The 68,518-nt window shown below is 55.2% G+C and overlaps 3 protein-coding genes across 7 annotated transcripts in view; 2 read left to right on the top strand and 1 right to left on the bottom strand.

Moving 5' to 3' along the window:
• Positions 1–3,167, bottom strand: part of TCOF1 (treacle ribosome biogenesis factor 1) — a 19,764-nt gene extending 16,597 nt beyond the window's left edge. For all 3 annotated transcript variants that reach the window (XM_050979699.1, XM_050979700.1, XM_030229172.2), the window contains exons 1-2: positions 3,040–3,167; positions 2,444–2,499 (exon numbers count right to left, since the gene is read on the bottom strand). In XM_050979699.1, coding sequence (XP_050835656.1) covers positions 2,444–2,499; positions 3,040–3,150 — 167 coding nt within the window. In that variant the 5' untranslated portion in view covers positions 3,151–3,167. The remainder of the gene's footprint in view (positions 1–2,443; positions 2,500–3,039) is intronic.
• Positions 3,168–22,494: 19,327 nt separating this feature from the next.
• Positions 22,495–28,438, top strand: ARSI (arylsulfatase family member I). The gene is made up of 2 exons (XM_009091450.4): positions 22,495–23,526; positions 24,583–28,438. Exons 1-2 carry the CDS (start codon positions 23,207–23,209, stop codon positions 25,985–25,987), a joined length of 1,725 nt encoding a protein of 574 aa, XP_009089698.1. The 5' UTR covers positions 22,495–23,206; the 3' UTR covers positions 25,988–28,438.
• A 4,525-nt stretch (positions 28,439–32,963) lies between these two features.
• On the top strand, positions 32,964–67,024 carry CAMK2A (calcium/calmodulin dependent protein kinase II alpha). 3 transcript variants are annotated; one of them, XM_050979704.1, is made up of 19 exons: positions 32,964–33,025; positions 38,535–38,629; positions 41,527–41,586; positions 45,510–45,564; positions 45,808–45,873; positions 47,362–47,434; positions 47,802–47,904; positions 48,348–48,431; positions 49,014–49,108; positions 49,492–49,614; positions 50,360–50,443; positions 51,741–51,787; positions 53,521–53,551; positions 58,094–58,126; positions 59,210–59,258; positions 60,574–60,649; positions 61,463–61,557; positions 61,899–62,105; positions 63,785–67,024. In XM_050979704.1, the coding sequence occupies exons 1-19, from the start codon at positions 32,964–32,966 to the stop codon at positions 63,949–63,951; spliced, it is 1,605 nt and encodes a 534-aa protein (XP_050835661.1). In that variant the 3' UTR covers positions 63,952–67,024. The 3 variants fall into 3 exon arrangements, with proteins under 3 accessions (XP_050835661.1, XP_009089696.1, XP_050835662.1); XM_009091448.4 differs by lacking the exon at positions 63,785–67,024 and adding an exon at positions 62,330–62,586 and having other exon boundaries at positions 51,741–51,783; positions 53,511–53,551; positions 61,899–62,136; XM_050979705.1 differs by lacking the exon at positions 58,094–58,126.
• Positions 67,025–68,518: the final 1,494 nt, after the last annotated feature.

Below are 68,518 nucleotides of genomic sequence, written 5' to 3'. Positions count from 1 at the left end.
TCCTCAGTAAGCTTCCAAGAGGAACATATTCCTGCAACACTCATGAGAAATACTGAACCTAGACGATTTTTCTGTGCCCTAGGCAGACTCCTTCTTACTTTAGCAGAGAAATAAAAACACACAGTCAGGCTGGTGCTGAATAGACAGCATCCTACAGAACAAATTCCTTCTCCAGGGGCTACAGCTACAGCCTCAGAGTAAGTGTAGCCTCAGGGTTAGGGCAGATATCCCCAAAATACCAGGTCCTGGTATTCCAGAGGGCCAGGAGAAGCCAATCTAAAGGGTAAAAAAGCCATTTGAACTTGGGCTCCCAAGTCAAAAGGAAAGTCAGGTTGCAGAGAGGTTTAAGAAAGGAAGTGGCTGGACCTGCAGAAAATGTGTTAGAAAAAGAGGAGGGAAAGAACACATAAGTATTAAACACTTAAGCTGCTCAACTGGGTTAAAACATTAAGCTGGAGAAAGATTTCTCCAGGCTCTAAATCCCACCTGTACCAGAGGAGATGATGTGGCTGAAGTTACTCATGTTTTCATTTGAGAATTAAAGACAACACGTTTGCTTTATTACAAGGGTAACACTGGGAACATGCTGGTGTGACTCACACATGCAATGCTTCTCAGCCCTGGGACACACAGTTATCAGAAGCAAATATTCTCACTTCTGGGCCAGCTTAGCCCATTTTATTTGTTCATCTGTTTTAAAAACAAGATTAGTTTAACAATTTGATGAGTAAAGACTGTGCTTGGTGTCAGAGCGCTCTGGCAGCACAGCTGTAACAGCAAGTTTTGTGCAAGCAGGCTAAGCCAAAGGCACATTTGCTCTTAGAAAGTCCTGTAACTACTCCAATAATCCTTTTAATAAAGCAACAGGACAGCCCACACAGGCAGCTTTGATCCTGCAACACCCTCCTGATCCAGTGGCAGGTGACAGCACAGCACAGACTGATGTGAGAATTTGTAGTGAGTGACCAGGAGCTCAGGGATACCCTGTGAGGGGAAGAAATCGTGTCTGCTAGCACTGTCCCTGTTGCATTCTGGAACATATGAGGCCTGCAGGGCTCAGGCTGCTCCTAGGGCTGGGCTGGTCCAGCTTTCCCCAGCTCCCAGGCACACTTCCACCCCCTCTCTGCATCCTCCAAGTGTAAATGCAGCCCTGGAGGGAGGCCACTTCTGGAACTGCAAATCTCAGCTTTAGGCTCAGTCTGGAAGAGCTTATGGACAACAGCATCAGGGGTGGCCTTGGTGAGAAAGGTAAGAGCCACAGGGTAGATTAAGGAAGAACATTTTTGGGCTAAAAGCCTATGAGCAACAGGATGTGATAAAGACAGCTCACTCACAGGAGCACTTCAGGATAAAGATACTGGCCAACACATCCCTCATTCTGACTCCCAACCAGACAGACCAGGAATAACAACAGATGTCTGTGTGGGGCAGGACCAGGACAGAAGGGTGATGCTGAAGAAAGAGGAATTAAACAAATGCCCTGATGCAAATGCCTTGCTGCCCCCCCAAGTTTAAAAGCAACAGTGTCTGGGAGGGTTTGCTGCAGCAGGCAGAATAACCAGCACGTGGGAAGGTCACCATCAGCACCCATGAGAGCAACAGTATTCAAGAGGGAGGAGCTGCAAACCCATTTCTATGCTGCTACATCCTCATCTAGATCCAGCCTTTCTCCTGCTCAGGTATGGAGGACCAGAGCAAGGAACGAGGCACTGAGCAGAAAACAACTTTGAAAAAACACTTTCCCAGGCTGCTGGCATGGCCATGCTAAGGAGATCCTCACTCCAGAGCTCCCAACTCCACAGATCCCCAGATAACCCAGCACTGAGGCTGCCTCAGGCCTCAGAGTGCTGCACTCAACATCCAACCAAAGCACACGGTGGGTGCAAACATCACAGATGGGAAGGCTCCCTCCTGCAGACCTTCAAAGGGGGGTAAGGATACAGGAAGGTGTTTGGAACATGTAAGGACTTGAAAGGACTGGCTGAAACCAAGAGACTTCCTCTGAGTCAGATCATCTGTGATCTAGGCCAAGGATTAAGTCCGTGTAAGAGCTCTGGCATTTCAGCACCTGCTCAGCTTCTCTGTTCTTGGGTCAATAATCCTGCAAAGCACGTGGCTCTAAAAAGAAAGTGAAACAGAACTGGAGAACAGATTTCTTACAGTAAAGCATGACTCTGAGCTCCACAACACTCCAGCATCAACCAGCACAAACAGCATCAGCTGCTCAAAACTAAATTAACAACTTATCTCCAAGCATAATCCTGAACATCTGAAATGAACTGCTACGAAACCAGAGGTTAGGAGAAAATTCTACTAAGCACAGTTATCATCTGAAATCCTTTGACAACATGGAATTCCAACAAGTAAAAATCATACATGCCATCAGCCCAGACGTCAGCACTGTATGGAATCTGTTTGATACTCATTCCCTCCTGTGACTTACTTTTCCCAGTGGGTAAAGATGTCCTCGAGAGAGGTCGAGAGGGAAGGGAGCAACTTCTGTGAAAGCAGAGCAAACCCAGTCAAGCACCGGCCCAAATGTGACCCAGTTTCAGGATGTGCCCACCAGACAGAAGCAGCGACCGCGGGGGCCCATCCAAACCTCCCCAAGAAAACGGGACCGTGCTCCCGGCACACACCTCCCGGTGAACCCCTCCCACTCCCCGCCCCGCGGCACCCAGGGCCGCGTGTTTCCCGGGAGATCTCTCCCGGAGCCGCACGTGTTCGGGGAGCAGCAGCCCCCCGCTACCGGAGGCTCTACCCGGCGGGCTGCCAGAGTTCTCCCCGGCCGGCTCGGGGCCGGGCCAGCCCGCGGGCACCGGGAGGACCCGCTGGGTGCCGGGACACCACGTGGGTCCAGCACGGACCTGCGGGCTGGCGTGTAGCCGCGGGCCCGCGGCGCGGCCGGCACCCACGTGGCGCTGCCGGCGGTCGGTGAGGGCGCGAACCGGGACCGGGCCGTGCGGCCCCGCCGAGGTCCGCGCTCCGGGCCCGCGTCCCCGCTGCCTCCCCCGCGGCCTGGACCCGGCCGCCCATTACCTGCCCGCTCTGCGCCTGCAGCTCCCGGGCGGCCCGTGCGAAGCCGCCGCGGAGCAGGTGCTGGTGGATGAGGGCGAGCAGCTCCCGCCCGCCGCCGCCGTCGGCGGCCATGGCGCGGCCCGCGTGCCGCGCCGGAGAGACGCCACTTCCGCTTCCGCCGCGCGGCCTCATGGGAAACGTAGTTCCGGGAGTGTCCGGGGGCACCACGTGGGGGGAACCCGGCGGGGGGCGGTTTGTCACTTCACGGGGGTCGGCCCGAGGGGAAAGGGGGAGAAAGAGGGAGGAGATCATACCAAAGGGTCTCTCATCCCGCCCCGGTGGGAGATGGGAGGAGCGGAAGGACGGGGGGGGGGGTGTTCGCCCCATGAGGTTCTCTCCCACCGCCTCGGCTGGGGATGGGGCAGAGAAGAGCGGGGGGTCCCTCACGGTGGGCCCGCATCGCTCTGGCAGGGCATGGTGGGCAGGGAAAGGGCGGCCAGACCACGGCCGCTCCCTCCACCGCCCTGAAGGGGATGGAGAGCCGGGAAAGCCCCGACTTTTCTCCCGGATGGAGAGCAGGGAAAGCCCCAGGACGCCGTGGCCTGAGCCGGGCCCCTCACAGCCCTGGGCGGGAGAAGGGGGCGAGCAGAGAGCGGCGGGGCAGGAAGGACGAGCCGCCCACCAGCGGGGGCGGCACACCGGGGTTGCTCACCAGCACCATATGTAATTCTATATATATCAGAACAGTTTTCCCTAAGATTGATCCAAAGTGCTCTGAAGGTGAATCCTCAGGGCTGATTTAGTGCTGAGTGGACTTTGAGCTGCTTGGAAGAGCCGCACTGACGTTTGTGGGTCTTAAATAAGCAAAGGGGCAGAGGGAAGAAGCTGCTCCTGATGCAGAGCAGCTGTTGGGAGAGGGGCCTGTGAGGGAGGGGCTGCCCCACTAGCACCCCTCACCCCGTGGTGATACTTTCCAGGAAAAGTCTGGCTCCCATCACTTTGGCAGGGGTTTATTTTTGGAAGGTTTAATAATGTCCATGGTGTGCCTGTCGCTCATTCAAAATACAGACCCTGTATTTGTATTCATAGGCAGGATTAAATATAAAACTGGCCTGGCTCCAGCTGGCTCTTGCACCAAACGTCTTCGACACCAGCATGGTCCAAGGCTCTAAAGGCATGGTCCAGGTGGCAGTTTTACAGCTCCTGTAAATTAATCACAAACCTGGACAGCCCTTTCTGGGTCTGACCTCCCCCTGCTCCAGTGGTCACTGCAGCCTGGTGTGAATGTGGCCTCAGCACACACCGTGATGGGGTGGCTGGACCACGAGCTGCCCCAGCACAGCTCTGGCTGCTCTGAGGTGACCTGAGGCAGAAAGTCTCAGCTGGTGGCCTGGTTTGTGGCTCTGCCTGGAGAGGAAAACTCAGATGAAGCATCCCAGGGCAGAGAGGAGAGAAGGATGTCTCCTGGGGAGGCTGTGGATGGGGCTGAGCAGGCAGAGGCAGCCTGAGGGTGCTGTTCATGGCCTCTGAAAGTGAGGTTGGGTTCAGATGGAGCCCAAAAAGAACTCTGTCTGCTGCAGGGATATGGATGAACAGCTTTGGACCTACTTTGACATGGTCTGGAATGGCTTTATACCTCCAGGAATTGCTCAGTTTGCTTTGTTTATTTAAAGATAAAAAATCCCAAATCTGAACACTAACCCAGCAGCCTGGCGATTAGAGGAGCTGCTGCCCCGGGCTCAGGGTCTCTCCTGGGCAGCAAAAGTCTCCAAACATCTTGAAACAAATGTCAAACTATTAATGGAGGCTTGTGTGGTACAGGGAATTGCAAAAGCATTGTGTGGAGAGGTCTAGGGAGAGGGTGGATGGGACATTTAGCACTGGGAGGGTGGCAGGTGACCATATTAGCAAGTCATCAAGATGCCTGCAGAGAGACAAAGGAGGGGAGCACATCCTACTAACCTGCAGGAGTGGGATAATGCAGGGAGACCCTCAGGTCAGGGAGGGCAAGAGAGGGAGCACAGCCCCACAGGGTGGGGCTGGAGGTGTTCTGCCCGCCCAGCTTTTCCAGAGCCCTCTGATCTCCGTGCCAAGGAATGATTCTTTACAGGGTGCTCGGGGAAAGCAACCCAGCATTTGGGTGCCAGAAATGCAACTAGCCTCTGTAATGTACTGTGTTTTCAGGCCTCCCCTGTTCTCCCGTGGCTCAGGGCACACATGCACTAGAAAGCATAAAGGGTTTGGCTTTGACCAGTTTCAATAAAACCTGGAAGGGAGGAAGGTAGGTGGGCACAGATGGGAGGAAACGCTTTCACAAGAGAGTGCTTGAGAAAGGCAAATAGAGGCTTTTAGAGTTCTGAGCACCCAAATGGCTTGAAAAATTGACTCCATTTTCCCCCTGCCCCCACCAAGTATCTCCTCACTGGTCTGCCATAGTTCAGGGTCACCTGAGTCCAAAGCTTCATACCCTCAAACCGTGAATACGCTCCACAAACCTCAGTGCAGGGCCTGGGAATAACACAACCCACTTGAATGAAGAAATCTGAAAAAAATAATATGTGTGCTGCACCACAATTACAGGTAGAGAAGGTATTTGAGGTGGTTAGTAAACATGTCAAAAAATAAATACAGCTATTCAGTCAGCAAACAGCTGCATGATTATAACCAGGAAAATCTACCCCAGCCCAAAACCAGCTGAGACCCAACAACACGCGCTTATTAAGGAGTGGTATTTTATTTTGTGTGCACATTTTTTGGAAGGAGGTTGAAAATATTTTGCCCACTCTTTATTTTAGGAAGGTGAAATGTCCCTGGTGGATTTCAAAAGCCAATCTCTCGGGTATGTGTTCTCCATGCCAAGACACTGAGTCACGAAGGGATTGGAGGAAGCTGTTGGAAGTCCAGACAGGATAAAACAGCTGTAATTGAGGAGCCAGCTCAGCTCCGTCTGCTAATAACCACACAGCCCTTCCCTGCCCTCAGCCTACAAGCTGAGGTCTTTGCTTGCTGCCACTTTCACAGGCTCCCTGGTTGTTGCTTGGGGTCAAACTTGTCCACACCTATTCCGTTCTGAATGACTGCTTGTGTCCCAGCCAAGCTTGGGGTCAGGGAGTGTGCCTGCAGGCTGGGGAGCTCCGTCCTTGCTGTGTTTTTCCCAGCAGGAGCTGACATCCCCCAGGCACGTCTGCAGGACCCTTGGGCTTGCAGGCACACGTTGCTGCTCTCCAGGCTTCAGGTCTTTGTCCACCCTGGCATGTCATGTGTGGTAGCAGTGTGGGGTTGCTGAATGAGGGCTTGCAGAATGAAGGGACTGTGATCCATAGGGATCACAGGGTGTACACAGTACATGTGGGGTCTAGATGTGGGAAGGTCCTAGACTGTTTGCTCAAGAAAGTTTCTGCCTCTGGACGCTGGTGTTTACATCATGGTGGTGGAGCAGGGACAAGAGGAAAGGTGCTCTGGTGAAGCTGGGACAAGAGGAAAGATGCTCTGGTTGCTCCTCATCTGCAGCAGCTCCTTGCCTGACATGCTTCATGACAGCTGATCCCATCAAGAACATGAGCTGCAGGCACGATGCTCCTTCTGCCTTGGCTCCAGAACAGGGTGGGGTGGGTCACCAGGGACAGGACCCTTGTGACCCCCAACAAGTAGCTCTAGTGTGTCTCATGGGTCAGAGCATTGGCTGAAAGTGCATGGCCCAATTCAGAAGCTGAACTGAATTTCCCTGCTAGGAGTAACCTGTCAGAAGAGCTTCAAGCCCTCTGTCTCCTGGAAAGCACCCTGGGGGCACCACCTGGGCTGAGCAGAGAAAGGAATGTGGAGGAAGTAGAGATGGGGCAGGACAAGGGGCAAGAGGTAGATGGAGATGAAAAGTGTTGAGGGACAGTGAGGAGAGAAGGTGGGAGCATGGGCAGTGAGAGGCAAAAGGGGAGCAGTGAACAGACAGAGAAAGGGGTTCTTATTTGCAAGGGAAAATGAGTCAGGGAAGGGAGGTACTAAGCAAAGGAAAATCTGAGGAGGGCTGAGAAGCAGAGGAAATGATGAAATTAGCCTGTGGGGATTTGCTCAGTAGGGCCCCTGGCTGGGCAGCTCTGGGTGTGGAGGGGGTTGCCAGGTGCTGCTCGGCAGAGATTTGAGTCACAGCAGATCTCACCACGTCTGGGCACTGTAATGGGCTGCAGCCAGGGAGTGCTGGGGGCAAGATTGTCTGTGGCCAGTGTCACTGTCCTCTGCCCAGCCACTGGGCTTGGGCTTTGCAAGGACAAGGAGCTGCTTTGGGAACAGTCTGACTCAGGAATCCCGTTTTATTCTCCCCCCCTTTGTTTTGCTGTTCTCTCCCCCCTCCTCCTTTTTCTTTGTCTGCTAATGCACAGCAGATGGGAGGAAATGCCATTTTAAATGCCACAGCATCCTGATGAAATGCGATGGGTTATGGCAATCTCAGATGAATCATGGCATTGTTTTGTGCACAGGCCCTGCTGCTGCTCGGCCTGGCTTGGACAGCTTTCTCCCTCCAGCTCTGCAAGTACACTGAGGATCCTTCAGGCCTCCCCACCAGCCTGGTGGCAGGTGCCCTCCCTAACCTGGATGTCCAAGTCACATTCATTAATTTCAACAGCTGCATTTCTGGAGGCCAAACCAAGCCCATGACACTTTTCCAGTGGTGAAACCAGTGTTTAGTTTTGAAACATCTGCCCCACATTGCCTTTGGGGACTTCAGGGGTTATAAATGATACTCAGTTCTCATGTTAGGTTCAAAAGATTTTTGCACAAGGTGGGAGAACAAGATCAAGGGAGCCTGACCTGGTGAATCACAGCCCTCCCCAGCACCTCTAGCTTAGCCCTTGGCCCCTCTGGAAAGCTGTGACTCCACACCTGCTTCCTGCTTGGCCCCACAGCCAGGATGGACTCACAGAGACAAACCTGAAGGCTGTGATGTGGCTGCTTGCTGTTCAGGCTTTGCTTGGGGTGATCAGATCATTTCCCCTAAGCTATGAGGCAGGCATCGAATAATATTGACTCACTCTCTGGCAGCTTGCTGCCAGATGAGAAGGAGCAGCTCAGAAGTGAAAAGAAAAATATTAAAATGTATATATATATATACCCATATCCCAACAGCTCCATCACTGGGACTCAGAGTGACCCAGCCCTTTTAGTTTCAAACTAATTAACTGAGGGGAAAAAGTCACCTCTAAGCCTGTGGAATATAAAGCAGTCTTTTAAATTTGGTAGCTGAAAGAACAGATTTGAGAGCTCCAACGAGCAGAAGACGTGACATTAACATTTTGTTGCAATATGCTTAACAGCCTCGGTTGGAAGTGTCTCTGGCTGTGTCTCACTGCCTGTGTGTCTGCTGGCGTGGCAGATATTCAGCACTGGCACTGAACATCAAGTAGCATTAGGCCATTTAATTTCTCTTTTTTTTTGGGGACTAGATCCAATACACATGGATGCAGTGAGCAAAAGGGCTGTTGATATTAATCAGCCCCCAGCCCAGCCCTGCTTTCCCGAAGGCTCCTGCTCTCCTTTGTAAGCCTATCCCTGTTAAAAGGCCTGGCAGCCTTGCCTGCAGCACGGCCAACACCAACAGCCACAACAGCTCTGCTGTGTTGATCCAGGACTCAGCAGCTCTACCTGGGAGGAGAGGGAAGGGGCTCTATTTGCCTTCATGAAGCCAGGGATCTGGGGTATTATTTTTCTCCCATCAGGCATCCTTTGCTGCTCCAACTGAAGTCCAAAGGTGTGGGGCAGGAAAAGGGAAGGAGGCAGCAGGGGGAGGCAGGGGCTGCTTGTGCCAGGGTCCTGCTATGGACCTGAGATGTGGTTTGTATCCTTCCAGCATCCTGAGCTTCCTCAGCTCCATTCTGAGCAGAGCAAAACTCTTGCTCCTGGTTAAATGCCACAATATGAGACTGAGAAAGGAGGAACAACCCCTTGTTTTTCAGCAGTGAGCTGCCCCACTGCTGTGGCTGTATCCTATTGCTTGCCTCAGGACACTTGGCTCTTGCTTGTGCTCTCACCAGACCAGCAGCATTTGTGCCTCCAGTCTGGCAGTCCCTGTCCCACAGTCCCTGACCATAACCACCATCTGTGGCCAGCTGGTTTGCTCTGATTTCTCCCTGTGTAGAGTCTGGGAGCTAGGGAAGAGAGAAAGACTTGCTGGGAAGGCTCAGCAGGATGGGGATCACCCAAGGGAGGATCACTGTGAGGAGCATCACTGTGCAGCAGCATGGCCCACCACCCTCCTTGTGGCACCATTCTACTGGGGCACAGCCATGTGCCAGCAGTGGGGATGCAGCAATCTGAAAACAGGGTTAAAAAGAGAGAAAAAAAGTAAGAATTTAGGCCTCTCTTTCTGAGGGTATCTGTTTTGTACATTAGCATCCCTTCCTGGTCCCCCTGTGCCTGAATGTGGCTGCTGGGCACAAGAGAGCCCCTTTAATGGGCTCTTGATGTGTGTTTATTTCGTTTAGCACATCCTGAGAGCCCTGGTGAGAGCCTCAGAGACGTTCATTACGCTGATTGCTTTCCCTGCTTATGAAGATGGAAAAAGCCACAGTGGTTAAAGGAGTGGAGTGGACAGATGCCAGATGCTTTAGTGCTCTGGGCAGTCATGGAGAGTTCCTTCCTTAGGAGTTTTGCCTCAGGAGGAGGAGAGTTGAGAAGAACATGGCTTCCCCAGGACCTGCACTCATTGACCAAGTGGTTCTGGGTTGAGGAGAGACCCCACAAGGGACATTACACCCTGCAAGGGTCTATCCTGCTCTGGCAGGGCTCATCTGAAGACAGGGGAGATGTATGTGAGCACATCCAGCATCAGCCTTGCCTCATGTGTTACAGTGCTGCCAGCCCTTCCTGATGCTTGTAGCATGGGCAGCCAGGGGTGGGCAGGGCAATGGTCCTGCTCACAGCATCCGCATCCTCTAAAAGTGTGGCTGCTGAGCCAGCCTGACTGGCTGCAGCCCAAACCCTCTGCCCCTGCCCAGGAGAGGCAGCTACACAAGGGTGGGTGGGTGACCCAGCACAACCTCTGCTCTCTGTCAGCACAAGCTCTGCCTGCCCTCTGCCAGACAGGAAGGTGGGCAGGATGGAAAGCTTGTGCGCCTGGTACCCAACCTGTCTGCTACTGGGCTTCCTGGGTAAACTGTGAGGAACTTAAGCTTCTGCTTAAGTGGGACACAACCCCACACTGGCTCCATGCACATTCTCCAAATTGATGTAACTTTGATGTACCAAAACCCCTCAAGTTTAAGGAAGGAGCAACGTGTACACATGTGCTTGTGAAGAAGTAACATGTGGGGGGACCAGATTTGCACCTGCACTGATGGGGACAGCCAAGATGAGCTTCTGTAGCAGCATGAGTTTCTGTTCTCCCTGCCTTGCTGAGGGGGCAGCATGACCAGAGATGCCATGTTTATCTCTGTGTGACAACAATATGCAGGAATTGCAAACAGATTTTTGCCTTATCTTGCTCGAGGGTTGTTGCAGTACAAGGATTTATTTTGGCTTTTCTGCCAAAAAAATGTATGCAGAGATTCCACCAAAGCACATCTATATATGTTTCTCTTGGGAACAGCAGAAAACCATTACTGAAAAAGCCCTGCACTGTTATTAATCTCTGGAGCTTTATCCAAGTTTCATTAGGAATCTGGACATACTTGAAATGGCTTTCAGATAAAGCTGAATGAATCTCTCTCTGTCTCAGGGGCTGATGCAGCTTAATTTCCTAGCTGAGATTTGGGTGGGTTGGGAATTGGGTAGGAGATTTTCAGCCACCTAAACTGGGAAGGAGGGAGTGTCTTAAAGCAACCTAACCTGAATGACTCGCAGGCGCTTTCCATGGTTTGCTGGGAGTGTGGGGTGAGCAGGGATGTCTTGGTCTAGGGAAGCTCTTCCTTGAACTTGAAATTGCCTTGGAGACTCCTGACTCACGGGGCAGGAGAGCTAGGAGAGCCAGTCCTCTGGGGGTGCACAGCCTCCCCTAATCCCTGGGAGCAAAAGGCCAAAGCAGGGATGCTGGAATAAGGAGGATGCTGAAGGCACTCCCCTGCCTTCCCTGGACCAGGTGTCCTGGACGTGGCCACCTCAAAGCCACAGCAAGCCTGCCAGCCCTTGTAAGCCACAAGAGGGTGACAAAGTGCCATCCTGTGCTATGGTGGCCCAGGACAAACCCAAAGGTGTCCCGGGCTGGCAGAGGACAGCAGTCCCCTTTGGAGGGCAACCAGAGACTCTTGGAAAGTCCTTGATAAAGTCCTGGATGGAAGAGAATGCTGGCTGGAAATGGGATGCTGGTACTGAGGAGCTGGGGACTCTTTATTCCACCTAGCTTTAGTTAACATCAGTTCTGGCATCAGCAAACCATTTTTGTTGCCAAAATCGGAGGGAGGGGGGAACTCCCCAAAATTGCTGTAGCAGACAAAGAGAGAAGCCTTGCCCTTGCTCCCCCTTGGTGGTCTAATGTAAAACCCATGTTTTATAGTAATTTTGGAAAAGCAGAGAGCTGCTCCATATGTGTTTTTTGTGTTCATGGAGAGCTTGTGGCCATCCAAACCTGCACCTTCCAGTGCTCCAAACGTGCTGGGGGCTCGGACACATGGATTGGTGGAGGAGCCACCTGAACTCAGACAAGGTTGGGATGGAGGCAGCTTGGTGCCACTGGAAAGTATGCTCCAGGAGCATCTGTGCCACCTGAAGTGATACTGAAAAGGGAAGATGCTCCTGTTCCTCTTTCTTCTGCCTGGGATATCCCCAAGGTGCCAGTGTGTGGTCACCCTGGACATGTCACACCTCACAGGCTGCGGCCTTCTGTCCACGGCCATGTACTGCTGGGTGTCTTTTGGCCCTGTGGGGACTCTGTTGCAGATCCCAATCCTTGTAGCCTTCCCTGGGGAGAACCAGTGGTCGCTTCTGCCTCTTCTCTCTCCCTCTGCAACAGTAGCATCACCGGTGGTGTAGTGTGGTCAGGGACTGGGGAGCTTCCTGCAGGATGATCTTTGCAATTCTGCTTCCAGAAGGACAACCCGTGCTTCTGAGCAGCTGCCTGAGGCACTGTCCAAGACAGAAGATTGAAGTGCTCTGGGAGGTTTCCAAGCCGGAGTCTCATCCTCCCTGTGTCCCAGGAGGCTGGGGCAGCGGGTGTGGGCTCGAGGCATCCCCGGCCTGGAGCACCAGCCAGCTCCCTTGCAGCTTCATCTGGGCTGGGGTGGAAGAGCCCGAAGTGCAGCACACAGGGGGGTGGCTCTGCCAACCTCTGATCTTATCTGGCTGCTGGGGGCTCCTCTCCTGCCTCCCGGGAAGGTCGGGCTGCCTGGCTGGAGAGCTGGGCAGCATTTTCCCAGGGAGTGTGTGTTCCTTTTACCCCTCATGCTGTTGCAGGAGTGCACTGGCATATTGGCATGTATATTTGCAAATCCCCTCGCTCCTAGCTGTTGTTTGTGCTGTCATTGTGCTGTAAAAAGACAAGGGGACAAAGGGTTGATTGCCCTGTTAAGTGCTTTGAGAGGTGCATGTGTGGCAGGGAGATGGGGGATGTGAAGGAGGGTGTGTGCCTGGGTAACACAGGCTTTTCCTTACAGCTGCAACTTCTTCACTGAGTTTACACTCCAAGGAGATTTTTCTCTGTTCTCTTTAAATACTAGAAGTAATTAGAAGCTGCTTATGAGTAATTGCTTGGACTAAGGAGTCTGGTTTCATTTAAGTGGTTGGTATGAAATGCCTGATGGTTTGGTAGGGAAAAAAGTAAGAAAGACTCCTCTTTGAGGCTCCCAGGAGCTGCCATGGGGTTAAAGCCCACCTTTCCTCACCAATCTGGGACTGTGAAGCCCTCCAAGAGGGAGGCGGGAGAAAACATTTTCTCCCTTGAGAAGGGTGGGGAAGGTGGAAGAGGGGCTGGTTATGCCAAAACTAACGGGGCCAGGGCTTTTCAGAGAGGAACAGCTGATCCCACACTTACCTTCAGTCCCACAGCAACACACAGGAACATTTTCTGCCACTCCCCGAGGCAGAACTGTGAAAGCCTAAAGCCAATGTTAACGACTGGCTTGCAACACGCTGGCTTTTACCGACCTCAGTGAAAATTGTGACAATAAATCTGCCTCAGGCTCCAGTCGTTAAGTTGTCCTCAATACCACAAAAATCCCTGCAGATTTTGTGTTTACTTTGGCCCTGCAGACGCTGTGCTCTGTTACAGTGTTAATGGCAGGGGAGATTTTCGGGGCTTGGCCGCGGGTTTGGCCGAGCCGGCGCGGGGAGCGGGTGGAGGGAGCGGGCTCCGCTTGGTGCGTTCAGCACATTTTATCAGCTTCTCCCGTCCGTGGGCAGATGAAACACTGCAAGTCAGGCGGGGTGAGAAGAGATTTCCCAACAGGGTAAGCAGCATTTGGAGGCAGGAGGAGTGTGGGAACTGCAAGGGAGAGGAAGGTTTGGGACCTGGGGCTGGGGAAGGCTCTGTTCCCTTCTTCTGGCCGAGAGCTCGGGCTGAGGGGCAGGACCATGTGCGTGGCATCTCCTTGCACAAGCTCGGTATTTGTCCCACTCCTCGTGCTGGAGGCACATCCTTGTGCATCCCAGAGACCATCCTGGAGATGTGATGCTGAGGAGCTGGACCAGGGCTGACCTGCTCAGCCGTTCCCATGTTATCCTCGCATCCCTGGGCTCTGGTCACCTAGCAACTGTGCATCAGATCGCACAGCAGCCTTAAATAAATGGTGTTCAGCAGGACTGTGAACCCTGCCGGGCCCCACATCCGCATCCCCACTGCTGCAGCCTCGGCTCTGGCAGCTCTGCAGTTGCCAGCACACAGTCTGTCATGTGCTGCCAGGGCAGCTACATAATCCGTGCTCATGCTTTCTCCTTCCAGAATCCCCTCCGTCATCCCGGATTTAATCCAGTCCTGTGGCACCTGGTACACTGAGAGCTGCTTTCAGCTTATTTGAGAATCAACTTCTCCCAGGGCGGGATCCCAACCCTGCCTTGACTTGGAGCTGCATCCCCTGTTTTCATTTAGCTTGGTGTTTAGGGGAACTGAATATGGGTTATACCTTTCCATTTATAGTTTTAGCAAAGCATGATTGGATTTTGTTCCAGTCATTTTTTATCTTGACTAAAATGTCGGTTTTGAAGACCTATTATTAGCAATTTTTTGTATAGCTTCTGGATTACTGCAGATAATCATGAATCACCCTCTGCAGTATTGATATAGGTACTCTAAGCCTCCCAACAACCACCCTGTAAGTTATGCCTGCGACTACAAGCAGAAAACCCTCAATGGTAACAGGTGGGATTGGAATATGGGCATGGTGCTCCACATCAAGTGTCTGCAGAGCACATTTCTCCAACAGAGCCCATTTCTCCTCCTGCGTGTAGCAGGAGTTCTGGTACACATGCTGTGGTTCAGCTCCAGCTCCCAGTTCCAGCCTGGGACTTTGCTTCCAGCCCCTTCCAACCCCTTCTTTACATTTGTCCTGCTTGGTGCCCATGTTGCCTTACATGGTCTCCCAGTGCTGGGTTTGGTGCTTTCTGTTTAGGAAACTGCTTCTCTTTACTTGATCTGGTGGTTTTGCTGGTGCCTGGTGGGCAGCTGCCTGCATTGGAGTGAACACAGCTTACCCTGACCCGTGGCTCCATGAGGAGGCTGCTCCAGGCCCCTCTGCTTTGGAATGAAGTTATTTGCACCCATCACAAAATCTTAGAATCATTACGTTTGGAAAACCCTCTAAGATCATCACATCCAGCCATTAACCCAGAACTGGCAGTTTCATTCCTAAGCTATGTCTCTAAGCACCAAATCTTTATGCTGTTTCAACACTTCCAGGGATGGTGATTCCACCACTTCCTTGGGCAGCCTGTTTCAATGCTTCACTACCCTTTCAGTGAAGAAATTTTTCTCAACATCCAATCTAAACCTCCCCTGGCACAATCTCACCCTGCAGAGTTTGTCTACAAATGCCATGTGCTGCCACTGAGGAATCACTCCTGGAGTTTTCTGTTTGAGTGAAATACTCCAGTGTTTTCCTCAGTAAATTCAGCTGAGAGAAACTGGGTTTTATTCTCATTATTCTGCTCTGTTTCCCATTCAGGAGAGGGGAATACAAGCTCCAAAGTTTAATCCTAGATTTCTCTGCTGACAGTGCTCACTGCATAGCCAGGAAAGGAAGCACTGCTTAGCTTTGGGCACAGCTGATACGGGATCATGGTTGTCCTGGACCTCTTCTCTACTAGTTTAAGGTCTATAGGGTGTCTGGGTTTAAACCAGGACCTTCTGGTTTGACTCCTCTTGGGAAGCAATAGCAACAGCAAGGCTGCTGTGTTACAAACCCAGGGTGAGGGGAAACCCAGGGTGCTCAATGTTCAAAGCTCCATTCCCTCATATCTTGCTTCCCACCCTGCTAAAATGTCTGTGGGCACCCTGGGCCTTCGAAGAAACTTCAAAGGAGGCAGCACACCCTCTTCTGTTAGCACTGAAGACTGATGAATAATAGAGTGGACCCACCCACTTGTACTTTAATCTGTCATGTTCTATGGAAATTAAGCCTTTCTTTTACAAGAAGGCAATTTGTGCTCTTGGCATCCTGGGCGAGAAAGAGCTCTCATCTCCTGCTGGATATTGATACCTTTTGTATTAAGCAATTGGGCTCTTTGCCTGTTCTGAACCACTCCCCAGACAGTGCTCAGCAGCACAGAGACCTTTGGAAAGGGTGGGAGCTGGAGCTTCCAGCGCCTGTGCCCAGGGCTTGCTGCTGCCTGCAGGGATGGGTGGGCAGAGAGCAGCTGCGGGGTCTGGCTGGACGTGCTCCCTGCCCTACTCCTGCTCCAGCAGCGCGGTTGTGGACAGCCTTGATGTCAAAGTCTTAGAAACGCCACTCCTGAGCTTTCTGACTTTGTCTCCTGCCAGGATGGAAAACAGTCCTTGGTGCTGGGGAGCAGCAGCATCTCTGCTGTGGTCCCCCAGGTGCCGAGGAGACACATCCTGGATAAACAGGCGGCCGTTTGCCCGAGGGGGTACAGGTGTGAGCCCTGCTGGCACGGCCAGCTGTGTTTTCCTTGTGCTGAAGTGGGGTTATAAACAAGCAGGGTGCTGAGGCCATCCTGCCCTGCCCTGCTGCAAGCTCAGCAGTGAGAAAGGGCTCCTTGTCTGGGGCAGGCACCTGAGCCAAGCCGGGGAGTGCTGGGCTTCATCCTGCTCGTGCTCCATGCCTTGGCTTGGGGCAGCAAGCAGAGCTCTGGGTGGGCACCCTGCCCACCACCCTTCGCATCTCCTGCCAGCCCAAACCCACTGCCTGCCTTTGAAGAGGTTGCACCTGAAAGGGGAGATGGAATTTAAGGGCAGGCCAGGAGCCAGGAGGCTGCCCAGCCCTGGGGAGAGGGTGGCCAGTCCCTTGCTCTGCTGTGGCTTGGGAGGAGAGCCAGGACCCTGATGGGGTATCAGGAGGACATGGAGGGGCTGGGGCTGCTTCCATGGGCCCAGGAGTTTGCTGGGTTCCTATATACCTGATGGCCATGGCTGCTCCAGGAGGGAAGCCTGTTCAGGGACTCCACCAAAGGTGCTGGGTTGCAGCCTGGAATGGCTTTGGGATGGGGAGACATTTGCCAGGTGGGTGCTGGGAAGAATTGCTCTTTCTTTCCCAGCCTGGGTGAGGCTGAAAATGATGCCAGCATCTTGCATACTTTGAGGATTGAGGAGTTTCTGTGTCTCCCATGATAAATCGTGTCAGGAATGAAGATGGGGGAGTCCAAAATCAATAAGCTGGGGAAGCCAGTGTCAGGGTCACATGGCACTGCTGCCAGAAACCAGCTATGCTAAATGCTTAAATCCTTCCTTCCGCTGCCTTGGGACCTTCTCTGCTTCAAAGAGAGCCCTCGGAGGCCAGGGAATTACTGACTTTTTTTTATACATTTTTTAACAAGGCTCAGTCTTTCTGGAAGGTGTGTGTGTTTTGTGGGCAAAGTCCATGCCAGGAACCTGAGCCCTGAGACCCTGACCAGACCAAGCTGTGCCCAGGTGCTCTCAACCTTCTATCAAACACTACCACACCTGGGCAGGTTCCTCATCTCCAGCCTGTGCTGCCTGCAAAGCCAGACTTGAGTCTGCTTCCAGTCACCCTCTCTGAAACCTGTGGGGATCCACATCTCCACTCATCCCTGGTTCACAGCAAAGGGAATTCTCCATCCAGACTGCCAAGCCACAACGTGAGCCCTGGGGCTCTGCTGCACAGCTCCAGCGGGGAGCACCTCGCTTCAGGGAGTGCTGGATTTTGGGCTGGAGAAGAGGGAGCAGGACGAGGAGGGAGAGCACCCAGGCGACGTGGAAAGCTTGCCATAAGGCATGGGAAGGAGGGAGCGGTGCCAAACCCATGGGCTCCTCTCCAGCTCTTCAAAGCAAGTCGTTAGAGAGAGCAGAGGAGAAGGCGGCGAGCTGCAGTTTCCCAGAGGGTGGAGAAAGGCAAGGGAAAGAATATTATGTGAAGGAAGGGAAGCTGATGGACTGAAGTCTCCTGAATGAAAGAGAAGGAAGAAAACAAACATGAGCAGGAAGGCGTAGAAGTAATTTCACAGGAGGATTTGCAGAATCATTGAGATGCATCATCACAGTGACCAAAAACAGAAGAAAAATTCCTTACCCTAAGAGGAACTTTTCTTATTCAGGGCTTTTATTTCCTATTTTGCTGGTACTGCAGGACCTGGAGAGGAGGAAGGAGAGCAGCAGTGTTTTGATGGGGAACAAACCCTGGCCAAGCCCAGCATGTGTTGTTAGAGGCTATGGTTTACATTAGAAACGACTCTAATACTCTGCTATGGCTTCCAAGTGCTTTTTGACGGTGATGATTATTTTCAACTGCTCAAATGGTGTGAAATACAGGCAGGGAGTTGAAAAAAAGACCATTTGGCTTCAAGAAAAAAATCCAGAGCCCTTGTCAGAGGGACAGCTGATGCTCTCCTCTCTGCTCCATAACGTGCTGCCTTGGTGGCTTTGGCATCCTGTGCCATGGCTGCTACTGCACTGCTCCTCGTCCTTTCAGCAGTGATCAGGGTTGCATAACCAGGAACTGATGCAGATTTGCTGTTTTCTCCTCCTTGTGCTCCAGCTCCCAGAGAGTGAATTATGGCGTGTTTAAAAACCTCTGAGTTTCCCCAACCCAAACCCAAACCCTGTAATCTGGTGGAGGTCTTGCCGCAGCGGTTGCCACTAGAAAATTGGTTTCTATCCACAGGGTCCATGTGGCCAGAGGCAGAGAGGTGCTGGGCTCTCTGTGGGAAAAATGAGGTCCTAGAGCAGGCAAAAAAATATGGAAGGCTGGTGGGGGAGGAGGCAGGGCCTGGCACTGCCTGGCAGAAATGCTGCTTTCCTGAAATGCACCTGGGAGTGAAAATCATCCTTGGGGATACCCCTGGAGGATTAGACACTGGGGAGCAAAGAGTGCTCCTGACAGGGAGAAGACCAGGACAGAACCATTCACCAGGCTGAGGACATGATGTCCAGGACCACCTGGGGGCTTCCATAGTCAGTGGAGAAGCACTCACCTCCAGCCGCTTCCTCTCCTATGCTAGGGACTGGTGATGCCTCCAGCCTCTTTCTTTCACCACAAATTACCTGGCCAACCCGTTCTGTCAGCTTTTTCCCCCCTTTCTAGACAAAACAACTTTTCCCATTCCTGGGACTGCTCCCTTCTTCTCCAGACTTGCCTAGCCTCTTTCATCATGCCAATAAAAGAGTAAATGCATCACACGCTGGCCAGGGAGAGTGGAAACCCTTAAACATCTAAGAGGCGAGAGCGACCAGAGGTGTTTTTCCGAGGCTCCCTGATGCCCTGTTAGGTCAAATGTCTTGCTCTGAAGCAGGAGAGAGGGGACTTATTAAAAACCTTTCATTTTTCTGATTTTTAAGGTCCTGTTTCAGCAGGCCGGAGGCTGAGGCGTGAGTGGGGCTGTCGGAGGGGAAGGGCAGCGAGCTGGCGGCGTGCAAACAGATTGTGCAATATTTGCCTTGCACAGAGCTCCCATTGTAAAGCCTGGGAGTTCTGCTTCCAATAAATCCCCTGCCATAATGCCCCATTGATGGCAGGAGAAAGGCAGTATTGAGGGCTGAAACAGCTACAGCCTCAGGAAGGGTTAAAAAATAAAGAAAAGGGGGGGGGAAGTGGGAAAAAAAAAGAGAAAGATTTGAGGCTTAGTTTTAAACTTTGCTGTGTGGCCCTCGTGGCAGATCTCAGGCACAGAGAAATATGTGGAGCCTGTTTGCATAACCCCATTTGCAGCGAGCACTTTTGGAGCCAAAACGCAAGCGCGGCCAGAGCTGGGGGGCGGTGGGGAGAAAAAAGCAGGAAGGGCTGTGTTTATTTTCATTCTTGCCCCAGGCCACATAAAATTAATAATTTAAAAAAAAAGAAAAAAGTAATAATTATATATTTGGTCAGAGAACCAGCTGTGCAAATGTGAGGAGCTGTGACAGCTGCAGGGACATGGAGAGACTTGGTCCAGGCACTGGTCAGGGTCTGATGCCCTGCAGGTCATGTTCGTCAGTGTAAAAGCACCAAAAAGGAGCATTTTGGGCTTTGGCTGGTGACTTTACCCTGGCTGCTGAGTGATTCCTCAGCATGGGGAGCTTGGTTCCAGCTGCTGGGCTGGGGGGCAGGGGGTGATGCTCTGCCCACAGAGCTGCTGCCAGCCCCGCATCCAGCACCCAGCTCACCTGATGGGCCTCCCCATCATCCTGAACTGGTAATGCCACTGCAGACCAGGCTGGGAGGGAGATTCAGTGACTTTTGTCACAGCAGCTGGTGTGATGGGAGGAGCAGGGCTGTCCTTGCCAGGGCTGATGTAGGACCAAAGCAGGCAGGGTCTGCTGGCTGGCTCAGCACTCACAGCTGGGCCGGCTGCCAGGGGAAATCTCCCCATTGTGCAACATGCTGGAGCTCTCCAAGGAAGCTCCTGGCTCTTGAGACATCTCTGAGTGAGGCTGGACAAGTGACTGCCTTGAATTAAGAGAGGTTGAAGGGGTGCCTGCAGGCCCTGAGTACTTTTTCCATCCCTAGACCTTGTGATGCATTAATCACTCTCAGAGCAGCTGTGCAGACAGCTTAAATCGTCCTGACCCCAAAACTCCAGACTTGTCATTTCTTCCTCCTCCTCCCTGCTAGCCGCTCCCTTCTCCTGCCTCCTGTCCTGATATCAGTGGGGCTGCTTGGAGGGTGCCACTGCACCCCATTTCCTGGGATCTAGAGTGCTTTCACTGCACCCCTTGCTGCTTTTCACCCTTTTATCATTTCCTGGAGGAGCACTCAAAAGGTGTCCATGTGCTGCTGAGACCCAGCCAGCTGTCCCTGAACCTTCTGAGCAGGGTCACTGCCAACAAATTCACTATTTATTCACCCTTTGGCTCTTGGAAAAGCTGCCTCAGCTGAGTTATCCCTGCTGTTTCCTCCCCAGACCTGAGGCCAGCTTGGACCCATCACTGATTTAACTGAGCCAGCTTCTCTGGCTGGCACAGAAGGTCCCCTCCCCGTGTCAGCACGTGCCCAGGTCCCTGCTGCCACCTCCTTCCCTCCTTCAACGCTCTGAGCTTTGGCCACTGACAGCAGCTGAAACTCAGGATGACTCTCCCAGCCTGTGCCTCCTCATCCTAAGGGTGTGAGCTGGATGTGACCCACCACACGGCTGTGGAGCAGCAAATCCACACACCCAGGAGGTGCTTGGCTCTGCTTTCCTCCTCAGAGGTGGGATCCAGCCCTGCTCCTTGTAGGTGGGCTCCAGACCCACTCCTGTTGCCACACATTCCTTCTGCTGTCCCTCCTGCACCTCCCTCCTGCTCATCCCCTGGCCCCAAGCAAGACATAGTTTATCAGTGATCTGTGTTGCCTTGAACACAGTTTCTCTGCCATGTCTCAGGCCTGACATCTTCAATTTCCTCTCTCATCTGTAACACTCACCCAAGTGGACCATTATTTATTATTTGGGAAGAGCTCTGATTACAAGCCCTGGCAATGACTCTGTCTCTGGTTTGGGGTGTGTACAGAGCCATGTGTGCAGGAGAACACAGGACCCAGGAGACAAGGATCTCCCACCTCTATTTCCCTTCAGTCAGGTCCAGGTTTTTCCAGGAGGAGGATATTGTTCAAAACTAAAGGTGTTGGGGAAGAAAAGGGAGGCAAGTGGTGGGAAGGAGGGAGGGAAAGGGAGAAGAGAATTGGGTGGAAGAAATGAGACATGAACCCCTGGGGATTAATCAAACCTCACTGAAAGGCTTAGCCCAGCCCTTCTGAGCTGTGGAGTGAGCAGGGGTTCCTGCCAGCAGGGAAAAGCACAGAACACAGTAATCCATCCCTGCCTCCTGCTCTGTCCCCTGCACCCCTCCCTGTGCTCCTGCAAGCCCCTGAGCCCTGGCTGAAGATGGTCCTGGTCCCTGTCCTTGACCCCATCCTCTCTGCCCCTGTCTAAAGCTAGGAGGGAGAAGCCCATCCTCCCTCTGCTGTTCCTGGGAGTCCCTGGGAGTGAGGAGCCTCGTGATCCCTCCTCCCCACTCCTCCATGGTGCCTAGGGTCCTAGGGAGCAGGATGATGTGGGGCAGGGGGGACACTTGGGGGCTGGAGGGTCAGTGGAAGGACAGGGAGTGTGGGAGGAGCCCAGGGAGGGGACCCAGAGGAGGGGATCTGGGAAGAAGATGTGTAGGGGGCCATGAAGCCATCTGTCTCGTCTGCTCTTCTGAGCCAGTTCTGAAGGCAGAGCCCTCCCAGCCCCCAGGGAGCCCTCACCACTGCCCTGCAGTTGTAGAGGCAGGTGGGGTGGCTGGGCTGGGGGCTTTTGGGGTGCCCCGTGTACTGGGACCCCTCAGGTCCCCATCACTTTGGCACTGCAAACAGCCACAGGACTCAGCTCCCAGCTCTGACAGGGGTTTGTGCTAAAAATCCCCCTTCCTGGGCCATGTCCTTGGCTGGGAAAGTGGGGGAGGGAGGGGGGCAAGATGCATACCAGGCACGAGGGCTTCCTGATGAATGCAGAAGGAATTGCACAGGGCCATTGCTCATCTCTGCCAACACCCTTCACTGAAGCATCAGGGCACTGGCCCCTTGTCCCAGTACCCCGAGCTCAGATCAGTACCCCTGCACTGGCAGAAGTCTCTGGTTCCCAAGCCTTGCCCCTCTCATGTGACACTGGCTCTTTGCTGCCTCAGTTTCCCCATCTGGGAAATGTGTGCAGCAGCACCCACCACTCCTTAGTGCTCTACAAGTCCCTGGGTGGTTTTATTAACACTGGGGGTGTTCGAACAAGTTTTTGCAGCTTCTCCTTGTTCAGGATGACGATCCTGCCAGTGTGGGCAGCTGGCCCCAGCAATCTCTCGCAGAGATCCAGCCCTTTCCGCTGCCCTCCCGGGCTGGATGCTGCGGGGGCTTCAGCTGAGCATCCCACCAAGGGTCCTGATCCATGTGTCACACGGCTGGGTGCAAGCAGGGAGGGCAGCATCGGTGGCTCAGGGAATGCCAAGCTCAGGACCCTGCATGCCCTGGGGCTTCCCAGCTTTTTGCTGGAGCCGCTGAGCTGGGAGGGGCCGAGCCGGCAGCTCCCCATAAACCTGGCGGCTTAGACAACTCCTGACAGATGTTGGGACTGTGCCTTGGAGCGGAGGTTGGGAAAAGGAGAGGGCGGCTCTTGCCCGGAGAGCGAGGAGGAGAGCTCGGCACCCCTGGGCTTGAACTTTAGCACCCTCTTCCGCAGGACTTTAACGTCGAGGATCGGCTTGTCCCGAGCGAGCCGGCTGGATACCGGGCAGGCGCAGGGCTGGAGCAGACGAGAAGCCAAAGCAACTTTGACGAGGATTTTGTGGAGCTCTTCATAAAGGGAGAAAGCCCCAGGAAGGCAGGAAGTGTTTCCAGCGCTCGGGACGCTGGTGAGCGGCCCCGGGCCGGCGGCAGTCGGTGCGAGGAGCCCGTCCTGCCGTGCAGATGTGTGTGATTGGAGCAGCGCGGGGTTTATTTTCCTTTCACTGAAAGCGACCCAGCCCCGGCGGATTAAGCTCTTTGTGTGCACGCGAGTGTGCCTGGATGGAAGCTGCTCCCGCGAAACCGGCTGCGGGGCTTGCGGGGAGCATCCTCTAGGTCAGGGAGCCCTCCTGGAGGAGGGGGAGACCTCCCGTTTTCGTGGCTCTGAGGCGATGCTGGGACAGTAACACCCTTGGCAGGCAGCACAGTGCTTCGGGATGGCCGTCTATGCCCTCACGGGTTTCTCGCTCGTCAGCCTGCTCAGCTTTGGCTATTTGTCTTGGGACTGGATGAAGCCCAGTTTGGTGGCCGATGTGGCCACAGACCCCATGGAGAAATCACTGCCTCCCACCTTCACCAGGCCACCCCACATCATCTTCATTCTGACCGACGACCAGGGCTACCACGACATCGGCTATCACGGCTCAGATATCCAGACGCCGACGCTGGACAGGCTGGCAGCAGAGGGTGTGAAGCTGGAGAACTACTACATCCAGCCCATCTGCACCCCGTCCCGGAGCCAGCTGATAACTGGCAGGTAAGCCAGTGCCTGCTCACAGCCTACTCATGTCCCCCTTTGGTCCCTTCTCTGAGGGGCTTAATCCCAGCTTGCTGCTAGAGTGATGCCCTGGTGTATTGGCAGAGGATGGAGATCCTCCAGCAGATCTGGATTTCTCTAGAATGCTTCCTGGGTGAATAGTTGATTTTCACACAGGATAAAGAGTGGCACATGGCAAGAGCAAAAATGTGGATGCTGCTGGGTAATGATGTCACTTTGGGAGAGGGTGGTCTCTAGTCAGGAGGTGTTTGGTGCTGGGCAAAGAGCTATGTCCCCAGGTAATCCCTGACATGCTGGCCCTTGGAGATTTGCTGTGAGGCCCTTGGTCTGTGCTTTGCCTGCATGCGTGTTCAGTGCTGCACTGGCCAGCACAGGCTGGATATTGCTCCATTGCCGTCTCCCATGGCAGCACAGTCAGATGTCCCCTTATCCTGGGCCATTCTGACTTCTAGGATAGGTGGGGCTTTCTCTGGAGCAGTGCTGTGTGGTCAGTGCTCCCTGTAAGAGGCAGATCCCACCAGACCACCTCCTGCTGAGGAGTGGGCCCAGGGAGGTGCCTATGAATATGGTCATCTACTGCCTGGAGCGGTGGAGCCCACCAGGGTCCAAGCAAAGGCCTCCCTTCTCTCCTGATGGCTCTTGAGGGGTCCCAGACATCTTTGTGGGGTACAAAGCAGGGGAAGACAGAGATAGTGGGGACATTCAGGTGGGGCATTATGAACCCTCTTGCTTGTGCTGCCCAGCCCTGACACAGCCCAGCCACCTCCCCAAGCTGGCAGCAGTGGGGACAAATGCTGGTGGCATTTTTGTGAGATGTCTGCTGAGCCTCTGTGGTCTTTGCATCTCCTTTTGGTACTTATGGATGGATGAGGAGCTCCCTGTCCCTGGCTGGAGCTTGTTTCATTGGGTTGGGTTGGGTGACATAGAAATCTGCATGTGTTTTGGGTTTCCAACACACAAAGTGCCATCACATCCTCACCCAGTGCTGCTCCTCATCACCCAGTGCTGCTTTCCTCTGGCTCTTCCTCCTGGCAGGTACCAGATCCACACAGGATTGCAGCACTCCATCATCCGCCCTCGGCAGCCCAACTGCCTGCCCCTCGACCAGGTCACCCTGCCGCAGAAGCTGCAGGAAGCCGGCTACTCCACGCACATGGTGGGCAAGTGGCACCTTGGCTTCTACAAGAAGGAGTGCCTGCCCACTCGCCGGGGCTTCGACACCTTCCTGGGCTCCCTGACAGGCAACGTGGATTACTACACCTACGACAACTGCGACGGGCCGGACGTCTGCGGCTACGACCTGCACGAGGGGGAGGACGTGGCTTGGGACCAGAGCGGGAAGTATTCCACCTTCCTCTATGCCCAGCGTGTGAGCAAGATCCTGGCATCCCACAGCCCCAAGGAGCCCATCTTCATCTACGTGGCCTTCCAAGCGGTGCACACGCCCCTGCAGTCCCCCAAGGAGTACATCTACCGCTACCGCTCCATGGGCAACGTCGCCCGCCGCAAGTACGCGGCCATGGTGACCTGCATGGACGAGGCGGTGAAGAACATCACCTGGGCCCTCAAGAAGTATGGGTATTATGACAACAGTGTGATCGTGTTCTCCACGGACAACGGCGGGCAGACCTTCTCCGGGGGAAGCAACTGGCCGCTACGGGGTCGCAAAGGGACGTACTGGGAAGGGGGAGTGCGTGGCATTGGTTTTGTCCACAGTCCCCTAATCAAGCGCAAGCGTCGGACAAGCTGGGCGCTGGTTCACATTACAGACTGGTACCCTACTCTGGTCAGCCTAGCTAGGGGCAACATGAGCAATGTCCAAGGCTTGGATGGCTATGATGTCTGGCCTGCTATCAGTGAGGGTAAGGAGTCGCCACGCACCGAAATCCTGCACAACATTGACCCCTTGTACAACCATGCCAAGTATGGCTCCTTGGAGGACGGCTTCGGCATCTGGAACACGGCTGTGCAAGCTTCCATCCGGGTTGGGGAGTGGAAGCTCCTCACTGGCGACCCAGGGTACAGCGACTGGATACCCCCACAGACCCTGACCAACTTCCCAGGGAGCTGGTGGAACCTGGAGCGTCTCACTGATGGCCTGAGGAAGTCCGTGTGGCTCTTCAACATCACCGCCGACCCCTACGAGCGCTACGACCTCTCAGAGCAGCGCCCAGACGTGGTCAGGAGCCTCCTGATGAGGCTGGTGCACTACAACCGCACGGCCATCCCGGTGCGGTACCCTGCGGAGAACCCCCGCGCTCACCCAGACTTCAACGGCGGTGCCTGGGGACCTTGGGCCAGTGAGGATGATGGGGAGGAGTGGGAAGGAGGCCGGGAGTCCCTGAAAAGCAGGAACAAGAAGAAGAAGAAGTGCAAGATCTGCAAGCTGCGCTCCTTCTTCCGCAAGCTGAACACCAGGCTCATGTCCAACCGCATCTGACAGGACACTCCCCCAGCATCCACCTATCCTGGCCAGGGTGGAGCTCTGGACTGCAGTGCCATGGGATGGGAGTGAGGGACAGTCAGGGAGGTGGCCAGTATTTTCTTGCTCTCCCTGCTCCAGGGTTTACTCCAAAACACTTCTCCTCCCTGGCTGGAGTGGTGGCCACAGGGAGTTGCTCCCAGTGGGTGAGGAAGGGCAATGTGGTCTCTGCTGCAATGCTTGGTGGTGGTGAATGACTGTGCTAAGCTGGGCTGGCCCTGCACAGCTGCTTCCAAAGAGAGAGACCCTTTCCTCAAGGATTCTGCAGCCAATCATAAGCTTTAAGTGTTGGCCATTGCAAGGGCAGGAGGAAGCATGGGGGGCTCTGCCTTCACATTAACCCTCGCCATTTCCCTCTATTTGCTCCTGGCTTGCAGCCTGCTGCCAAGCAGCTGCAACCTCTGCTCTTGCTCTGGGAACTTGAGGGCCTCCCCCAAACCCAAGACCATCTTGCTTCTTTGTGGAGGGATGGATTCCTGACCATGGATGTCAGAGTTGAGATCAACATGGCTGCACTAAGTCATGCTGCTACAGTGACCTCATGTGGGGCTATGGCTTCCCCTCTCCCCTGGCTTGGGGGGCGGGGAACAGCCCTGATGAGGAGCTGTGGCCCATGGAGTCATGGTTGGATGCTCTCAGAGGACAGGTAGTTCTCTTTGGCCCCACATTTGGGAGGCAGGTTTTCCTCAGGCTCTGGTGGTGGACTCTACATGTGTCAGCTACCCAGCAGAGCCTTTCACCCAAAATTTGCCTGGACACCTCCCTCCTGTGCAAGCCTCTAGGCACCCCTGTTCCTCCCTGTGAATCCTACACATCCAATCAGCCAGCCATACTCTCTGCCCCTTCCCACTGCTGGAGCTGTCCCTGTCCCTGACCCTGTCCCTGTCCCTGTCCCTGTCCCTGTCCCTGTCCCTGTCCCTGTCCCTGTCCCTGTCCCTGTCTTCACATCCCATTGCTGAACCTGGGGCAGAGAGAAGATCTCAAGAAGGTCTCTGCAGAAGCTGATCTGTTGTTTTGTAGCTGCAGGACTTTTGAAGCCATGGTGGAGGACAGGGATGATGGGGCCGTCTCCCGCCTGCCAGCACCGCGCCACATCCCCTCCTCACAGATGGGCACTGCTCTTCCAGCAGCGCACGCGTGGGGAGGAAAACACCTCCCCATCATCCACTGCTGAGGGGAGGCAGCCCTGGGATTGCCAGGGGCCAGGGAAGCCAGCAAAGTTCTGGGCCCAGGGAAGCCAGCAGAGCTCCGGGCCCCCACGTCTTCGGCAGGGTGAGAGCGCGCATACGTGCGCTCGCAGGAGAGCTGGCGAGGAAGGAAGGGGGTAAATAGCTTTAAAATCGTTTTGGATGCATGGTGCATTTCCATTTACACAATGTGTTTTACATTTCTCCCCACAGGTTTCTCTTGGTGCAGCGTGTGTAGGCGAAGGCCCTGCTGTGAATTTTGAAAATAGTTATTTTTGTCTCTGGAAAATGAGGCCCGTTAGGACTTGTCAGCTCTTGGATGAGCAGTGTGGGCTTTCTATTTTTTTTTCTTTTCCCCCCTCTCTTTCTCCCTTGCAAAATAACATTCATTTAAAATCTGTCATTGAAAGATGTGACAATTGGCAGCGTGCACACTGAATACCTTTCAGTGCTCTTTCAAGCCCTGTGTGTGAGAGAGGGATGAGGATGGGAAGAAAATGACATGTTTGTATTTTTTTTTTTTCTTACTCTTAGCTGGATTATTTGGGGGTATTGGGATTTTCTATAGAAACAAAGGAAAAAACCAGCTGACAGCAAGGCAGAAGAGAGGAGGCCTCTTCTTGTAGAGCTGGGAAGGAGTTTAAAAAGCTGGAGTGTGGCAGCGTGTGCGCCAGTCCCCGTGGCTCTGCGCACGCCCATCACTGTGCCATCCCACCCCGCTGGCTCCTGCATCCCTGCATCCCTGCAGGCACATCCCAAGCACAGGGTTCGGAGGGGGCTCAGCTCCTCCATCAGCCCCATCTCCATCCCTGCTCCCTTAGCATGTTGCTCCAAGAGGACTGGTCCCCATGGCATCCCTGGCTGGAGGTGAGCCCAAGAGGATGCTCCACATCCTCAAACTACCTCAAATCAAACCAGCCAGCCTGGTCCCTGGGGATGTGCACCACCAGCGGGACTGCGGCACCTGCTGCCATTTGGCAAAGCCAAGCAGTTGCTGAAAATAAAGCAACACTTTGCTGAAGAAGAGGAGGCTGCTGCAGGCAGAGCCAAAGCCAGGGGAGAGCAGGGGGTGATGCTGCAGGGGCTTGAGAACAAATATTAGCTAAGGGAGAGTTGGTGCTGAAGGGAATGGGAGAGCAGGGCTGGACATGAGGTGGTGACAAGGTTCGGGAAACAGCTTTCATTTCCATATTTACATAAATGCATCCAAGTTTAGTCCCTTTATTTTCTTTTTCTTCAAAAATGGAAATTTCCATAAAAACATGCTCAATCTTTCTCCCTTCCCTTTTTACTAACATCCCCATGAAAATCTTCGTCTGGTCACACTTCCTCTTTCCAGGTTTGGATCTGCTGGGCTGATGCTGGGTTTGCAGTCAGCCTGGCCACAGTGGTGTTGTCATCTGTATTTTTAATTAAAAAGAGTTGGATTCTGAATCTTTGTAAGAAGAAGCAGCTGAAGGAGAATCTTAGTCCCTGAAAACAAAGAGGAGAAGTAGGCAGGAGCATCTCTGGGTGCTTGGAGAGAGCAAAGCCTCCAGCCCGAGGGCAGCAGTTGTCCTTCACCCCTGATTCCAGCTGTGCTGTGTCTGAACATTGGGCTGGGAAAGGAGATGCAGCTGCTGCCACGTGTTCTCCTCATCAGAGCAATGTTCATTAGTGGTTTGTGCTGGGAAAAACAGAGCTATGTGCCAAAACCCCGTGTTTTCAGAGAGCTGAAGTGCCCTGGGACTGTGTGCACGCTCTGGCTGCCAAGGGGTTAATGCAGCTGGAGAGATGCTCAGGCGGTGGAGTTCCCTGCACCCGGGAGATGTGTTTTCACAGACAGGCTGAGGCTCCCCTCCTTCCCAGCCTCCCTTCAAAGCGCCTGGCAAGCCCCAGGCAGCTGCAGAGCCCCGCAGGAGCCGGGTGCAGGACGGGGAACGGGAGGGACGGGCAGGGGGTCCATCGGGGCCCTCGGGGATGGAGCGGGGCGGTGGTGGCTGCCTCTGCCACCATGGACCGGCTGTCTCCACCCGGGCTGGATCCAGCCTGCTGGCTGGTGCGAGGGGGAAAGGGATGGGCTGGGAATGAATGGAGTTGGGATGGGATAGAGATGGGGAGGAGGATAAGAGGAGGGTGGGGCCGGGCTGGGCTGGGCTGGGAAGAGGAGGGGAGTGGGATAGGACGGGATGGAATAGGGATGGGATGCATCAGGCAGGACTGGGGGTACGTCAGAGCCTTTCCAGCCCTGCAGGAACTCCCACCTGAGAGAGGGGAGAAGCCCAGTATCAGGACAGGGGATGGGCATCCCAGCAAACTGCCCCAGTGGCAGAGTGGCAGAGCACCCTGAGCACATCAGACGGTGTTCTGCATCAGGGGCACTTGTGTCCTTTCTCATGCCAGAGATCTGAGGACGAGTGGTTTTGCAGGTTCCCCCCACTCAGATCCAGTGCATGCTGGTTCCAGGGAGCCACATGGCACCTGCTGTGTCCCCAAGTATCATGGGCATGTCCCCAGGAGGGTCTCTGCCTATGAACCCTGCTGTAGGGGAGAGGGTGGCACTGAGGGTGGCACCCTGTCTCAGCCTAAAGCACCTTTCTGTGGTTGCAGGAGCAAATGCTGGGCCCGTAGGGACAGGGCACGTTTGCAAACACAGCCCTAAATGTAAATCAGCTCTCCTCACCACGATATTTATAATCTTATCTAAAAATAACCCCAAATTCAGCTTCCCAGAGGACAGCAACTGAGCATCCCCCAGACCCCAGCTTGCATGTGAAACTGTCCCAGCAATTTTGGGATCTCTGCAGTATGTTATTGGCAGCCTGGCTGGTTTGGTGTGTGAGGCACTGCTGCAAGCCCCATCCCCTGGGAGCAGGGGCACTGCTGCAGTCCTCCAGGACATGTGGATCCGTCCTGAACTGCCCATCCCGTGTGGTTGGGGTTCAGCATCTGACCTCAGGTGCCCACCCTGGAGCAGCCCCGTGCTGGGATGCAGAAACCAAAGCTCTGCAGGCAGAGCTGGGGCAGGGTGTGGGGAGCAGGATACATTTTTGGAGAGGCCAGCCCAGTGATGGAGAGGAGCGCTGGGGATGAAGGTCTCCATCAGGTGGCCAGACCCGAGCATGGCAGCAGGAGAGCAGCATGGCTCCCAAAGCCCTGCAGGAGCAAATCTTGGGATGGCTGGGAACAGACACATCCTAAAGATCTTCTGAGGCCTCTGAGAGAGAACTGGGACTACTCCCCCCTTCAGGGGAGCCCCAGACCAGAGGTGGAAGGTTCCACCCAGAGCTCCTGTTCCCCTGGGATTGTCCCCAAGCACCCAGGACTGGGACCACTCAGCAGTTCTTGCTTGGGAAAACACTATCAGCAAAGCAAAGCCTGTTCAGCACGCAGAAGTCTGACACCCCCTTACCCTCAGAAAGAAAAATGTCGAGGAAAAGGAAAAAAATAAACGAATAGAGAAAAGAGCAGAGAGGGAGAAACTTTTCCTGGAGAGCCGTGTCTCTGCCAGGCAGGAGAGCCCTGGGGAGGGAGGCAGGGTCCTCGTGGGGACTGTGCCATCACCCCTGCCCGGGTGAGGGGTTGGGCTGCAGCAGGGCCCCGGGGGGAGGGAAGGGACAGAGCCCTCCCCGTGTGTCAGGAGCACGCAGAGTCACGCGTGTGGGGCTGAGCACGTGTGGCAGTGCGGGGGTGGCACGGGGAGGGGGCAGGTCACATTGCGGAGCTCACGGGGACACGAACGAACGGCAGCGCAGGTGGGAGGGAGTGGGAGTGAGGCAGGGGCACAGAGCTGCCCACGGGCATCCAGGGGGTCCTGGGAGTAGGGGGCTCTTGCCTCTAGGGTTCCAGGGGGCTGCTGGGGGATGGCAGCAAAATGCTGCAGGAGGAGAGCACTCCCACAAACATCCGGAGGCACTGGCCCCCATGGCAGCCCCCACCTCCTGGCACAGCCCTGGGGTGGGGAATGAACCCCCTTTTTTGTGGGAGCAGCACGGGGAGGAGTTGTGCAGATGCCTGGAGGCATTTTGGGGACCGTCGTGTCCCCGAGGCACAGATGGCACCTGTGCACTGCCTGCAGCCCAAGCGAGGGTGCCTGGTGTGCTCTGCCCATGCCAGGGCATGGCCAGGGTGGGTCTGGAGGTCATCAACCCTAGGGGATTATGGCCCCATCCCTGTACCCTTCCATGGCTGGGAATCAGTCCCTGCTCTGCCAGCAGGGTCCCCTGGATGGGACCAGCCCGGAGTGGGAGGCTGGATGCAGGGGTGCAAGGTGGGGATGAAGGTGGGCAATGGTGCAATTAATGGAAAAGCCATTAGACCTTTCTCCTCCTCCCCCTCCTCTTCCTCACTCCGCCACTTGCTGTCCTCCTCCACTTCCACCTCCTTTCTTCTCTCCCTCTCTGCTCCTCCTCTCTCCCCTCTCAAAGATTTCTCCCTATTTTTGTCTGGTTAGAACCTTTTCTTTTCCTTTTAACCCTTCCATGGCAGCCCGAATCCATCTCAGCTGCCAAAGGCAATGCCCTCCCAGCTGTCACAGGGAGTCCCTTCTCCTCTTGTCAGGAGGGCCCTCCTAGTGCAAAATCATCCAGAAATGGGACAAAAGCTTTGTAGAAAGCTCTTCTGGGGGAAGTCAGCAGGTGGAAAGTGCAAGGGGTGGTGTAGACAGAGAGGGTGCTGCTGGATCCCCAGTGAGGGCTGGTGGGGACTCAGAGGGAAACCCATTCCCTGAGGTTTTGGACCTCACAGCTCCACTTTTATTGCACTTTTTGTGCTTTCTTATGTTCAGCACAGCAGAGAGGCAACTCAACAACAAAAGTCCAAGGGCTGGGGGGCCAGACCTTCCTCCTATTCTCACTGTGAAACTCCCCCATTTCTAACCTGGCCTGGGCAGCACAGGGACACAGCACCCCAGGACTCTGTGCTCCCCTCTAGCTGTGCTTCAGGCCAGGCTGCTCACCCCTCTCTGGGGGAGACCCTCAGGAGCTGCTCCATGGGAACCCCAGGGCCCTTGGGGGACACAGTGGGCAGAGGGGGGAGTGGGAGCAGCCAGCCCTCCCTGCAGTGGGATCAGGGCCAGCCCCTCTGGGGACCCTGGCTGAAGGCGGGACGGTGTGGGGACCTGGGGACCTGCCATGATTTCTCCAGCTTCTCCTGACACACTTCTGCTCCATCTGCTCCCTCCTGCTGCAGCGTGGCCCCATCCCATGCCACAGCCCCCAGGGCCCCCCAGGAATGCTGCTGCAGGTACCAGCAGGGCCTGAATTTTTTTTTTGGGGGGGGGGGAGAGATAAGCAGTTGCTGGGGTGACAGCATCCTCCTGCAACATGGAAACCACAGTTTCCATGGAAACCTTTTTTGCCCCAATTATTTTACCACTGCCACAGCCTTTAATTTGCCATTAATAGTTGTATTTTAGATATGCCCCCTCCGCAGCAGGGGGGTGACCCCTGGGCAGCCCCCAGGCCGGGTCCCCAGCAGGGCCCTGGTCCCCCAGAGGGCGGCGGGTTTGGGAAGCAGTTGCCCCGGCAACAGAAACAGGGCGTTTCTGGCAGCGGTGGTCACCATGGGGACGGCGATGCTGACGAAGGCTTGTGAAGCTGAGAAGACAAATTGCCCTCATCATTATCTCTGGGCTTGTCAATCAAATATATTCCCTTATTTACCTCAGCGAGGAGAGAGCCCCGGGAGCACACGGAGAGGGAGGGAGCGAGAGGAGAGCTGCTTGCCCCAAACTCTGCACTGGGAGGGAGCATTTCCAGCCCCTCAGGATGGCCACCATCACCTGCAATCGCTTCACTGAGGAGTACCAGCTCTTTGAGGAACTGGGCAAGTAAGTTGGAGATGGGGCTGGGATGCACAGAGCGGGGCTGTGCCCTGGCTGGGAGAGAGACTCAGTGGAGCTGGGAACTGCTGGAGATGAGGGAAAGGAGGTGGGCATGGAGAGAATGCAGTGGGAATCAGAGAGGGCACGCGAGTGAGGATGGGGACTTCCAGCCCCAGACCTGCTTCTCTGTCCCTACCTGAGTTCAGGGGCTGCTGATGGGTGCTTGACTGGGGGATTGGGACACCCCAGAGGTCTGGAGTTACCTGTGAAGGGCTCAGCTGCCCCTATTATAGAAAAGCTGCTCCCAAAAAAGAAGGCTGCTAGCTCCCTTGGGAAGTTCCCCGGCCGGGAGAAAGGACAGGACAGCTGAAGAGGAAAGTCAAAGCAGTGGACACCCCACACATTTCTTTAGGGAATTTATCTGTGTGGATTCACTGAGGCTTGACTAGACCTGCAGGAGACCCAGTCTGCCTGGCAGCTCCCAGAGAATCCTGGTGGCTTTTGGAAACATCCAGGGTATTCCCTACCCCTGTCCCAGTGCGGGTGAGCCATAGCCCTGTCTGACCCTGCTCTCCTGCAAGGGAGGGCTCAGCTCCTCGGGTCCAGGTGTCATCGTGTGTGCCTGCATCAGTGCATGTGTGTGTGTGTGTGTGTGTGTGTGTGTGTGTGTGTGTGTGTGTGTGCAAACAGAGCTGCCTGTGCCCTGAAAGGGGATCCTGGGGAGCGCTGAGCACCCCGGGTGCAGCAGGGGATGCCAGGTTCCCCGTGTGGAGGGATGCTCCGCGTCCCGCCCAGCGTGTGGCTGCAAACCGGCGCAAGAGTGAGCAGGCATGTGCATCTGTTTTGGTTTCTGTGCCTTTTTTTTGGAGCTTGTGTGTAAATCTGGGCCGTGTGGCCACTGTCCCTGCAGAGTGCTGACAGTGTGGTGGTGGGCTCAGGGTGCCTGTGCTCCGGAGGGGAAGCTTTGTCCATCCAGAGGCACAGGGATGCTCCAGCCCCACAGCCCTGCGCTGCCCAGCACGGAGCAGCCGGTGCCTGAGCCTGTGCCCACCTGCACGTGGGTGTGTGAAACGGGGGCGAGGGAGAAGGGAAAGGGCAGAGATGGGGAAATGGAGAGGCTGAGACAGGAGAACTTTGTGCTGGCTGGGCTGAATGCTTCTCACCATTCTGTGGCACCAGGGTGCTGCTGTGAAGTGCAGTACCGTGAAGGCAGATGGACCATCCCCATCCTGGGACATTCACACCCATCTCTGTGGCATCAGGGTGACAGAGAGGGGCTGGTGGGCAGCAGGGGATTGGGCTGGGGAGTGGGTCCCTGTGGCAGGGTCAGCCCCAGCTGGCACTGCAGGCAGGGGGATGGGCACCCTCTAGGGAGCTGGTGGCAAGGTGGGATGTGGGACCTGCTTTTTCCAGACTTTTCTTGGCTTTTCAGGGCTCTAGGGCTTTCTGGTGGTGGCAGGGCATGGGCAGGTGAGGCAGCGGCTGCTCTGTGCCAGTGGTGAGGCTGTGGGGCTCTGGCTGGGCAGAGGTGGCTGTGGGGATGTGGAAGGGAGTTCACAGGCCAGGAAGTGACGGGGGAAGACCAGGAAGGTTCCTGGAGGTATCTGGGCTGCGATGCTTTGCTGGGTGGGTGCTGACTGGAGGGCTGAGCACCCAGGCTCAGGGGCTGCCTGCATTGCCTGGCATGTGGTCTAAAACCACCTGGACAGATGCATTTTAAAAGGAATAAAGGAGCAAAGCTGGTGCAGCAGCTCACCAGCCCCTGCGAGCATCGCCCCCGACCACCTCAATCCTGGGGTGATGCAGGGGCAGCAGCCCCAACTCAGTGCATCCCACAGCTCTTCCATCCACTCCAGAGGGCAGGTTCAACAGCAGCACTGAGGTGTTCCCGAGTTAGGGGCTTCACCAGGTTAGCCAAGGTGCTGTGAGGCTGGTTGGGGATTTTCCACTGGGATGCTTTCCAGCACATCCTGGCACATTCAAAAATCAGCGGTTTTCCACGGGGAAATTTCTGCTTCATGGGCTTAGAGAGGGAAATCAGGACAAAGTGCCGCACCTTTGCTCTGCTGCGGCAGCTGCTCGCGCTGGGAAGTGCCGTTCCTCCTCCGGAGAGATGCTCCCGGTGCCAGCCAGGGTGGGTCTGTCCTGGCAGGGCTGGGCAGAACGGCTCTCCCCGCACCAGAGCCTGGCATAGAGCAGGGTCCTGCAAGGATTCAGAGCAGAGAGGGTCCATCCTGAGTTTGCTGTCCCCAAGGGACTGGGGCGGGCTGCTGTGGGGCACACGGTGTGTGCCCAGCCCGGCCGGCAGGACGGCAGGTCTGTCTGCCAGGCTGCTGCACCCACCCCGTTTCTCTGCCGTTTCCTCGGCTGTCACCCACCCTGACAGCCGGGCAGGTGGGGGTTTGAGATGCCACACACCTCATGGCAGCACCACGGTGGGGCAGGCAGAGACGGGGAGGGAGATCTGCGGAGTCTGCCCAGCGAGGCACAAGCCCTTGGCACATCCCTGCACCTCCCAAGCACGGGAGGACATCTGTCCCGAGCGGGGGACACGGAGCCGGGGAAAGCCCACTCCTGCGGCAGCCCCCGCAAAGCCGAGCGAGGGAAGGAAGGGCTGCTCCGATTCCCCACGCTGGCAGGAGGGAATCAGGGGGAGGGCGGGGGGCAGCGGGGGGGACAGGGAGAGGATCCTGCCCACGGCCCCCCGGAGTAGGACAAACATGAAGTGCAGCTCCATCGGCGCCTCCAAATCCGCCCCCGCAGCAGGTTCAGGGAGAGGCTGGAGACAATTACCGTGCCGAGCCGTAGGATCAGCCCCTCCGCTCCCGGAGCTGCAGGAGAGGGGGCTTATTAAAGAGGAAAAAAAAATATGGAGGAACAAAAAATCCCCAGCCCACACTCTTCTCTCTAGAAAGGAAAAAAAATGCCTCGGAGGAGGAGGAGGTGTTGAAGAGAGGGAGGGTGGCAGCAGCAAAGCCGGGCACAGGCAGGGAAGGTGTGAAAAGGAGAAGCGGAGCATCCTGGTGGCAAAGCCACGGCTTGAGCTGGTGGGAAAGGCCGTGGGGACAAGGCACGGGGTCATGCCTGGCCTAGAGATCAAGGGACAGAGGCTGCAGAGCTGGGGATCAGCAGTGCCAGAGCTGGGGGCTGCAGAGACAGGGCTGTGGGTCCAACATCACCCTGCGCTGGCAGCCAGCCAGGTGACAAGGACACGGTCTGTGCCCAGGGCCCTGAAGGTGATGTACCCAACCCCTGCTCAGACTGAGACATGCTGTCTCATCCAAGCCAGGCAGAGAGGGGGGTCCTCAGCTGCCACCAGGGTTGGGGTGATCCCCACCTAAAGACCCAGTGCCCTGGGAGTAAAGGGACACGCTAATGCCCGTGGCCAGGGAACAGGACATGATTCCTTCCTTCCAGAGGGGTTTCTTGCAGCTCAGCGGGACTGAGCTCCCTGCCTGGCATGCCTGGCACTCCCAGCAGTGCCTGCTGTGCTCCATGAGCCCCTGGTGTGGAAGGGGATGCTGCCTTTGCCATGAAGATGCTGTATTTAGGTGGAGTAAAGGTTTTTTTTTTCCCCTAGGATGGAAAAATCCTACATGGAACTGAGTAGCAAGGGAGCAGCCTGGCACAGGGAGTAGAGCCTGGCTGGGGGTTAAACACCCAGTGTGGAGGGTTCCTGGCCAATGCAGACCCACTGAAGGACCCAACTGGAACAAGGATGGGGGTATGGCAAGCATGCTGTACCCCTGGGTATCCTGCACCTGCATCCAGTGGTCTGTGTTCCACCCACCCACCCAGCACACAGGGTTTTGCTTATGCTTTACAGACCACAAATAGACATTTGGTTTCTGTTAGGAAGGTCTGGAGGAGCCAAAAGCCAGGAATGCAGATGGGGGAATGAAGCAGTTGCTTCCCATGACTCCCCCTTTTGTGCTGTTCAGTTCAAATAAGTAGATGAGCAAGTGGCTGTGGACACTGGGACCAGGAGCGACCATCAGTCCCCAGCCCCCAGTGGGTCTGGGACACCCACAGCCCTCCAGCCTCCTGCTGGGTTCTGCAGTGAAACCCTGAGCTGGGGCAGAGGGACATCCCTGCTGGCTGCACTCTCTGCTGCAGACTGTCCTGCCACTGCAGAAACATCACACATGTCTTTAGGAAAAATAGATGAGTCCCAGGGATCCACAGGAGCCCACAAACCCTGCACAGTGTGGGGCTCCCAGCAGGATGAAGAGAGCGAGACCACAGGACTGCCAATAGCTCTGGTCTGCCTACCTACGGCAAGCTGGGTTTGAAGCATTTCGCCCACCCTTTCCAGTTAATTCTTATCCAGTTTTCAGGGATATTAACAGCTCAGCTCTTTCAGCAGCCAGGATTAAATGGCAGGACGGGGAAGCTGGGAAGCACCAGGATGTTCCCCCCAACTCCTGCCTGGCACGTGCCGTGAGCGATGCTCTGCGCGGCAGTGCTGGGCGCGTGGGCTGCCAGCTCTGCTGGGGCTCCATCCCCATCCCTCCACACCCGCTGCTCGCCTGCTCTCCTAAAAATCACATTCCAACCCAAATTGCCCGTCTCCACCCGCCCCCGCCGCTAAAATCAATTATCGGCCGCTCTCGCCAGCCCGCGGGCTTTTATTGCTCGGCAGGGAGTTGGAGCGGGGTGAAGGGGACTGGGGGAGGGTGGGGCAGGAGGTGGGATTGCTTTTGATAGTTGTTATTTCAGCGATTGGAGAGGTTTGGCAGGAAAGGGAACCTGGCACAAAGGTCGTGCTCAGCAGGGCTGGAGCGTGCATGTGTGTGTGATTGCAGTGCTGCAGCTCCCAGCATTGCGCCGGCACTGGCAGTGCTACGGGCTGGCAGGACTTGGGGCAGGGCGTACCACGGCGGACAGGAGTCCTTGGAGTGTCCCATCACTTGTGCTTGCTCGCCTGCCAGACCCCAGGAGAGATTTGCACGTGTGCAAGGTGCAACAGCATCCATCCCTGTCCAGCTGGGCTCCATCCTTGCAGGGTCCCCTGGGCTGTCCCTGCCTGGGTGACATTTTTGCCGCGGGGGGAGGGGGTCTGGCTCTGGTCACAGCCGCCAAGTCCTGCTGTGACTGAAAGGTCTAGAACAGGGAGAGCCACACAGACTGAAGCAGCCAAGAGCTACGTGACAGCCAGAGCCACCACAATTTCCCTTGGGAAAACCAGCACCCATGGTAAATCACTGCCCCTTCCCTCCTGGCAACAGGGAGGGCAAAGCCAGGAGGAAGAGTCCACAGTGCCTGGGATGTCCCAGAGGAGCACGGAGGGGAGAAGCCCACATTCCTCTCTAGGTCTGCATGTGCCTCAAGGACAGTGGTGCAGGGAAGCTGATCCCTCCAGGTTTTGTACAAGTCCCTGCCCCAGAGAGCACCTATCCCCATCCCCATCCTTGTCCCCATGCCTGTGGCTGCCCCTCACCCCACAGCCCCACGAGGGCTGAGCTGTGCCTGCTCCCACACCGAGCCCTTCACCTCTGGTTTCTGCTGTTCCCAGGGGCGCTTTCTCCATCGTCCGGAGGTGCGTGAAGGTGTTGGCAGGACAAGAGTACGCGGCCAAGATCATCAATACCAAGAAGCTCTCTGCTCGAGGTAAGCACTGAGGGTGTTTTGGGGAAGGCAAGAAGTGAGCAGGGCTCATATAGTGGGGAATTTGTTCCCTCTACATGGTGCTGGGATGATGCCTTTGAGGTGGGGGGTCTTTGATTGAGGGGGACCCCTCATCCCACCCTGTCCCCACTGTGGTACTCCCCGAGCTCCTTGATGGATGGAGAGAACACCCCAAGGAGGTGTCTTGGTGGCTGCTTGCCACATCCCATCTGATCACAGGGATGCATCTGCAGCCTGGCTGTGCCAAGGCTCAGGGGAACTCTTGGACCCCAATCTGCCTCAGGAGTCAGAGGACCCCATTTCTGTCCCTGAGACCCCCCCACCACCCTGCACACACATTGCAGCAAAATGATGGTTACAACCTTGCAACAAGTCAGACCAGCTTTGGGCGCAGGGTAGCACAGTTATTTTGGGAGGATAACTTCCTGAGAGGGCCCCTGCTGACTGACACCCCATCCCTGCTCTGCGGTCTGTAAGTTTTCTTACTCATATACCTACATCAATGAAAGGGGAACATCCCTTCAGGTGGGGTTTGACTTCATTTCTACCTGGAAATGGGCCCTCACCCCTCGCTGCCATCTGCTCTGGTGGAGCACGTTGGCTGCTTGCTGCTGGAAGAGGTGCTGGAGGGTCTCTCCTGGTGGGTCTATCTCTAGTGAGGCTGAGATGAGCCAGCACAGAAATCATTACCCAGCCCTTGCCTCAAGCCAGGGACCCCTCTGCCCCCCCCGCCCCACCTGGCAGAGGAGCTGTGATGAGGTGGATTGAAAGGATGAAGCAGCAGATGCCGTGTGCCTGCTCTGGCTCCTCCCTGGCTGTCGGCAGCACAGGATGTGTGCTGGGAGGAAGCACCCTGCCAGGAGGGTTTAATTAACCTCCCTCGGTGTCTCTCCCAGTTCCACTGCTGACCTCTGAAGGCAAAACAGAAATGCAGAAAAGAGTGACAAGCTCCTTTCTGACCTGGAATTAAACCAGCATGTCGCAGGATCTCTCCCACAGCGCTGCCAAAGCAGCACAGCGCCGGCACTGAGCCCCTGATGTCTTCCAGCACCGACCCTGCCCCTCTTCAGGGATGCAGATAATTTTCTTCCTTCCAAGCCAAAGGCTGGGCTCTGGGCAGGATGTGCAGTGCTGGGCTCAGCCCTTGGCTCCTGCCCGTGTACCCCAGCTGGCAAACGCCTCCCAGTTTTCAGGGCTGCCTGGAGCAGCAGATTGAGCCGCCCTCCTTTTGCTCCCTCCTGCCTCCGCTCTCCTCCTCCGGCTGCTTGCCCCTCTCCATTCTCTCCTGGGGTTTCTGCCGTTCCTGCAGTGCCCAGCAGTCCCCTGGAGAGGCTTCACTGGGGTTCTTTTCCCTGCTCTGCCAGCTGGAATCACCAGTGACTCTGGCTAATGGGCTGGAACCCCCTGTTTCTGCAGTGCTGGCAGGCAGGATAGCATTTCCCCAGATACAAAAGGCAGGCAGGAGAGAAGTGGGGAGAAGGTGAGAGAAGCTGAAAACACCCCCAGTCATGGTTTCTTTAGACATCCTCCTGGCTGCCAGCAGAGAGGGGCCAGGAGGAGAGAAGGTGGAGATTTTGGAGGAAAAATGGGGTTTGAGTGTGTGCAGGAGCTGTGTTTGTGGCGTAGGAGAGGCTGTAACCCACATCCCCAGTTAAATGCTTGCCCCACTGGTCACACTGTCCCTCCATCCTATCCCCATCGTCCACCCCACAATGGACTTTAGTTGTGAGAACATCCTGAACTCCAGCCTCTCATTACCACCCTGTCCCACCCTGGGAAGGCTGTCACCCATCAGGGGAGACAATGTGGGGAGCTGAATGAGGCCACCAAGGTTATCTCAGCCTTCAGCTCACAGCCTCCAGCACAGGCTGCAAAGCTCACCCCAAGCCCCAGGGTGCCTCTGGAACAGGATCCTGAGCCCTGGGGAGGCTGCAGCCCTGCAGAGAAGGGGCTGCTCTGCTTTCACGGCTCAACGGTCGGAGACACCCAGGTTTGGTTTGATGCAGAGCGAGACTCTGGGGTGTGAACCTGCAAGGTAGCAGTGAGAGCACTGAGAGACAGCAGCCCTAATTATATCCTCGCTTGTCCTGGCTGCTGAGTGCCTGCACAAAATGCCTCCAGTCAGGCACCTCCATGCAGAGTGGCTGGGTCAGGTGTGAGCAAGGAGAGAGGGGCAGAGGAAGAAACAAAATGATTTGCAGATTCATTCTGAGCTGTCCCAGGGCGGAGGATTTTTTGGCTCAGCTCAGCTTTCTTTGCCCAGAGCTCTGTTGTCTCACATCCCCAAGGCTGCTGAAAGCTGGGGAGTGGAACCTGTGCTTCCTGTTTGGAGACAGGCACCAGTTGTGAGATAGGGTTCTGCTGTGGAGGAGAGCAAAGCCCTGGTGTGGAATGGCTGACGATGGCGAGGGGGAGTGAAGCCCATAGCCTCATTTCATCCTCACACCTCTCACTGGTTCACTCTGCCTTCAATTGCTGAAATTGTACCATGTGAGGCTGGCAGTGTCCTGGCTGATTGCCTGTGCCTGGGTGAATAGGAGAAAAAGGAACAGTGCTGCCAGCAAGGATAACCCAAGCAAATCCAGGGTATCTGGGAGGCGATTGGAGATTGTTCAGCAAAGAACAGGGAGAGTGAGAGATCGTTCCAAACCCAAGATTGCCCATGGCATCAGCGCCTGAGGGGCTTAGCCAGGGACTGCATCTGTGCTGGGATTGTGCCCAGCTGTGGTTTGATGCAGAACTTATCCCAAAATCTGTAGCTCTTTAGCAAAAAGAAAAAAATGCTGCTCTGTCCCCCCAGGTTTCCTGTGCCAACACCTCCTCTGAGAGCCATTGATTCCCTTCCTCAGATCCTAAATTAGGGCCGTTGCCTCTTTCAGATCACCAGAAGCTGGAACGAGAAGCCCGGATCTGCCGTCTCCTGAAGCACCCCAACATCGGTAAGTGCACCCCCACTGCTGGTGCTCCATCCTGGCTCTGCTGCCCACCTGCCCTCCCAGGTCCCAGCCAGGGCCAGGGAGTCTCCAGCCACATCCCAGCCCTGTCTGCAGCAGCACGGACTGCTTGTCCCAGAGGCCGAGAAGGGCTCTGTGTCGTCCTGCCCGGCTGATCTGCAGAGCCATCCCTCCTCTTCCTCACGGGAAACACCATCTCCAAATGGGGTCATGGGGGAAAAGGCTCCCACTGGGCACAGGGGGACTGAAGTAGGTCCGGAGTAACCCACTTGGCCACAGCTCCCTCGGGGAGAAGCGGAGCCCAAGGAGGCTGCAAGAGGCTATTTTTACTGCTCTCCCCCCGCTCGGGTGCCGTATTCTTCTGCGTGCTCCAAAAAGCGGCTGCAGCTCGGAGCAGCAGCAGCGGCAGCGCGGGGCGTGTGGGAGGAGCGATGGCGGGGGGAAGCGAAGACTTTCCCACCGACCGTCCATCTGAAAGTAGCCTCCTTCGGAAAAGCTGTTTCAGGAAAACTCCTGAGCCCCTGCAAAAGACAAAAATAGGCCAGAAGGAGAGAGAGAGAGAGAGAGGGGAGGGGAAAAAACTGCAGTAAAAAAAAAATCCCAAACTCCATCGTGGAAGTGATGCTGATGCAGGCTCTTGATCCCTGTGAATGGTTTGGGTGAACCCCCTCTTCTCACTACTGCATCCCAGGATGTACCAACCCCAATGAGATCCTGCAGCTTTAGGGAAAGCATTTGGTGGTTTCTGCAGCCCTCTCAACCCACAGTCGGGAGCTGGGAGGGTTCGTCTGTGGCTGAGCTGCTCCCTGGCCCCCTCACTGCTCTGGTGACCTGGATCCATCCTTCCCCAGGAGCTGCTGCAGCAGATTCAGGGAGCTAGAACCGGGGCCACTGGGACAAGCCATGTGGCTCCTGTCCCATAAATATTTCAGTTCCAAAAAGACTGTCAGCTTCCATCTGTCTCGGGCACACGGCTGCGTGGCAGGTCTCCCCTTCACAGCCGGGGAGCTGGACCCTGCAGCATTCCCCAGCCTCTGCTCCAGCAGGACCAGGAGCTGTACTGCAGGGGTCCCTCCGGGGCCTCCAGCCTCCTCTTTGCACCAAAATACATGCAGGGATTGCCGAGACCTGAAGGAACACACTGCAAAGTGTGTGAGTAGGAAGAAATACTAAACCTGGAGGAACTCACTGTGTGACACCGGCAGGATGGCACCTGCAGGTTCCACAGGTTTCAAGCTTGGCCACAGCTCTTTCCCACTGCTGTCTTCCACCCCTACCTCTCCATCACCTTCCTGTGGGTCTGGCAAGGTCTCTGAGGACCAAAGCACCTCAGTTGTCCCTGTCCTTGTCCTCCATCCCTCGCTGTTTGGCTGTGACCTGGCAGCTTCTGAGCTGCAAAGGCTGGAAGGGGTTAACAGCATGAGATGCTAACAAGCCCAATCTGCTGCTATTTATACCCAGGAGGCTCTTCTCCACCCCCCACCCCACACCCTCTTTCCTTTCACCCCCCTCTACTGCTCCTGCTGCCTGGAAACTTGGGCTTGCAGCTTCCCCTCCGCGCGGCACAGGCGGCTTGGTACCCACACAGGAGCTGGAGCGAGCGGCGCCACTGCAGAGCAGCCTGGCCTGAGGAAGAGGAGGCACTGCTGCTGGAGGAGGCAAAACAGCCTGTCCAGCCCTTCCTGGGGAGAAGCACCCCAGCTGCCAAGGGGCTTTGCTGTGCTCTTACTTGCTCCCTGCAGGGAGGGCGGGGTCCTTCCATCTCCCATGAGATGCCATGCTGCAGTTCCTGGAGGAACCGACTTGTGCTCTGTGCATCACAGGGAAAGCTGGGCATGGGCAGTCAAAGGCAGGCTGAGCTCCCCAGGACCCCACAGCACATCTACAGCACTAGGTGATATACTAGGGAGAGATGTTTCAATTCAGGGAAATCTTGCTTTATTGGAAAAACTTTGGCTGCACTCAGCCCTGGAGTTTGAACTCCAGGTACTTGTCCTCTGACTCTCATTCCTGAAGCTGTGTCCTGCTCCTGTCTTGGCTCTCAGCTCTGAGCTGGAGTGGTTTGGCCAGTGTGGCTCTCTCTGACTATGGTCAGTAACAGATACTTGTAGGATCAGGCTATATTTAGAGCAGCTGCTCCCTCTTATACCTTCTTGGCTCCTGGCAGCCACAGGCTTTGGGACTTCCCCAAGCAGGGAATGTATCTGGACCATATGCTTATGGTTATGCTGGCTCTATCCACACCAAACTCACCTAATCCCTCTGACAATACTTTGGCTTCTGTGGGATCCCAGGCGTGAGACCCCCAAATCCCTCCCAGGTGAGATGAAGCGGGAGGAAATGTGTTTCTTCCAGCAGAGGCAGGCAGAAAAGCTGTGGCTGTATGTTGGAGAAAAACGTAGCAGATACAGATGTTGGAGCACTGGGGATGTCTGCAGAGGCCAGCAGGCAGGAAGGATAACTGGGGAATGAGATGAGCAAGTTGTGTCAGTAGCCAAGACCACAAGAGAGACAGAAAAGATTCTGACCAGCCCATCTGTCCCAAGAGGACATGAAATGAACGACACGCACACGCTGAAATGTCCAAGGTAAAAAGAGAGTAGTTTATTTCTGAACTCATATCAATATTTATAGACTTTCAAAAGTGACCATGGATTGGAGGATGAAATTGCCACCTCTCCAGCTACACTGGTCAAACCAACAGTCCATCAATTCTCTCCTTCTCCAGGAATGCAAACCAATTATTATTTACATGAAAAGTGCGTGAGAAACTCCATTACAAAAACATAAATGTCAGAAGGCTTAGATAAACTTAGAAGAACAGGGCAACACCCATCAGCCCTCGTTTGCTCTGTGCCCTGGCCAGGTGAGGTGACACTGCTGGCAACATGCTCTTGGCAGGCTCTGGATTTGTCCATGGAGCTTGGAGACAGGAAAAGGACCAGCAAAGTGGTGTTTGCTGGCCTGGCAGATAAGAGTGACACAATGCAGTGTCTGTGCTCAGTGCTGGGGTTGTTATCTCCCCTGGCTCACACTCAGTCTGGAGGATGTTTCCATATAGGGCTCAGCTGATTTAGATGCAGTAAAAGGGGCTAGGAGTAAAAACTCCCACAAAATCTCTCACCTGAATGTTTCTTTTTCCTTCCCTGATTCCCAGCATTCTCAAATATGTTGAAAGTTGTATCAGGCTGAAACCAGGTGAGAGAGAGGAAGCACTGAATATTCATAGCCTCAGGGGAATCAAACAAAATATGAGGTGGGGGCAGGGGATGCTGGACAAGTCTCTGTTTATCTACCCCACCTGTTTCTGTGCCAGTCCCCTTGCTGCACACCTGCCTGCTAAGTATGAGCAGGGATCTGAATCTGAATGACCAGCATGCAGCAGGGTGACAGGTTTGTACCTGGCTTCACCTGGCAAGGCGTGTGCCAAAGGGGAGAGGGTCACAGGAGGTAGGGAAATTCATCCTCTGGAGATTCCCAAGGAGAAAAGGAAGGTCATGAGCAGAAAATAAAAAAGCCCTGTGGGTGCCAGAGTTGTTAGCTCAGCTCCCTGCTGGGCTCTCCCTCTGCTTGGGCACCTCTCCTGGTGGGACTGGGGACACCCATGCCTGCAGCTTTCTCAGTGCCCAAGATAGCCCAGCAGCTGCCTGGAACCCTGGCCAGGCATGGCCCCAGGGCTGTCCCCAGTTTGGATGTGATCTTTGAGCCTTGCACGACTGCCCCAGGCTGGGGCCATGGATGGGGTCCCCTGGTAAGCAGGGACCCCCCACCCAGCCAGTGGCAATAGCGAGAGCAATAGCCCTGTGTCCTTCCCCAGCTCCTGCTCGTGCCCAAAGGGGAGCTGAGGCATTCCCAGGGTGTGGGGTGGGAGCCAGCAGTACTTCATAACCCTTCTGTCTCTGCTGCAGTGAGGCTCCACGACAGCATCTCTGAAGAGGGCCACCACTACCTGATATTTGACCTGTGAGTAATGCATCCCCTACCCACAGCAGCCCCGTGCTGCCCCCGGGGTGATGTGACCTCCACCTCACCCGAGCCCCTCCCACAGGCTGGGTTTGACCCAAACTCGAGTCCCCCAGGCCGGGCAGGGGGCAGATCCCTGTGCTGCACCCCCGGTTCTCCCCCCATGCATGTGTAGTGCCATTTTTGGGGGCACTGCCAGGGCTGGGTGTGCTGTCAGTCAGTCCAGCCCCTGTTCTCCTGCAGGGTCACCGGCGGGGAGCTCTTTGAGGACATTGTGGCCAGGGAGTACTACAGCGAAGCGGATGCCAGGTGAGCCGGGCTGTGGAGGGGACAGGAGGTGTCACCTTCTCCCACAGGCTGCTCCCTCCCAGGGTCCTGCATGACTGGCTCTCTGTAGCACCAGCTCATTCGGTACCGGGAGGTGTTTTACAGCCACTCTGCAACACATACTCATAGACTGGAACTGTGGTGCAAAAAAAAAACCAAAAACCCAAAACCACCCAAAATGCTCTTTTTAACTCGCTCAGCTTGTGTGCCAAGAAGTGCATGTGCTGCCATAGCACTGGTCTCTTTGGCTCCTGTGGCTCCCAGCCATTGCCCGCAGCATCCTCATCCCCAGGATGCTGGGATAGCCAACATCTGACTTCACTGTAAATGAACAGGGTGCTGGGGGCTCCCTGCTCTGGGGACATCAGGGCTCCCCAGGCTGGCAGGGAGGAAATCCAACACCAGGCTGGTGGCGAGGCAGGGCCACGATAGCACAGGCACCCTGTGGATGTCACTCCTTCCCCCTGGAGCTGCATTCCAGCCCTCTGCAAGTGTTTCTCTGGCATTTGCCACTTGAAAGCACTGAGGAGGAGCAGTCAAGACAAGAGCTGGAGCTCTGCTCCCTCCCACACTCCCACTGGCACTATCCAGGTATCTTCTGCAGAGCAGTTTCAGCCAGCCCTTTGGTCCCTGCAGCTGATCCAGGGGACAGTATTAGTCTCCCTCTTTTGAGGGGACATGATCTGGCCCTCTCCAGTCTCCAGATATCACTGTGCCTCTTGGCTTTGTCCCCAGGCTAAGCATAGCCTGTATGTACGTCCAAGGGGGTGGTAAACTCTACACTACCTCTCTGCACGGAAATATCCTTTATTTCTAGGCAGAAAACAATCTCATTTAATGGGCTGCCTGCACTGAATCCACTTACAGCCCATCCACTTATTAGTGTCATACAAATAAAATAAAATACATGTAAATAAAGACCTTCTGCCTTGCACATAAGCTGTTTTGGAGCAGAAGTGGTCAGTGCCTCTGTCTTTTCCCCTTCCTGTCTCATGCACACAGCAGAGCTGGAATGTAATGAACTAGATATAAAGCAAGCAGACACAGCAGAGCCACCTGCTTTAGAGGAAAGCAGGGAAATGGGGCTAGAGCAAAGGTTGCACAGAGCACATCTGCTCTGCCTGGGTTTGGAGACCAAATCTTTGCTGGTATTGTGGTTCCACTGTTGATCTCCAGCTCCCCGCCTCCAGTGCTGCTCCTCTGGGGTCCCCACGGGCTCAGCTGGGTCCCCTAAGCTCCTGCTCACCATTATTTGGTGCCCAATAGCTCTGTTAGGTTCCTGCTGGGTTAGAACTGCTCCCCACAGGTGCGAGGGTGTCAGTGGAGGGGGATGCTGAGCTGGGCTGCAGGGCTGCTGACAGGCAGAGTGATGGGTAGAGGGGCAGAGGGGTGAAATGCAGCAGAATAGAAGTGTCTGACAAGGCTCTGCCTCACCGGGCACTCGTGTGAGCTTTCTCCTCTCTCCCACAGCCACTGCATCCAGCAGATCCTGGAGGCCGTCCTGCACTGCCACCAGATGGGGGTGGTTCACCGGGATCTGAAGGTAGGAGCTGCAGGGAGAGTGCCTGTGGGAGGACAGGGGACCCCATCTGTGATGCAAAGCTCTGTGGAACAACGCCCAGACTCCTTCAGGGCTGCTGAAACAGCAGGGAGGAACACGTGCAGGGCTGGGGGAAACCCACAGAGCAAAGAGCACTCCGGAGTGAAATGACACGAGGGAGATGGGGTAGGGAGGTCTTTGCAGTCTGTGATCCCCTAGGGATCCAGGGACACCAGGACAAAAAGCAGGACAGAGCAGTTAGGGAGCACATCCAGATCTTCCTCTGTGCTGTGCTGGGAAGCTCCCTCTGCCAACAGCAGAGCCCCTGAGGGGTTTTCACTCCTCTCCAACAACCCTATTCCTTCTGCAGCCCGAGAACCTGCTGTTGGCATCCAAGCTGAAGGGTGCTGCTGTCAAGCTGGCTGACTTTGGCCTTGCCATCGAGGTGGAGGGCGACCAGCAAGCGTGGTTTGGTGAGTGGGACTGGCCTGAGGTGGGGCACAGTAGTTCAGGGGGGCTCCAGGACCCCGAGCCCAGGGTCATGGGAGGGCCCCAGCAGCACCAGCCCAGGAAGCACTGTGGATGAGCAGGCTGATGTGGAGCAAACAGCTCCACAGGGACTCTGTGAGTCACCGAGACGTCCTGGTGAGATGGACAAGCCAGCAACAGGGCCAGACCAGTGCCGGGAAAGTGCTGGAAGTGCACAGCAGAGCACTCCAGCCTTGGGCACCATCTGGGGGTTGGTAGTGGCAGAAAAACACAGTTTGCTCTGGCCTCTGGAGGGACAGAGGTTTCTGGAAGGGGGGTGTGTGTCCCGGGGGTCGGGATGTGCAGCGCTCTGGGCTCTCGCTGTCCCTGCTGGCCAGCTGGGGCATGGAGCTGTCTGGCAGCGGGCGTGATGGGCTGTCTGTCCCAGGTTTCGCCGGCACCCCGGGATACCTGTCCCCCGAGGTGCTCCGGAAGGATCCCTATGGCAAAGCCGTGGATCTGTGGGCTTGCGGTGAGTCTGACCCGGGCTGGAATACCGGGAGCAGGCTGGGCTGGGTTGGGCGGGATGAGGCAGGCTGCTCATCCAGCGTGTCCCAAGTTGCAGTTTCCAGTCACACCTCAGCGAAGTCAGGGTGGAAGATTTACCCAGGAGATGGCACATCACCCTGGGCAACACTCTCTCCCAATCCAGTGACACCCTTCTCTGAAGGATCACCCCCCTTTGGGTACCTAACTGGGAGTTATGTACCCAAAGCTCCCAGTCAGGCGAGACACTGCCTCTTTTCCCTGTGGTGCTGGTGGAGCCAGGCAATGTCTCCGTGCAGTTGCAGCCATAGGGGAGCCCTTTTCCATTCCCCCACCCCTGCCAGGGCATCCACTTTGGGCTCTGCATGGTGGTTGCCAGAGCCTTGACCCTCCTCAGGTGCTGAACTGGACCCACAAACAAGCCTTTTGCTCTTTAAACAGTGAGCAAATCTTCATGCTTCCCTAATTTCTGTTTCTCTGCTTGAGCTTGATCAGTCCCCAGGCTGTGTGTGCTCCTGCCTGCAGCAATGAATTCTTTCCCACTGATCCTGTCTCCTCTCCTGGGCAGGTGTCATCCTCTACATCCTGCTGGTTGGGTACCCACCCTTTTGGGATGAAGACCAACACCGACTCTACCAGCAGATCAAGGCTGGGGCTTATGATGTGAGTGGGTTTGTCTTGCTGCCCCTTTCAAAGTCTCCTCTCTATCCTGCTGTCCCTGCCTCACAGCCTGCTGCTCTAGAAGAGCAACCAAGACAAATTCTGACTGATGGGAACAAGCACTTTACTCTGCCCTGGTAACAGAGCGTTGGCCTCATTGCCATGCCCAGTGCACACATTGGCACATTTCAGGGCCACTTTGTGGGAGAGAGAGGTCCTGTCCTAAGCCTTCCAACTTCCTTCTTCCACTCCTGCTTTTTGGTTTTCCACCTGTCAGCTCTTTCCAGTGGCACTATTTCTCCAACCCAACCCAAGTTGCAGGAGAAGCCACTCAAGTGCAGAGGGGGTCTCTGCCATGTCTCACCCTCATCCCTTTGCTTTGGCAGTTCCCCTCCCCTGAATGGGACACAGTCACTCCTGAAGCAAAAGATCTCATCAACAAGATGTTGACCATAAACCCCTCCAAGCGCATCACGGCAGCCGAGGCTCTGAAGCACCCCTGGATATCGGTGAGCTGGGGCCCAGGGTAGAGAGATGTGGGGATTCACAGGTGGGGAACATCTCACTGGGGATCACTTGGTATCAAACATGCTGCCAGCTCTCTTCTGCATCCTGGGAAGATGGTTTCCTGGCAGGGTTCCTCTCAATGCTCTCACAGCAGCATTTTCCCTGAGTTTTTACAGCAGAAAAAAGCTTGTGAGTGCAAACAGCATGTTCCTGGGGGACCTGGTGATGGGAGGGACACACAGGCTCCCTGCCCTGGTGGGAACAGACTAATTTCTCAGTGTCATGCTGTGCTGGAGGGTGGGGGGGGGGGTCTTTCTTCAGAGGCAATGGGAGTAGGCTCATGTTTATCCATCCACTCCAGCAGCAATCCCTGCACCCTTCACTGCATCCCACTGTTTCAGCTGCTGATTCTCACTCTGAATCAGATCCTAAAGGCAGGAGGAGTCTGTGGGCTTAACCACACACATGCAAACCCTGAGCACATTGCTAAACATGGCTGGTCAATCAAGGGGTTAACTCAGGGGGCAGCCAGTTCTCCACACACCCCCACCACCAGAGCAGATCCTGCTGACTCCAAAGCTTCCATCTCCCACTGCCCATTAAACTTTTATCTGCTGCTGCTGCTGCAGGCAGCTCTGGCCCCTGCCTCGGCCATGGGAGATCATACACGTGTGTGAGCATGTGAGAGCCAGGCTGGGGGGCCCCTTCTCCCCAGAACTGCTCTGAGGCAGGTCTCTCTCCCCCCAGCACCGTGCCACCGTGGCGTCATGCATGCACAGGCAGGAGACTGTGGACTGTCTGAAGAAGTTCAATGCCCGGAGGAAGCTGAAGGTAACTCTGTCCAGACTGGCTGCTAAATGCACAATCAGATCATTGGTGGCTTGTCCCCTGGGGGGGAAACAACAGGGTGGTGTCTATGGCAGTGGTGTGGGGGTGATGGACATTTGGGGACCCCCACTGTGAAGAAGGGGAAGAAGACTGAGTGGGGTGACAGCTTCATGTGGCTTTCACCAGCTGCTCAAAGAAAGCCATGGTGAAGCATGAGTCACACTGGACACTGCGTGAGGACTTTTCCACTGGAGCCATTGTCAAGATAGCTTCTTTTTGGGGCTGGCCTGAGAGGCACAGTGAGACCCTTTGCCTGATGGCCAAGGTACTTTGCAGCCAAGAATAAAGTGATCCACAGACAGACAAAAAGCTCACTCACCCCAGCAGCCCCACAGCCTTTCCCTTCCTGGATGCTGCCCATGCACCACAGCCTGGACCCCTCTGAAATCACCATCTCCATCACCCATTTCCCGGGTGCTGCTCAGCCTCAGCTGGCAGCAGGGTGCTGGGAATGGGCTCTGGAAATCACAGTGCTGCCTGCAGAGCAGGGTGAGGCTGGTCTGTGCCACAGCCTGAGCCATCAGTGCTCCAGGCCTGAACACAGCATGACACAGAGCCGTACAGCTGCAGACTACTTACAAGATTATCAAGCAAAGAAACTGGCCATAAACTATTATTACTTTTCAGCTAGACAAGTAATCAAATTAGTTCAGGCATTCACTTCAAAATAGTAATCCATTACTGTAAGCAATTAGTCCAAAGTAATCTTATTATACACTTAGCAACTAGTTAGTAGACTCAGCTGGAAAAGGGGAAGGATTTTTACAAATGTTGTTTTGTGGTGGTGATCTTTGCGTGGCTCCCATGAGCAAACCCTGCCCTGCTGCTCTGAGCTGGCACAGCTTTAATCACAATTAAATCCGCTTCCACTCCCAGTGGGTCCCCTTGTTGCCAGCTGCTGGCCCCAGTCAGTGGGGTCATGCTTCATCTAGGACAGGGTAGTATGGGAATAAAAAGTGCCCTGCAGATATTTAATATCCCTTTAATCTCGGAGGGAAGGCAGTTTTAGAGAATGCAACCCAATGCCAACCATGGTGCTGGGGTATGGAGTCAGGTATTGAGAGCTGCTTTTGATGGCAGGAGGAGAATATCAGTCCGTGGGCCAGTTTCCTTCCTTCCTTCCAGGGGCTGAGGGACAGGTGCTGAGCAGGGCTTTCCTCCCCCAGGGATGGGGGGAGCAGCAGGGTTCAGGGGCCTGGGGTCCAGCACACCCTTTCCTTCTGCCTTCCTTGTCTTTCAGGGAGCCATCCTCACTACCATGCTGGCCACCAGGAACTTCTCCGGTAGGTGCTGTCTCTGGGACTCGTCTCCTTGTCTTACAGGATACCCAGGGCAAATCTGTAGGGTCCCTGGAAAGCTGGCTTTGCCTCATGTGTCTCAGAGAGGCTGAGGTTGAAGCCTCGTGCCTCTGGGGATGTGTGGCTTTGGGTGCTTCTCCAGGAGAGGTCACCTGGCACCTCCAGGCTGGCTGCTGGCTTGGGATGCAAGAGAAAAAGTGTGTGGTTGAGGCTCAGTAATCCACAGTGCTTTAGGGTTTTGGGGTTTGTGTGCACCCAACCATCTGGCTTGTGCAGGGTTGGAGATGTGAGTGCTGGGGGCAGCAGAGCTCAAGCAGCTGGTTTGGGTTTGTGTCCTCCTGAATATGTTTGTGGCTCAGGGAGAGCATCCTGTGCATGGGGAGTAGGGAAAGGCCCCTGGTGCCACCGCAGGCAGATGGCAGCAGGATCTCACAGGTCTCTCCCCAGGCAGGTGGATGCTAATCCTGCAGGATTCCCCACTCTCTTCCTGCCTCCCTACATCCCAAGGGCTGCCATGGCGACGGGACCAAGCATGGCAGCCCAGCCCGTGCACTGGAGAGGTCTCAGTGCAGCCAGAATCCCTCTGCTCCAGTGCCCTCCCTGAGAGTTGTTCCTCTGGGGACACCTCACTGCATATGGGATGTCACAGGCGATCCCCCAGGCATGGAACCAAATGGAGCCGTGTGATCCAGGGCTGATCCACCCGCTGTCACCTCCTGCCCTGCCCAGTGCTGGGGATGGCCCTGCGGTGGTGCTGCAGGGCTGGGACACACCAGCCAAGCCCTGCACGCTGCTGAGCTGGCTGATGGCAGCTGTTTGGGGTTAGTTGGGTGTTTCAGGGTGCTTTGCTGAGGCTCCCCGAGTGTCATGTGCAGGAAGTGGGCAGGGGTGCCAGGGCAGAGGGCCGTGGCCAGGGCTGGTATCTGCATTTGTCGTGGGGGGATCGTGCTGACATATTTAGCACTTGAGGCGGGCGCTGGAGGAGTCCAGCAGCTGGGGGGATCCGGTGTCAGCCCCAGCCGGGAGAGGCGGACAGGAAGCACCGAAAGGAAGGAAGTTCAAAGCATCTCTCCTGGTGCTGCCCGTCCCACGCACGGCCCAGGGGCTCAGCAGTCCCTCCTGGCCGGGAGGTGCTGGGCGGCTGGCGCTGGGCTCCAGCGGTGCCGCCCTGCGCTGGGGTCCCAGGGCAGTGGGTGCGCAGCCGGGGGGGCCGGGGCAGTGTCGGCAGCGGTGGGTGGGCATAGGGCAAGGCGCCTGCTTTTCATCCTTGTCAAAATACGGGCTTGCAGCTGTCGGGCCGGCGGGCCGGCAGCACATGATCCCGGCAGCATGGGGCTAAAATTAGAGGGCGGCAGGCGGGCAGCCCATTCCTCCACACTGCACCACGCCGGGTCAACAGCAGCGCCCGGCCAGAGCCCGCCTCTGCCGGGCAGCCCTGCCAGCCCCCTCCAGCCGCCCCAGGGACTTGGCGTGACGTTAGGGCTCGGGTCATGCCCCGGGCCAAGAGCCGCTGCGGTAGGACAGGACAGCGCTGGCAAGGTCGCCCCTGAGCTCCCACGGGTCGCAGCGGTGATTGCTGGAGAGAAGACGGACCCCACCAGCCGGGCCGGGGGCTCCTGCCGCTCTGGCACCCGGCACCATGCTGCTGATCCTCGCCCTCCTGGTCTTGGTGCCCTGCCTGGCTCTGCTAATCTCCTTCCTCCTCTCTCCAGGAGGCAAAAGTGGTGGCAACAAGAAGAATGACGGCGTAAAGGTAAGCTGAGCCCCGGTGCCCTGCTGCCTGCCCCTGTGCCGGGGGTCCCTGTGCCGTGCCGTGCAGGCGGTGAGCGTTCCCGTGCCCTGCTGGCCCTGGGGGCTCCGTGCTGTGCCCGTGCTCTCCGCGCCACGCCGGCAGTCCCTGCTACACCCCGCGCTTTAAAGGGCAGCTGCTGGCTCGGCTGTCCCGGTGTGTCCCCGTGCCCCCGGCCGGGCTCCTGCCAGCACAGGCAGTGCACGGGAGGCTTTGCAGGGGCGAGGGGAGTGGGCTGGTGCTGGATGGAGGGTGCGCTGCGGGAACTCGCTGCTGTTTCAGCGCCGGGAGTATGCGCTTGTCCCTCGCTGCCCCCAGGGAGGGGGAGAGGCAGAGGCTGGAGCAGGACAGGGGACAGGAGGAGGCAGCTTTGCAGCCCAGAACCATGGCTCCAACAGCAGCTGTCTAGCGGGAGGGGTGGCCTCATCTCCTGATGGCTCAGCATGGGGGTCCTGCTGCAGCTGGTGAGGCTGGTCCCCATTCCTGTCCCATCCTGTACCAAGGGCTGGTGTGCTGCTGGGTGACACGTGGGTGCTTTTAACCACCTTCACAGTGCTGCTTGTCCCCTGTGCCCAGTGCAGACAGCAAAGAAACATGGTGGTGCTTCGATAGAGTAAATGGCTTGGTGATGCTCTAAAATCAAGCTGGTGCTTGATGGATCTTGTTTCTTGGGCTGTAGAGCCTGCAGGTTCATCAGCCCCTCCGAGGTGGGGCTGCAGCTCTGCTCCAGGACAAGGTGGCTCCAGGAGCAGCAAAATTCTGCTGTTTCTGGTGACATGGAGATGTGGTGGATAGCAGTGGTTATTGAGCTCTGCTAAACTCCTCCTGCAGGAAGGAATGGTCCGTGTGAGGGTCCTTCTCTCCTTACCTGTTCCCTTCATAAATACAATGGATCACTCAGCAAGGGAGAGCTGGCGTGGTGACATCCTCCATCGTGGTGACATCCTTCATCGTCAGGCAGAGCTTTGGGAGCCCAACTGCAGAGTGGCTGCTCTTCCTCCTCCATAGGGGCCGTTTGCTGGGAGAACCTACAGAACCTTCTCCTGCCCTTTTGCAGGGACCCCACTGTTGGGCTGTGACAGGTGCAGAGTTTTGGAAGAGCAGAGCCCTCAGCCAGCTTCTTCCTTCCTCAGTACGGATGGTTGGTGAAGCTGACAGTCTAGGGATGGCTTGTGTTTCTCTCACTCTTCCCAGACCCAGCAGCTGGGACAGGAGAAGCCTGCAGGGACTGAGACCATGCACAATCCTGCAGACCTGGGCTCAGCCCCATGAGAGTCCGTTCTGGCCATGGAGCATGAGACTGGTGGCCTGGATGGCTCTGAGAGGACATTACTTTGGGCTGTCAGGATATCATGAGACTCCCAGAACAGAATTAATAGGGCTGGGGCTGGCAGATCCCATGGTAGTCACAACACCCCATGTGCCAGCCACTGCTGGCCTGTCCTCTGCTGCTCTGAGGTCCTGGTTACTTCTGAGAGTCACTTAAGATGTGACACACAGGTAGAGTTGACTGGCCACAAGCTCCTTCTGGAGCACAGGTGAAACCAAACAGAAGATGCATTTTTAACCTATTAAAGGAGAGATTGTGGATGAAGAGGCTTCATCAGGCACAGTCCTGAATCTAATTTTCCTGCAAAAAGGGACAGTTTTGAATTTCTGTGTTGTGGTAGACAACCATTTGCCAGCCCAGCTTGCTAACGATGCTCCCTGTTGGACTTCAAAGGAGCTTTGAGGGCAGACATTATCCTGGGAAAAGAGGCACTTCCTATTGTAGCAAAATAGCTTGTTTGGGTGAACAACCTTCTGGCTCTTCACTGAAACTCAGTGAGGAGAGTCTGGTTTCAGAGCAGGATCAGAGAGGCTGGTTTGCATCCAGCCTCAGCCCTTGCTGGCCAGAAGGGAGCACACGATGAAGCTTCATTCCAAGAGCAACCTACCCACCAGCACTCATCTGTAGAATGTAGACAAACTCTGAGAATGAATTTACTTTTTTATTGCCCTCTTTTCAACAAGTAAAGGGGAGACAGCCTGGCTAGATGGCCAGGAAGGTGCAGGAGGAGAAGACAAGGTAGAGACAGGCTCACTCCAACAGCTTCCTTGCATTGTCCACCTTCAGCATAACCATCCCCACCTCTCATTTCCATGCTCAGCCTGGGGGAACCTGCAGCATAACTCATTCAGGGGGGCACAAGGAGGCTGGGTGTTGTGGGTGAAGCTCTAATGGCCCACTGGTCAACCAGCAAATGTCAGGACACTGCTGAGCAGTGTTAACTTCTTTAACTGGCTGGAAGAGCAAGGTAGGAACCTGGAAGCCTGCCTTGAGTGTTTGGCACGGTGGGAAGGGAATGGTCCTGCCTGCTCAGAGCAGGCCCACGTGGTGGGGGTCACTGTCAGGAGAGCAGTGTCCCCACTTGGAGTAACGTGCTGGACTGGCCATCCCCACGAGAGCAGGCAGATCCCAGGCAGCCCCTCTGCCTTTCCTGCCCAAAGCTGGGCTGGTGGGCAGCTGGCAGCTGGAGCTGCCCTCTGGCCTGTCTGCACAGCCCTCCAACACCAGCACAGTGCCAGCTCAGGCTCAGAGGGCTCAAAACTCACCCTCCTGAGGAAGATCCTCACCTACTAAAAGCATGCCTGGGACCAGAATTCCCCCTGGAGCCCTGCTCTGGGATCCTGTGGGAGGTCCTCTGGTGCCAGCAGCTATGATACTCTCACTGCCCTGTGTAGTGTCACATCTTGTCCCATTGTAAACCGATGGAATCACTGCCCCGTGTCACATCCTGTCCCGTCCTGGGCTGATGAGCTCACTGCCCCGTGTCACATCCTGTTACTGTATGTCCAGACTCGATGCAGTCACTGCTTTGTGTTGCATTCTGTTGCGTCTGAAATTTCTGCAGTTTGCTGCCCCGTCTCCTGTCCTTGGGTAGCAGAAGCTGTCAGTCCTTCCTGCAACAGCCCAGCTCCAGTGGCTCTCCTTCTCCTTGAGGTTCCTGACAAAATACCACAGCTCACTCTGCCCTTTAGGACATCTTTTTCTCGGTGAAGGAAGGACGAGAGATGGCCCAGTGCCTAAAGGGGTTACAGGAGTGTTGGAGAGGGACTTTGGACAAGGGCATGGAGTTCCAGAACAAGGGGAATGGCTTCACACAGATAAAGGCCAGGTTTAGATTGGATATAAGGAAGAAATTATTTAATGTGAGAGTGCTGAGGCACTGGAACAAATTGCTCAGAGAAGCTGTGAGTGCCCCATTGCTGGAAGTGTTCAAGACCAGGTTAGATGGGGCTCTGAGCAACCTGGTCTACTGGGAACTGGAGAGATCTTTAAGGTCCTTTCCAATCCAAACCATTCTGTGATTCCATGATTCTATGACCTAGTGAGGAAGGGGAGAGCAGCAGTAGTAGAGGGAGAAACTCACTGAGGATGCTGGTGGGAGTCAGTTAGGATATGAAAGGAGCAATGGGGGAGAATGGATATCATCAGTTTTTATGCTGTACCACACCCACGCACCCTAATGGGTCACTCTATGGGCTTTTCCAAGAGATTTGCACAGTGTGTGCTGCTTTTCCCTCTGCAGGGCAGGCACAGCTGGTGCCTTGTTAAATATGCTGGTACAGCACTTTGTTATTTGGCACTGCAGATTCTGATTTCTGCACGTTGGTATTCCCTGACGCACACTGGGATTCATTCCCTGGGAGCCAGAGGTGCAGAAGGGGGTATGAGGTCAGCAGGCATGTCCCCCTGTCTCCTAGCTAAATTAGAGATGGAGATGAGGAGCAGAGCACAGTAAGGAAGGAGAGTCCAGAAGTAGTTTGGGACTGCAAGCAGAAGAGTGGATATGGGGTCATCCAACTCAAAAACCTTAAAGCCTAGTGGTAGTGGTCAAAGATGGAGATAAATGTGCAGGTCTTCTCTTTGGAGTCCTGATTTAAAGCACTGGAGCTGTGCTCAGGACTGCTTCCCACACTGCCTTGAGGCCTTAACACCTTTCTGGCCTTAAACCAGCCAGCTTAGGACTGGTCTAATTTCAAAGCTAAAGGAGTGTCTCCACAGCAGTCAGTGCCATCAGCAGATGCACCCAGAGCAGATCCAGAGAAGTCAGTATAGTATTCACAGTGGGCACAGGGCTGTGGTGAAGCTGCCTTAGCTTTTCAGTACCCTGCTTCTGTTCCTGTGAACTTGCTGGCCTGGCCACAGGCCACCAGAGTGGTTGTTGACTCCTAGGGGATTCCCTTTTGGACTAGCCAGGTCCTTGGGACGAGCAACCCCAGGGTTTGTGGCAGGTCAGGAGAGAAAAGTGCTGGCAGGAATGCGGGGAGGGAGCTGGCAAGTCACCACCAACACTGCAGCCAGTGGCACATCCCCACAGGAGCAACGAGTCCCTCTGCGCCTTTCGTTTGCCCATGAGGAACAAGAAGGGTGGCTCAGGAGCTGCTGCCTTTCATGTGCTGCTCTCAGCCTTTCTCACTCTGTGTCTCTTCCTGTTCCATCTCTTCTCCTTGTTTTTCCAGAAAAGAAAGTCCAGTTCCAGCGTTCAGTTAATGGTGAGTGTCCTTCGTCTTCCTAAATGCCGATATTGCTGGGCCTCTCCACATGTTCCAGCTTCCCCTGTTTTTGGAAGTTACCTCGGGGTAGGGAAGAAGGGACAGCGGGGTTGGAGGGAACATCCTCAAAGCCGTATCACCCACAAACCCCATTAACAGGGTTGGTGCAGGCACTTGCTGGCCACCAGCTGGTGGGAAGCCAGCCCTGGTTCTTGCTGATGGGTTCTCATGCCGTTTCTCCCAGTTCTCCTGACTCAGGTCTGCAGGCTGCATCGGTCCAAGGAGCCTTGGAGAAACACCTTCCATGCCTCTGCGGGGACTGTATGGTCATGGGACACCTTGCCAACCTACATCGGGGTCTTCTGGGTAATACACAAGCAAGGCTCTGCTGGGAAGAGCTAGCAGAGCCATTGCTCTAGCTCCGCTAGCAGAGTTGCCTTGATGAGGCTCCCGGAGAGAGACGGGGGGTCAGTACCCCTCTCCCCACAAATCTGTGTAGTGCTCAGCTGTTTCTTGAGAGAGCTGTGTCTCAGCCTTCAGTGGTCCATGTGGGTCTTGGAAGCACTGTTTTATTGTACATTTCTCTCCCTACTCTGCGGTCAGTGTGGTCTCTCTCACTCCTGCACAGTCCCCTCTTTTTCATCCCAGCTCCTTCTCGCTGTTAATTTGTACATCTCTCTCTTTATTGTACAGTCAACATGGTGTCTTCCACCCCTGCACAGCCCCTCTCCCTGCCCCTCCGGCAACGCTCCTAGGAACCCTCCACATGGCCCCTGGACCTGCCCCCATCTCTGTCCCCACAGGTGTCAGTAGGAAAGGCAGCGCCGTTCCTACGAGACCCTCCACAGCCCACCTCTTGTGCCCTTGGCGACAAGGAGTGGAGGTCAGGGAGGGCTCTGCCAGTGCTGCCCTAGAGCTGTGCTTGAGGACAGGTTGGACCTGCTGGCGTTTCCTTGGTTTCTGTCTGTTGGCACAGTTGAGCTGTGGGGTCAGACTCGGGGGGCTGTCGAACACACGAGCACATCTGTCACAGGGGGAAGACTCTCCTCACCATGCCACGTCTCCTTTCTGTTCTTTGCTCAGGAATCGTCGGAGAGCACCAACACCACCATTGAGGACGAAGACACCAAAGGTACCAGTGGGGGCAAGTTGGGAAGGTGGGCTGGTTGTTTTGGAGAGGTGCCCATGGGTCTGGCCACCCCTCACGAGATATTTGCCACAGCAAAACCCACCACCATCAAGCTGCCTCAGGGCCTGTCAGAAGTTGCTTTAACTCAGGTGGTTTCACTGCTGGGTTCCTGACATGAGCAGCTGGGGCACTGCTGGTGAGGAGCAAGGTGCTCCCATGAACAGGGATGTTCCCTGAAAGCAGGTGTGGAAATGGCAGAAATCTGCAGGGATAGCAGCCTGGCTGCTCTTTTAAAATAAGCTTCCCTTTGGGAAAAGCCTCCAGGGGAAATCCCTGTCTGCTGCCTGCCTGCCTGCCTGCCTGCCTGCCTGCCTGCCAGAGGCAGCTTTCTAAGAATAACCCAGGGAATAATTTATCCGTGTTAATTTGTAAAGTCTCTCGATGAAGTGATCTCAGCACAAAGCAAAATGGACTTTGGCCTGACACAAGAGCTTGAGAGCTAATGGGACAACTTGTCCTCCTGGAGAGGGGCTCCTTGGGCCTGGCTGTGGAGGCAGGTGGTGTTCAGGAAGCGATGGGATTCCCTTGCCTTTCTGAACAACTCCTAGGAACACACTCCCTCTCCTTTCATGAGTCACAATGCAAAGGAAAAAAAAGTCAAGCATGATGCCAATTTGCATTTGAAGCAGAGCTTTGTTAATAAGCCCAGGGTTACTCTGACAGTTCCTCCTGCATCCCTAGGAGCCCCAAAGCCACTCTTGGAACCCATCCCTTCCCAGATGAACTGGCAGTGCCTGGAACCTCTGGCAGCAGCTGCACAGTTCTGTGCCCTTTGCAGAGTCCCTTCTTGTGTCTCCTGGGTGGCTGCACATGTCACTTACCTCTTCCCCTCCCTTCTGAGACCATCTCCTCCCATTTCAAAAGGACGGTGAGAGCATCCTTGGTCCAGCTTGCCCTAGCTGGCCTCTGCTGTGACTTCATGGGGTAGAGGGCCCCAGCTTGGCAAGGTTTTTCAGCCAAGACCAACCTGTCCCAACTTTTGGGCTGAGCGTAGCTTCCCACTTGGTGATTGACTCTTTAGGAAATTACAGGCATTTTCAGTTTTGCCCTGGCTTTGAAAATCTGGAGATGAAGAGCCCTTCTCCACCTCCCTCCCCCCAGTTGCTCTCCTGCTTTTTCCCTGAAAAGTTTCCAAAGTCCCCCCACATCCTCTGGTCTGTTTCTGATGAGATAAAGATCTCTCACCAATATGGTAACACCAGTGCCTGCTTCTGGTTTGTTTTATCCTTTTATTTCCCTTTTCTCTTTAAACCAACAGTACGGAAGCAAGAAATCATTAAAGTCACAGAGCAGCTGATTGAAGCAATAAGCAATGGCGACTTCGAGTCCTACACGTGAGTGTGCCCAGTGTGGCTTTGGGCTGGGTGAGGCTCAGCCTCCCAGGCTGGGGTCTCACACTCTTACAGTGCTGCCCAGGAGATTTTACTGCTGCCCAGGGCAGGGTGACAAGGTTGATGTGGTGGGGAGGAGTGGAGACCATCCAAGAGAAGAAGGAGACATTAGTTTCTGAGCCTGATGCTGCTCTTGTGTTCAGCTGATCAGAGTTCTCTGTCTCACTGTCACAGATGAGCCCAATTTTTGGTTTGCAGAAAGAGGAACAATTGTAAACATGACTTATGGTGAAAAAACTGTTTGTATCCATGGAATCCATTATATCCAGGTTGCCACAGGCTGCTCTGAAGTGTAGATGATTTCTGCTTGCTGAGTTGATGCTGTTCAGAGTACACCTCTTCTGTGTCCAAGGCTGATGTAATTAGTGAGGTCTGAGTGAGTGCAGGTTGTCATCCCTGCCTCAGAGGATCGCAGCAGGGATATTTTGACACAGAGAAGATAATATGAGCTTTTTCCCTGATGTCTTCCTTTCTTGTAAAGAAGATGACAATGTTTGAGGAGGTTTAATTGCAGAGCGTGACTGATGGAGAAGGCACCCTGCTTTGGTGGGGCCTTGGCTACAGTTAGTGGGCAGGAGGGGAGGTGTGTTGGGCAGAATGTAGGGTTGAGGTCATATTTTTGCAAGAATTACTCACTGGTGCAGACACTCCACAGCCTCAGCCATCCTGAGCAGGAGGCATTTGGATTCTTCAGACTCTCATGCCAGAAGTGGTGAGATGACCTCTCCCTTTTCTCTCTCTTTCCTGGCTCCCCAGGAAGATGTGTGACCCTGGAATGACTGCTTTTGAGCCTGAGGCTCTGGGCAACCTTGTGGAAGGCCTGGATTTCCACCGATTCTACTTTGAAAACCGTAAGCAGCTCACTTGCTTTCTCAGGGACCCCTCCTACCTCCCATGTTCCTGTCAAGAGGAGGGAATAGGGCTAGGGTTGCTGTGGGAGCATCTCTGGCTGATCTGGAAGATCCCAGCAGGAGGTGCTAGGTCAGCTGGGGCCAGGTATCTCTATAGGTTGTTGGGTTAGCTCTTTTCTCGATGGACCCATCCTGAATCCACCTGTACAGCATTTACTCAGCCCCATCATGCAGAGAGTTTAACACAAGTGTCTCCCCTTCCAACATTGCTGCCACCCTGAGCAAGAGCCCCCCCAACTCCCTCCCCTGCCTAAATCCACTTGTGCTTGTCCCCTCTCCAGTGTGGTCCCGGAACAGCAAACCTGTGCACACGACGATCCTGAACCCCCACATCCACCTGATGGGGGACGAGTCTGCCTGCATTGCCTACATCCGCATCACGCAGTACGTGGACTCTGGAGGGATCCCCCGCACTGCCCAGTCCGAGGAGACCCGCATCTGGCACCGCCGGGATGGCAAATGGCAGATTGTTCACTTCCACAGATCCGGCGCGCCCTCGGTCCTACCGCAGTAAGCCCTGTGAGTATCCAGGGGCACGGGGGATAGGGAGGGCTGGGGGTGGGCACGCTGCAGCTCGCAGGAAGTGGGATCCTGTGCTGAGCATCTGTGGGGGGAGATGGCTGATTGCTGTGAGGTCGCAGTGGGGAGAGGGATGCTCTGACAAAGGGATGGTCAAAGCGAATTCCGGCTGCTCCCGGTTTGTGTTTTGCAGCTGAAGTGTGGCCCTGCCCGTGTTGGGTTTGTCACTGACTGACTACCAAGGGGAGACCCCCTCCGACATGTTCACCTACGGGACTTTGGCTGTTGGCTCTGCTGCTTGGTTCCCGCTGGAATAACCCCTCGCTTCTCACCGCACACACACGACAGCCCCGCCAGTGCAGCACAAGCATCCCATCAACCCCACCCTGCCGGGGTCACGGCGCTGGGTCCCCTTCCTCTGCATGAACCAGAACAAGAGAAACCATGAACTCCAACCCAAGCATCTGGCCGGTGTACAGGCCCCCCTCATCGGCTGCACAGCGTTGGTGGGCCTCCTCACTACCCAGCACATCTCCTGAACTGGGCTCAGGCTCATCATCCACCTCCATCCCCACCCCTGCTGGAAGCCCTCTGAGGAAAGGGGGGCAGTTTTGAGCCGCTCTCTGCTGCATCCTCTCTGCGTGCTGGTGGATTTTGCTTTGCTGCTATCAAGGTCCCTGTCTGCTGCCATGACTCCTGCCTGCTCCCAACCCGAGTTCCTGCTTCCAGCAGCCTCGTCCAGGGAACTGCAACTCCATCCATTTGCCAAGTCCATTTTTCATCCGTACCTGTGCAAGGAGGGCCGTGTTTGGATGGGTGAGTAAAGACTATCTGTTCATTTTCTCTTCCCAGCATAGGCTGGCTCCTTCCCGGGAGAGCAAGTAGGTTTGCACCCTGGTTACAGGCAACTGCTGTGCCAAGAAGGATGGCTCTCCCTTCTTCCTCCCTTCTCCCTTTGGAGCAGAGACTGGAGATGCTGGGAGAAGAGAGGAGGAGAATGACCACTGCTTTCCATCAGCACAGACGGGAGCTGGGGCTCTCCCATCCATGTCTGGGCGGTAGCATCGCCCCTGCAGCTTTCTCCTCACCCACCACCCAGCCTGGATCCTTTACCCCAGCACCCACCCCTGCCCCCCACATACAGCACTGGCGTTCCCTTGCTCCCCACTCCCAGGATGGGATGGGGGCAGCCAAGCTGGCTGCTGGCTTGGGGCACAAACCTCCATGGCCCACGTGACTCCTTCCAGCGACAACAAGGAATGCAAGCTTTAGTGACAAACTGCAGAATCTGATTGTGCTTCAACGAAAACAAACAAGCCTTTCGCTGTCTTCTCCTTTGAGCGCATGCCTTTTTATAGGGAAAAGAAACCAACCTACCGTGTATTTCGTAACTTGATTTTGAGTATTTGCTGAAATGGATCTTTATGTAATAACTAGAAACATTCAACTGTTTAAGTGGGGCGGGAGGGGGGATTTTCGGGGGTTGCTGTTTTTCATTGCGTTTACATTTGAAGTGGGGTTGTTCTGACCTCCTGCCAGGGGTCCCACGGCTGCCAGCCCCCTCCTCTCACACCGTGGTGGCTTGTCCCATTCTGTCCTGCAGCATTGGGTGGCAAAGGCACCCACCTTCAGGGGCACCCACCTCCAGGGGCACCCACATTGCCGTGGCGCCTTCCTGCACCCCATGGGTCTTCCTGCAGGGCAAACCACAGTGGTGGCTCTGGGAGTGCCACCAGCATGTGGCTTTCAGGACAGAAGACATGGCCGGGAAGGGGAACGTTGGTCTCACCTCTTGGCCATCAGGTAGAGGTCTGAGGGTGGCTGTTCTTCCGGCAATTCTTCCATTTCACATTCTCTTTTTCCCAACTGGAGCCTCTTCACTCACTGGTGTGAGGCTCCTGCAGCACTGCTGCCCCGGGGTACTTTCTAGCTCCACTCTCTCTTTGTCTGCATGGTGTTTAACTTTCTAGATGGTGCGTGTGTTGAAAAACAAAGAAACGAACAAAAACTGCTTGTTTTGGACCTAAAAAAAAAAAGGAAAAAGGAAAAAAAAAAGGAAAAAAAAGAGGAAGTATTTCCTCCATGTAAATTCTGAGTGTGTATTTTGCCTTTTCTGTGGTTTTGAATGCTTTGCTCTCTGTTGAGGCAGGGACAGCCACCATGCCAAACGCAGCTGCATCCTTGCAGACTGCAAAAATATTTTCCCACTGGATGGAGGGGAAGAAATCTAAACTGCTGGGGCACGGACAGGCCCTGAGAAGTGTTTTGGTGTGTTCCTCTGTGCCAGCAGTGTGATGGCTGCTGGTGATGTATGTAGGAGATGCCTTTTTGGGGGCAAATCACAGAGCTGATCCATGGGGTTCCTCGTGCCTTTGGTGGACCTGTGCACCATAGGCTTGCAAGAGTTCCCCAAAGCAGGGAAATCCATGCAGGGAAGGGATTCGTTTTTAAGGTAGAGTTTGGGTGTTTTTACAGATCTGTTTTTCTTCCTGTAGTCATGTAGTGCTGAAGTTTTTTTTTTTTTAATTTTTAAAGGAAGGACTCAGCTCTTTCACAGTTCTCTCTCTCCCTCTCCAGAGCTGGCTCTGAAGCCAGCCGTGGTCAGTGTCATCCACCTTCTGATGTCCAAGCTCTCCAGGTGTCAAGAGGATTTTTGAGAATTGGTCTAAGGTGGATGATGATGGAGGACATCATGTCAGGGCTCTGCATGGGGGCTGAAGGGCAGATGCCATCACAGCCTGGTTTTGAAGCTGCTGATAGCTGCAGACCTTGGATGGGCTGTGAGGGTGAAGCTGCTCCAGCAGCTGCTACTGAGAAAGGACTGGGACTGGGGTTCTGGTGGGATTCCCTGGGAATAACAGATGAGATGGGGTAGATACAATCTCCTTTCACTGAGAACCCACAGTCACTTCTAGGGAGAGCATCTTGGCTCCCAGGAAGGCTTTGAGGTGTCTTTTTGGAGGGAGTTTCTCCTCCTTGATATTTCCCTAAGATTATCTCCTCAGGAGCCAGATGGATGTCCTTGCAACACTCCTTTGCAAGGGAAGCAGAATCTAAAGTTTAAACTCATTCTAGTCTTCCAGTCAAGCTGCAGCCTGACCAAGGAAGACCCAACTTCCCAACATGCCCATGCTGGCAGCATTAAGCACCTGCACTTTAGGGGTCTGTCCTGCCTGGTGTCTCTGCCTCATATTGCCCTGCTTCTCCAGAGTGGGTTCCTGTATCTCTAGAGCATCTCAGCAAGCCCTGATGGACCTCCACCTTTTCTCTCAGAATCCATGGAAAGCATCTGTTTCTGTCTTCCATCGCCCTTGCTGATTTCTCCTAAACCTGCAGGAAAGCTCTATAAATAAGTTTCCACCATCCTTTTTGGCTGGAAGAGCCAGGGATGCTGCTGTTCCATCTCTACTTTTAAGCTGTTGACACTGTCCCTGACACATGCAAACAGGCATTGCCCCAGCAATCCCACCATGGTTCTGGGAATGACAATGTCCAGGGATGTTCCTAATAAGCAACATGGACAGGGCCACCTTGTTGGGATAGAGTTTACCACCATGGACCTCCTGTCCCAACGGCTTCAAGGCTGGAGATCAGGCTATGGCACATTTAATTTCCTGGCACAGACAGAACTCCTCTCCTCTGGTCTCCTGGTGCCTTGGTCAAACCAAACTCAGAAGTCCTCCAAACTCATCCTCTCTTCCACCCCTCCCAGACCACAGGGGATGTCTAACTGGAGGCACTTGCTGTAGTGGTGTCGAGCTCCCAGCTCTACAGTTGGGTTTGGGAGCTGTCTGTTTTCCCTTCCTGGCTGCCAAGGTCCACTGGCAGCATTATAATTTCTCACATCTTGCTGATGCATCCCCTCTGGAAGACAAAGAGGCCTCTGCTCTTTGCTGGAGGAGCAGGCACCCTCCTCTTCATCCCAGACAGACACTGCTGGGAGAGTTGTCTTTCCCCCCCCAAACCTGCATGAAATGCCCCTTCTGCCAGGCACCAAATCTTTGTTTGACCCCAAACCTGCCTCTCCTCCCATGGATGCCCCCATGGATCTCCAGAAGCTGGAGCAGGCAGCAGTCATCTACTCCCACCTGGAGCTCCTGGTGGGCTCTGCAGCCTGTGGTGGGATTGCAGTGCTGTGTGTGAGGGGGCAGCCCCACAGCCCCATGGACCAAGAGTGTCTGCCAGCAGGAGATCACCTCCTCTGATCACCCCAGGAGACAGACTGACCCTTCTTCCCCAGCGCAGGATGGGTTATGGTGTACCCCATGCTCTTGATGCTGCACAGATCCTCCAGCCAGCAGAGACCTTGCCCTTGCCCATGTCCCAAGGTGCAGGTCCCATCCATATCAGACAGGGAAACCCAGACGTGAGCAGGCTGTGGGGACACCAGAGCAGGGGCTGGTGGCTACTCTGCCACCAGATTCCTTTGAATCTCCTTCCCTCCTGCAGGTCATCAACAGGGAGTGGGAGAGAGGGAGCAGTGGAGGGGACTGTATCGAGTGGCTCCTTCCTTCTTTGGATTGTTGTCCCTTTTTTCTAATTGTTGCACAATTTTAGGGCTTTTGTAACATTTTTTGGACAAGCAGGGAAAATATGTTAACAGTGGTTTAAGGAAAGAAAATGAGATCTATCTCTCTCTCTTATATATTATATATATATATAAAAAATATATATACTTACAGGAAATCTCTATGGAAATATTTATTTAAGATGATTGCAAAAAATATATTATAATTAAGAGTATACCAAGCTTTGTCACGTAACAAAAATCAAGCCCCAGGGAGGGGCAGCTGCCTGTCCCCTCGTGTCTGTTTGTCCGTACGGTTGCAGCTGAAGCCTTTCTCTTCTCTTTTTGTAAGTGCACTCGAACTGTTGAGCAGTGTGACCGTGTTGGATTCAGTGGGAACTTGGGGCGGGGGGGTGGGGGAGGATGATTTTGTTTCCTTTTCCTTTGTGTTTTCTGAACCTGCGGCTGTGAACAGAATGATCACTGCTCAAATCGGATGCTCTGTTTGGGGAGGGCGGCGGGGGGGGACGGGGAGCGGGGTGGGGGTGGGTGTGGGAGGGAGGGCGAGTGTCAGTTTTATTCTTGGTGTTCAAGTGCAATAAATAGCTACCAACTTCTGAGCATGGAAACGGATGATTCTCCGTCACTGCAGTGACTCAGACCGTCTGCCACCCCCCTGTCCCTCCATCACCGCACTCCTGTCCTCGAAAGCATCGAGGCTGAGAGCAAGCCTTGGGCAGGGGCTGCAGGTATCCTGCTGCCTGCAGGGTGCTGGGACTCTGGACACTGCCCAGCCCTGGTCTCCAGCATCTCTGGGGTTTCAGGGAGCTCAGTGTCCTGCCCAGACCCAGCTCATTGCCATCCAGCCCTTTTTCCAGGGATAGGGCTTTGGGTGCTGCAGGGGTCTGGGAGCCCCCAGCAGGTCTCCAAGCTAGATGGGAGTGGGGGTGCCCACTGGACAGTTTGGGAGAGTTTAGAGGAAGCTGGTGCTACAGGGTGAGGGGCACAGGACCTCCAGCTAAGTCCAGGGAGGGTTTGAGGGGTTCTCAGGGGCACCTGCTGGCCTTTGCTCATGCAGGTGGGCTGGTACCTCAGGGGGACTGGAGTCAGGCTGTCACATTCCCTGTTCCTGCTCCATGCCAGGCCCTGGGGTGCCCCTTTGCCCCCGTCCCTGCCATCTGCCCCAGCAGGTGTCAGCACTGGAATGTTCCTGCTGCTGCATCCCCCCCCAGTCCTAGGCAGCCATGCATGGCACAGGACACATGTCCTCTGGATGTGCCACTGCCCCCCTGCCTTTTGCCCTTGGTGCCCTCCCTCAGTGCCAGCCTTGCCTCCCAACCACATCCTGGCACAGCCTCAGCTCCATCCCTCCCATCGCTCTGCAGCACAGTGCTGGATGATGGCAGCTACCAAAGGAGAGCCCTGAGGATCCCAGGATTGCTGTGGGGATTTGGGGAATATGGGAGGACCCCATGCAGGTAGGAAAAGCTGAGAAACATCAGAGACTGGATCATCTTTGTCAGCCCAGAGCAGCTTCAAGCTGTGGGAAGGCGCCAGGTTCTCCTGGTTCTTCTGGTGCTTCGTGGCTGGCAGCACCATCACGAAACCCTGGAGTCCATCACCCCACACAGACCCCTGTGTGTGCCCCTCCGGGGGCCAGCCCAGCCCAGGCTCCCTGGCCAGCACCCACAGCGATGGCTGGGCAACACCGTGACCTGCAGAGGCCTCCTGCTCAGTAAATAGTGTCAAGGTTAGAGCAAGGGATTCATTGGGGCCATAAATGTTTATGGCAGGCCCTCCCTGCTCCCCAGCCGCCATGGCCTGAGCTTTCCATCAGCCACGCTTTTATGGCCGGGCTCTAATGATTAACCCGGG

The sequence above is a fragment of the Serinus canaria genome, chromosome 13, assembly GCF_022539315.1.
Source record: "Serinus canaria isolate serCan28SL12 chromosome 13, serCan2020, whole genome shotgun sequence".
Taxonomy (NCBI): domain Eukaryota; kingdom Metazoa; phylum Chordata; class Aves; order Passeriformes; family Fringillidae; genus Serinus; species Serinus canaria.
Note: the sequence above shows the minus strand (reverse complement) of the source record. Positions and strands in the feature narration are given on the sequence as shown.

Bases quoted from the DNA above. Each gene is read 5' to 3' on its own strand.
- ARSI (XM_009091450.4), top strand. From the start codon at position 23,207: ATGGCCGTCTATGCCCTCACGGGTTTCTCGCTCGTCAGCCTGCTCAGC. The intron at 23,527-24,582 runs GTAAGCCAGTGC...TCCTCCTGGCAG, and splicing joins AGCCAGCTGATAACTGGCAG to GTACCAGATCCACACAGGAT.
- CAMK2A (XM_050979704.1), top strand. From the start codon at position 32,964: ATGGCCACCATCACCTGCAATCGCTTCACTGAGGAGTACCAGCTCTTT. The intron at 48,432-49,013 runs GTGAGTCTGACC...TCTCCTGGGCAG, and splicing joins CGTGGATCTGTGGGCTTGCG to GTGTCATCCTCTACATCCTG. The intron at 60,650-61,462 runs GTGAGTGTGCCC...CTGGCTCCCCAG, and splicing joins GGCGACTTCGAGTCCTACAC to GAAGATGTGTGACCCTGGAA.